General features: G+C 41.2%; 2 protein-coding genes across 4 annotated transcripts; both read left to right on the top strand.

Annotated features, from left to right (window-relative positions):
• Positions 1-42888: 42888 nt before the first annotated feature.
• tlx2 (T cell leukemia homeobox 2) lies at positions 42889-52512 on the top strand. Of its 3 annotated transcripts, XM_028417030.1 has the most exons (5): positions 42889-43997; positions 48962-49174; positions 49582-49819; positions 51676-51856; positions 52245-52512. In XM_028417030.1, exons 1-5 carry the CDS (start codon positions 43481-43483, stop codon positions 52254-52256), a joined length of 1161 nt encoding a protein of 386 aa, XP_028272831.1. In that variant the 5' UTR covers positions 42889-43480; the 3' UTR covers positions 52257-52512. The 3 variants fall into 3 exon arrangements, with proteins under 3 accessions (XP_028272831.1, XP_028272830.1, XP_028272833.1); XM_028417029.1 differs by lacking the exon at positions 52245-52512 and having other exon boundaries at positions 51676-51989; XM_028417032.1 differs by lacking the exons at positions 48962-49174; positions 52245-52512 and having other exon boundaries at positions 51676-51987.
• Positions 52513-56532: 4020 nt separating this feature from the next.
• npm1b (nucleophosmin 1b) lies at positions 56533-69616 on the top strand. The gene is made up of 11 exons (XM_028416638.1): positions 56533-56603; positions 56929-57011; positions 57577-57696; positions 57798-57891; positions 58087-58178; positions 58338-58396; positions 58516-58579; positions 61903-62001; positions 66053-66148; positions 66246-66320; positions 67355-69616. Exons 1-11 carry the CDS (start codon positions 56555-56557, stop codon positions 67397-67399), a joined length of 876 nt encoding a protein of 291 aa, XP_028272439.1. The 5' UTR covers positions 56533-56554; the 3' UTR covers positions 67400-69616.
• Positions 69617-72089: the final 2473 nt, after the last annotated feature.

Below are 72089 nucleotides of genomic sequence, written 5' to 3'. Positions count from 1 at the left end.
AGCAGTGAAGCCTTACTGCACAGACACACAGCAGACTATCCCTGCTGTGTTTGATGCTTCACACCAGCTGTCATTTTATAAAGTCATTAAATAGTCTTGACTTTTTAACATGCGCACACGTTCCTGTCGGTTTGTATTACAGCCCGCATGTATTTCACAACACTGTTCATCTGACGTGTTTTGACATATTTCCTGGCATGCCCGCCCTGTTAAGCATTGCCAGCATACTCCAGGCCAAACTGTACATCATGTTTGTTGGCATGATTTGCATAAAGCGTGTTTACAGGCGCTCTAGTATTCTGAATATCATTAGATTTTTTTTTTTGGAGTTTACTGCATTTTGAAAGTTTTTTTTTTCTTTCCTTTCCTTTGTGTGTTTCCTGTAAATAATACTGATGTGCAACTAAACGCACCCATAAAGAGTGAATGGATACAAATTATCATATGCAAAGATTAATTTATATTATATATTAAAACTTTTATCCCAAATTGACCCATTCTGTATTAGAAACCTGTCATACTGCCATATTAATCACATAAGAACATGTGAATTCTTCTGTTATGGCTAAAAATGTGCTTTGTAGGGTCACTATGACCTTTGACCTCTGATTACACCAAACGTAGTGACTACATTAGACGAGATTTGTGCCAAATATGGAAAAAAATAACGAGATATTGTTTTTCTGGGAATGGTGTCTATGAACAAACACCCACTACAGAGATTTACGGCCAAAAAGTGTATAAAAATGACTGTTCTTGGCTGAATATTCTGGTTAAAACTGCTGAAAATAATCTAGCTTCTGCCCATTTGTGCATTTATAGAGTGAGAAAATGAGTTACTTTATCTTAATGTAGAGAAAAAGAGGTCATTTGTTTTGTGTACAAGAGGATTAGTTTAAATAAGTGACTGACATGTCCAAGAGCTTGATAGAGATATATGTGGAAAGGTTAAATATATCAAAACATTTCTCCAAGTCCAAACTACTTGATGTTATTTGTCAGTGACCTTTGACACAGTTGGCCTGTTAACAGCAGCAGCTTAGGAGAAGCCAGTCTAGCCAAAGTTTGTCATGAATCCCTGCAAATAAATCACCTGACAGGAGACAGACCAACTCCAAATCAGCGATCGGGTTCTCTCCACTTGAAACACAAAGTTCTTGGGTTTCACCAACAGGTGCCTTTGACTGAAATTTTCCTTTTTCTTTTGGGCGACACCTGCTCTTGGAAACTTTTATTTTCCAGCTCAAGTGATCCTGTTTCCAGCAGTTACCCAGTGCAACACTAAAAGCCACCCAACCCAAGAACAACCGGGAAACATTAACTGGCCGCTCCGCTACCCACTAATGGATCGGACCCATTTCATCAGCAATCTGACATTTAATGAATATATATTTTATCTTCCCGTGCCAGTTATCGGAATGTCCTCCCCGTTCCGAGAAATGGCCGCCATGGGACTCTTTTGAACTGGGCTTTTTTCCCTTCGACTGGCACCTGTACGCCAATCACACTCACTGCAGCCGGGCCCACAATCTTCCCTTGTTTTTTTCCTCTTCCCCTCTCCGTCTTCAATATGGTTCGTGGATTAATAATTCATGGCCAGTTATTAGGGCCAGTTCAATAGGAGATCTGCTGATGGAGGGTCGGTGCTTGGTGAGCGTGCCCGGAGGGATGCTGCGTGTTGTTGTGTCAGCCCCCATCTGCCAGAATGCAATAAGGCAAACAATGGAGGCCTTGATTTCCACCAGCAGGCCCATAATCTTTAAATGGCTATTAGCTGAAGAGTGCAACCAGTCAATAACCGACAAAATCCTTTTAAAAGCTTCTCTCTCTATCCACTCTTCTCCTCTCTTCTTTTCTCTGCTTCTTCTTCTTCTTCTCCTTTCTGGTCAAATTGGGACACAGTTGCTCCTAAAAAAGCTCTTATCGTGATTTTTAAATGCCAGCAGTGTGAACAGGAAGCCTAAAATAAGGTGAAAGTCTTCGTTTTAAATCTTCATCAATGCTAACGTTGACGATTTCTGACCTCATTTGTTTGGCTTGTTTCAAAATTTAAATCCTGACGTTGTCAGCGTTTGACTGTCAATCCAAAAAAATCCAAAGATCAAGAGGAACGTCTTCATCCATCACTGCTACACCTGAACCCAGAGACAGCGCCCTGAAATAAGACAGCTGTCTCCCCGTGTGACATCGTATGGATGATATACTTCTGTTTTTGCCATCAATCACGAGCGATGCAGCTTGAAAGAGATTGAATTACTGTTTACAAGGATGAGATTAAATTGTTTTTAATATACAATGTTATGAAAGCAATAACCTTTTTGATGGCCGCAATCATATCCTAATAAAACTGATATTCATTAGTGTCAGAGAATATTCCCTGCTTCCAATCTCCTCCAACTAATATGCTACCTGAATCACCGCGGCTGCAACACAAACAAATCCTGTTGTTCTTCACGGCTGACAAGGTAAACACCACATGTGCTGGATGGAAGGCAGATCAATTATAGTCTGATGGAAAGAGGGACTGCATGTACCCGGAACAACGGGAAGGTGAAACCTGTCACTGTGCACAATATATCTGCACAAATGGTTAATGATTGATTGAGTTCTTGTAAATATGTGTAGGAGGTTTTTACTCCTGCAGTTCCTCAAGTGGCCACTTGATGGCTGGCTATAAAAGTGAGTCAATCCCCACAGACCTAGCCACTTTTAAGACCAGGGCATGTATAAATACAACTACAAGTTTTATTTGTATTAAGGCCTAAAGTTGTATGATGTGGCTGCTTTGAGTGACAGGTGGGTGCAGTTACAGGTCAATGGGTGTCACTCCACCTGTTATGTCACCTGTTTTTGGATTATAGGTGGAGTCCGGCACTGCCAAGATAGTAAAGCTTCCAAACTGAGATTTAAAATCAGTAAAAATGTGGGTAGGTAGAACAAGGTACGTTCAGGGCAGATGCAGTACCATGGGTCTCCTGTAGGAGTCAACATAGAAACACATGGGTGGCAGAAAAATCCAGGCAAGAGAGAGGCAAACGATCAAAAAGCAAGGAAAAGCCAAGAGTGGTGCATTAGGAATTCGAAAACTGCTTTAAAGTAGAGCACACATGGGTGACACTGACAATCTGACAAGAAGCAATGGAACAGACAGCAGAATACATACACGCAGGTTGAGCAGGTCAAGGTAACCGGGTGACAGAACAAAACAGGAAATAGATGTCAAACAGATGTTCATGTCAAAATAAAACAGGAAGTACCTGCAAAATACCTGCAAAGCCCTAAACTTCACAGAACCTACACCTGAAATAACTTCCTGTTAAAGGCTTGAGAGGTGGCTGCATGCACCCTGCTCCATCAGCCACATAGTCAAAATATTAGTACAGTTAAGCTGTTAAGATTTATCCTGACAAACTTTAGTTACTTTTACACATGATCACAAATGATCCATAACAATTCCCCCAGATAAGACACGGGCATTATGCTACTGCTGGGTGGCCAAAGCAGAATATATGGCAGTGTTTCCTGTAGTTTTCTGTATTGAGCCACAGCCCATCTCACCCCCTGCAGTATTTTAATGTTCACTATATGTTGCTGGCTTAATAATAATTTTTGAACCAATTCAGTGAAATTGGAATTAATTCCCATGGCACATCTGATGATCTCTAACACACTAGTGTGCACTGATATAGGGCCACGGGCAGCGCACATCCCCTGACACCACAAGCTGTTTTGTTTTTGACTCTGGTTAAAGTTAAGTGTCGCTATTCTCAGCTGCCATGGTGATGAGTGATGAGTATTGTTGTTTTAAGATGAAGATTAGATACAACTAATGTAGTATAACAAGCTTTGAAAAACACCAGCAGGACCAAATCAGTGATTTTACTCTCATTTTTGTGAGATTTTGCTACATGCATACATGAGCATATTTACGTTTTTGTATAATTAAGGATATGAATACTTTCCTATACAGACTCAGCCCAACAGTCTTCCTATAATAACTTTTCAGGACAGACAGATTCAAAACTCCTCCAGAAACTGTGGACTCATTGATCATGTGTTTTCCTAATGCTGCATGAAAATGAACTGCTGCAGAAAACAATAAATACACAACAAATGCTAGCTGAGAGTCTCATAAATCACATAATAAAATTATGCATTATGAATGCTTCACAATCTTACAAAATGTTCTGAATTATGCATCACTATGGTTCCCATTATCACAGAGGAAAATGCCATCTTCAGTTTCCCACACACACCCTCTGCTTCCACAGTCAGATAAACACACACAGTGATGGAGTCAGACGCATCACTTCAAACTGATCGCCATGTAGGTTAGCACATTGTCACACATCAGCAGCACTGTTTTGACAAGCCAGCGTGACCTCTGTGTTCCACAATCATATGATCACAAATGGTCAGGTCAAAGGTCAGTGCTAATGGATGGAGGAGCAAAGGAAGCAGGTTTACGTCAGGGTGTGAGCATCTGTATGTATGTGTGTGTGTGTGTGTGTGTGTGTGTGTGTGTGTGGCATCTTTACAGACATACACTCATAAAGACTGTGGGAGTTCCCCATTATGTGTCAGATTGATTGATTAGAAATAACAGCGGACGATTAACAGGAGATTGCGAACAAAGTTTCAAGACTAAGAGGGTATCTGGTCACTGTGGCAGCACAATGAGTGTGCACTGAGTTGATGTACACACAAGAGCCACCACTGCAGTCCTGACGGAACACATCTGCTTTTATGCTGCAGCATAGACCACAAGACGAGCCACTGTAGGTGAATAGAGTCCAAAACTGGAGAGCCATTTTGACTCTGTGTCTGAGGCTGATCTCCGCCATGTTGGCACTGTCTGAGCATGCCTAAACCCCCTAAACTAACCCAAATAAGGCAGAGTTATGCAAAATATTAAGTATTAGTAAAAGTGAACTTATTAGAGATCAAACACGTCATGTATCAGGCTGTGAACATGTTTATTCTGCTGCAGGTTAAGATGTTTTTAACATGGGAGTCTATGAGGATTGACTCAGTCTTGGAGCCAGCCCCTAGAGGCTGTGGGAAGAACTGCAGTTTTTGATACCTTAACATGGGCTTCGTTTCCCTGGAGGTTACTGCTTAGGAAAAACAAAGATGCAGCAGTGTATTCCAGTGCAAAGGAAGATATATAGGAGATCATCACACATGACACACATGCATTGGCTCACTTGCTCATCTAGTGGTAAAAAGTGGCATTACACAAGTGTGTATGATCCATGGCTAGCTGTTTGCATGCTAATTTAATACGATAGCTCTGCAACAAAACACGTAGATGTCTGCAGCTGTTGCTTCTTCTTGTTGATAAGTTTATTTTTCTAGGTCTTTGGAATTTAATTAAACTCACATTAATGCAAGTTATTCCTTTAAAACAGCATTTCCACCAAACTTGTGTTTGTGTCTAAATCCCACGTGTGGAGGTATTACTTTCTTGTATCGTCTGTAAAACCCATTTACCCATATTTCCCTTCGTCTCATGTAAAGTGACACTAATGTTTTCAACATTTCACCAAGTTTTGCCAACTTTTTAAGTCAATTTTTGGCACAATCTTGAATAAAAAAGAGATTTAAAGCAGGTATGTTTTCTTAAATAAAAAAAACTGCTGACAGTTAATGTGTTTTCGTGCCCTGTGCATAGGGAGACTATCAAAATAAAAGTCCCTATTCTTTAGTTTTGGTCCAAGGCCAACGTGCCCACACAGGAAACACACCATACTGAAGGCTCGGTTTGCATAGGAAACACCTCAATATGTGCCCCAACTTCCTCCCCAACTTATTATCTCCTGTCTGTCTGCCTACCTTGTTCCCTCACTCTCTCTCTTTCCCATTTGTCTTTCCTTCCCCTCCCTCTCTCTGCATCTTTCTCCATCATTCCCCCTCCTCCTCCTCCATTCCCACTCCTCTGCATCCCTCAGTATCCACCCGACAGAGAGTCATCCATCTTCATTGGGGAGACACATGTGCTGTTTTGACAGTAAGGGCTCTGACTGAGCAAGAGGAAGGAAAGCAGCAGCCCCATGACAGCAAAGACACATTATCGGTGGGAAAACACATCCGACCATCAATTACTGAAGCCCGTCCAACTCCACCAACACTTTGGGTATTAGCTATTGTCACTGCTGTCTGGCTCAATGATCCACCATCACTGGAGAGGTGTTAAATCCAGTTAATACTCTATTAGTGGATGATATGTATTTACTGGTCTGTAATTAGCTGTAATGGATTTTTTTTTTTACATTGACATTTTTCTTCTTCTATTCGTCCTTAATACTAATGCTAACAGGCTAACTTAATAATTGAATAATTATTCATAATTAATTTAATCCAGATGTTTATGATTCGGTGCGATTGAAAGTATTTGTCAGACTGAACATTCATCACTCTTTTGATGAGCACACCGATGGGGGAGGTGTTAGCGACCAGAGCTGGATTCGTTTTGTTATTGCTGTCAGAGGTGATCTTAGTCAACGCCTTGCCATTTGACTTGACCCAAAGATGACAGTTCAATTAAATGCGGCAGTGTCTTCAGGTGAAGAGGACGTGACAGACGCGTCCTCGGCAGTAATGACATCCCTGCCAGTCAAAGTGTCACTCGTCTTTCCTCGGCCACTCTTTGTTGTCAGCATTAAATTCGAATACAAACTTCTGAATGAGTCGATCAATAACATCAATATTTGTGTTTACAATAACAACAATAACAGCTGAATTTCAGTGTTAAATCACAGAAGTGACTGCTGATGCTTTGGTTTCCATTCATTCCTATTTGCCATGAAACTTCTTTAAGAGACCATCACAGCTCACTTGAGTTGTTCAATTTATCACAGTTAACATCAAGTCTGCTTAGATTTACATTATCAGTATGAGGTAATGCTGCGCAGATGTTTCAAATCAAATTCATATACCCTTAAACTGCATTAACCCGCAATAATAATGCAGGACTGACAAAATGAGAGCAGACTTGATGTTGACTGTGATAGATTGTAAAGGCCAACTCAGGCAAGTCTGATGATAGACATGAGATATACAGTATATGCACTGAAAGCAACGGAAGCCAGGAAAGAGCTACATGCACGGCATCAATCTACATTTTTTGAGTGTGTTTCAAACCAAAATATGCCGACATGCTCTCATTGAGAGGCTGGAGATTTTTGTTTTCAAAATCAAATATTGGAAGAGAGATTAAAATACTGATGTCCCAACGACAGACCAACAAACCAAGAGGTCCACATTTTGAGTCCAGGCATAAAAAGGAATCTGATGAGTCCATTTCAAAATAAAAGCACTAATAGTTGGTGTCAGGTGACAACTTGACCTTTAGGCCTTATGTGTGTGGTGGCCCCCAGGATCCCGTCTGTTCTTCATTGGTTTTGCAGATGATGTAGTAGCTTCATCAAGCTGTGACCTCCAGCTCTCGCTGTGTACGGGCCAAGTGGCTGAAAGGAGTTTCCTCTGCAGGGTGGCTGGTCTGTGGTCTGTCCCTTAGAGATTGTGTGTGGAATTTAGTCAAGCTAGGAAGGAGCTTGCCATAGAGTCAAGACTCCTTCAGGAGCAGAGAAGTTGAGGTGGTTTGGGCATCTGTTTAGGTGTTCCTGGTGAGAAGTTCCCATCATGTCCAACATGCAGGAGGCCATGTTGGAGACCCAGGACATGCTGGTAGGATTATTCTCCTAGAGGGGCTGGAGGAAGGAGGTTTTGGCATTCTTGGCATAAAGACTGTGGGAGTTCCCCATTATGTGTCAGATTGATTGATTAGAAATAACAGCGGACGATTAACAGGAGACTGCGAACAAAGTTTCAAGACTAAGAGGGTATCTGGTCACTGTGGCAGCACAATGAGAGCGTGCACTGAGTTGATGTACACACAAGAGCCACCACTGCAGTCCTGACGGAACACATCTGCTTTCATGCTGCAGCATAGACCACAAGACGAGCCACTGTAGGTGAATAGAGTCCAAAACTGGAGAGCCATTTTGACTCTGTCGGAGGCTGATCGCCGCCATGTTGGCACTGTCTGAGCATGCCTAAACACCCTAAACTAACCCAAATTAGGCAGAGTTATGCAAAATATTAAGTATTAGTAGAACTGCGACATGTCAGGTGTATAAAAAACATAAAAAGTGAACTTGTTAGAGATCAAACACGTCATGTATCAGGCTGTGAACATGTTTATTCTGCTGCAGGTTAAGATGTTTTAACATGGGAGTCTATGAGGATTGACTCAGTCTTGGAGCCAGCCCCTAGAGGCTGTGGGAAGAACTGCAGTTTTTGATACCTTAACATGGGTTTCGTTTCCCTGGAGGTTACTGCTTAGGAAAAACAAAGATGCAGCAGTGTATTCCAGTGCAAAGGAAGATATATAGGAGATCATCACACATGACACACATGCATTGGCTCACTTGCTCATCTAGTGGTAAAAAGTGGCATTACACAAGTGTGTATGTTCCATGGCTAGCTGTTTGCATGCTAATTTAATACGATAGCTCTGTAACATCGTCTGGTCAACAAATTCTGCTTAGGCTGCTGACTTCGCTCAGGGCTGCAAAGTGAGCTAGTTCATGTTGTAGCCAAATTGGCAAGATGATAAATGTCAACAGGCGCTAACACCAAATTTTTATACCAGGCTACTGCTGTCCTTTCACTCCAGTTTAACTTGCTGCCAGTTTGGTGCTTCTTTAGGTTACGAAATAAGATCGTGGTCTGGGTTAAAACAGACCTTTTCACATATGTTTACAAGCCAGGTTGTTCCATCATCAAATTATCCAGCACTGACTCAAGCATGCTTTGGAGTCTTCATTTAATTTCTGAGGTAAGATGAACAAGAGGCGGCCTCAACAGACTGAATAGAGTGGTCAAAAATCACATTTAAGGAGATACGGTTGAGAGCACGAGGAAGATGAGGTTGGAAAAAAGACGAAGGCTGCGGCAAAGGCTATATGGAGCAATTCCATGTACTGATAATCTGATGATGAAGAGCACACTGAAGGATTTGGAGCTAAAGATGAAAAATTCTCCGAGCATCTACAGCCTCCAACATCCCTTCACTCAACATTTGAACTGGATTGAAGAGGCATGTGGTGACGCACCTCCATGTTCTGATAATGAATTTACTCGATCTTCACTTCCTCTAAAGCCTTCACATCATTACTGCTACTAAATGTGTTCCGCAGAACGCTTCCTCGCCATCGTGCGGATCTCAGTAATAAGTCTTTGATTTACTACCAAAATGATCCTTTGTGATTTTATTTGTGCCTAATGTTGTTTTTAAAGTTGTCACATAAATCAAGTCAAATCAAGAGGAGGAAGAGGTGATTCACCCTTCCTCCCCCGTGCATTAGCTCATCCTCTTCTCCCCGCCTGGCGCTCACTTCCCGTCTGTAGGCGCTCATGCCGGGACCGCGCTTGCTCGGCGCTTCCTCTTGACGACCCTCTGAGGTACATTTGATGTCAGCGTGAACAGCTTGTTTTCCTTTTCTCCCTCCGATTCCCTCTCTTGCTCGCCTCTCCCTCGCATGCTTCTTATTTCTCCTTTAGTTGAAGTGCTGTCGCGTTATTGGACTCAGGTTTGAGTGGCCGTGGTAGCCACCAGATTGATGGCCGCCAGGGAGCGTGTCCGTGACATGCCGGCCCTGAGAAGAAGCACAGAAAGAGCTCTGCCCCCATCCATCATCCAAAAGCCCTAATCACCCAGTGATGGAGAACGTACAGGATGGAAGAGGAGAGACCTCGGGATGACAGACATGTGTGAGATGCACAGCAAAAAGGCAGTTCAGCTGGCTGCTTCGAGGAGCCGAAGACCTGTCTCTGCAACTCTGATGCTCCTTTCACAGGAATAAGAGCCACTGTGATGTGATTTGGTCTCTTTCCCTCCTGGTAGGGAGAGTCATTACACAAGCTATCAATAACTATTCACAGGTGAACCCAACTGTGCTGGGTCACAGTCGCAACCAAGAAAAAAATACCTCATCCATCCACTTTGATAATACACTTAACATGTTATAGGTCGCTTCCTGTTTCTACACAGAAGTAAAATGAATATATGACGTCTGATCAGGCAGCAAATCAGCCAAGAAAATAAAGCCATATTTAAAAACTCTTCCTTGGTAGCTGTCAAGTTGTGAGCCTGCTGTCAAATCCAGAAGTTATCTTTAAACTTTGTGTCCCTGCATGAGCTGTTAGCTACAAATACAATGCTGGCAAGCCTTCAAGGGGAAGGGGAGGCGACTCATTGCAACCAAAAATGGTGACAGCAGAAGGGTTTTCCTTGTAAAATGTGTTTACATTATAAATAGACATCATTATGAATTTGTGTGTTTTATAACAAGCTATTATAATCACCCTGTGTTTAATACATAACCTTAACCAGTAGTTCTCTTCAAGTTTTCTACTAAAAACTAAAAACTTGTTTTGGCTTTATTTGACAGACAGTAGTAAAGATGGGCAGTTAGCAGTGTAAAGTGAGACATGCACCATTAGGCCTGCAGGCTGGAATCAAACCAACACCCACTGCAACCATAGCTTCATTTCATTGGGTGCCTGCTAAACCAGGTGAAGACAGGTAGCTCACAGTAAGCAGGTGAGCAGGTGAACATTCCAGTGTGCCCTCGTTAAGAAAACATCAACAAGCAGTTGAGTTGACAAAGAAATGGCAATTGAAACTTGTCAATATAGCCGAGCGCCCCCTTGTGGCAGTGTTAATAAGTGCATATAAAATCCTCAGGACAAGGTACCGTTCCATGGCAGCAGAAAAAGAAAACAAGCTAACCAAACACTGACTGCAAAATAAACTTTGACATCAGACACAACCTGTAGGCTCCACATCAGGCACTTCATCATATCACAGTATCATGTGTTAAGGAGGCTCATCCTCAGGATTATTCTGCTAAAATAACAGCGTCTCTGAAACTGTCAGGACGTAAAGCTGTGATAATCTCATCTGCTTATCAGCAGCTAAAGCAGGAAGCTGATCTCCGCAGCTGATTGGCACCAAGGGTTGTTTCCCACAAAGACACGAAGAAGCAACTGAGCTTCTGCAAACCTCTCAACACCTTATCACTCGTCAGAATAGAAATAGAACACGTGTCACAGCAAATAGGCTCCAAACACGGAATCTCACAAGAAAGATTCAGCTTTTAATTACCTCTTTACTTTTTTTTTGTTTTAATATGAGATGTCTTATCTTCTACTGTTTACACACACACTCATCATCAGATACCATCTCCTGCAAAGCAATCAATCAAAAGTATGTCACATTTATTTTGCTGGTTGTCCCAGAAGTGATTAATAGTTACTGCTGCACGGCATGCTGCTGGTGCTCCTGCAATTACACAATCCTTCAGCTTCTGAGCTGTCAGCGATCCATGGGAAGAGGATGCTGCAGGTAGAGGAGGTTAACGCACTCGCAGAGAGGATGTGTCACTGTTCACCCGTTTTTTTTAACAGTGTCCACTGCAGTCACCCCCCCCCCCGACACACACACAGACACTGTGTTGTTGTTAAATGTACACTCATAGAATTGCAGATTAGCGGCAGTGATAGATGATGTATAATAACAGCAGGAATATAATTGTTATTGATTGATGTTCTGTTGGAAGCAGCACAAATGTCAGCTGTCGAATCATGTATGGAAAATCCTCCTCAAGCATCCATCAAAACAGCTGACAGATGCTGTGAATGCATCAATATTGACTGATTATATTCAAACTTTATTTAACTTTGTGCAACATTCTGCATTGTTTTTGCATATATGAAACAGAAAAGCCTCAGAGCAGGAAAAAAAAAACAGAAATGACCTCATTCAGTCCGGCCATTATCATGGAAGTAATGCATGAGCTGTTGTTCCAGGTACGACTGCGTCCCATTTGTCAGTGTCAGATGAAAGGTTTTTGCAAGACAAAGACCCATTAAGAGCTCAGACTAAGTGTGTCTTCTTTCAGGAATATTATATGATAGCCATTTGTTTTCTCTGTCTCGTGTAGTAAAGAACTGATTGACTCTCATCTGAAAGATTTGAGCCCTCTGAGCCTCTGTTGATAGGATGACGTTTTCATCAACATCTTAACATGTTCAACTCATAATTTTAGAAGAGACAGATAACTGGTAGATAGGTCAAGGAAATACAATGCACATCTCCAACATGGCCGCTCATCTCAGGGGCATAAAATAAAAGTCAGACTGTAGAGCCATGATGTTCCGCTTTTGGTGTCGTTGCATGTGTGGGTGGGAGGGTGGGCGGCTTATCAGAGGAGTGAATGCTTCTGCTAATAGATGTTCAGCCAAGACAGCCAACACAAGGATTTTAGGTGCACATCTATACAAGATGTTACGGTGTTGAAGCCCAGACAAATATGATCAAACACCACTTTATGTATGAAATATCTCATATTTTATGTATTTTTTAATTAATGCAGGATGGCAGGTTGTACTGTACTAGTCAGTATATATCATTTTAATAATTGGCTTTTACAATTTTAATGGAGAAAAAGTGCAGCTCAAATTCCATTGTCCCATAATTTAACATTTCATCATATGGAAAGTTCACTTTTTGGATCTCAGTATGTCTAAAATTCTGACTATACGGCCATTGACTGAAGGTAAAAAGATCAGATATTTTAAACATAAATTCATGATATTGATGATGTATTGGTGCCAAAACAAGTTTGAATTAGATGAGAATGATCATGAATGCACCTGCAGTGTTTGACGTGCCGCGTTTTATTGGTGATGTAATTGTGATTTAATTTGGAATTAACATGTCCCTGAGATACTTCACAGATGTGTTTGCTTATAAGACAAATGACTCCTGTCACTGATTTTTCATCCTGACAGAACTCTTTCAGCAGACAGAAAAAAAAATAACAAGAATTTTAACTACATGTATTACCTGAGAGAAGTGGTTATGAAATTCTTCCATGTTTGCATTGGCCTCCACAATGAAGAGCAACAACATGGAAACCCCCCTTTTTTAGGATTTCGTCTTCCCTCTCCCTCTCTCTGCTGGCATCGCCCATTAAAGTGCTCATGCTGTTCACTTTATCATTCTTATGACCCCCATCTTCAGCATCGGTGCTGAGGCTTTCCTCCCCCCTCTGTCTCTAATTCATCATCCTTTATAGAGACTAATAGGCTGGAGGTGACACCAGGGAGAGCCGCCGATGACTCCTGGCTGCTCAGATCCACTCAGAGTGAAGGGTTTTCATTTGCCTCCAAGACACGGTGGTATTCATTTGTTGCAGTGGCACCCAATTTTCTCCTGGCTTGGAGCACAAACTCTGTGAATCTTTACAAGGCCTCTTAAATGGAGATGTACAGCCAGAGTTTAGACGCGCTGCTTTCGTCCTTCTTACTGTGAATATTACCTGTTTCATATTAAATGTTGTGCATTTTATTGAGCAGCACGGCTGTGTGGTGAGCCTGTGAGTGCTCTGTCGGTCTAAAGAAATCTTTCAGAGGAGAAGTTACCGAGTCTTAATAGTTTAAAAATTGCTCAAGGGCATAAATAAGTCTGTGGAAGAGTTCCACAATGTCACTCATCTCCTGAGGAGCTGCGTCGTCCCTGAAAGTTTAAGATCCTGAACAAACATACCTTCACCGCAGTCGTCAAATTCATGTAAAATAGGTGAGACAAATATATGTTTTGCATTCTTAATGGTTGAATTAGGCATAAAGAAACAACAAGGGCTCAAATACCAACCTCATGTTATATTTTCCTGCTAAGGACTGGCTAGTTAATTAAGATAGAGTAGTACTAAGTAGTTTAAGTAATTGTTATTATGTGTGGGTGTTGTAAACATTACACTGCACATGTAACAGAGTTACTGCACCTTATGGCCTTTCTACACTGTGCGATTTTTAGCGATCTTATAACAACATTGCATGACACACTATGCGACGTGAATCTAATAAACTTTGGTACGACGTGAAGTTTGATGCGTGCAGATTGTACGATGACCATTTACTGAATCGCAGGCGATCGCAGGTTATGACGTACGTCAACATGCGAGCAGGAGGAGGAAGACGTGGATGCGGAGTGACAGGTCGTTGCAGCTGTCACACTGTGAGTCGGTCATCTTAAATTTCTGACACCGCTAGAATTTTATCTCAGCTTAACTTTGGTCGCAAGGCGCTAACAACGACCGTCGTGGAACCTGCCTCACAGTGCGACGTAAGACCATCGATTTAGAGCCACAACCAAAGATATTGGCACGATTCTCCTACGATGGTCGTCTTTCGTCTGCGGCAGCCCAAAATCACACAGTGTAAACTGGGCATTAGACCTTGGCAAGACACCAAAGTGCTTTGAGTGGAGGTGGGATTTTTTGTCTGATATTCTCACTGCCCTTTTGAATGACATGGGTGTCATTTTCATTTTCTTCACCTCTATCTATCTATAAGTCTCTAGGAGTTAAATGAGATGCAGTCTGGTTGTGCATGCAGAGCACAAAATCCATGTTATATGAATGTCTGAGCCGCTGAGAAGACATAAAATATTGCAGCGTATTTAATAAAACTTAAAACTAAGTAAAGGTAGTATTATATTTCCAAAAGAGTTGTTTGCTTAATCCACAGGTAGACGATTAGCCGGCTGAGCTGAGTTATAGCTCTCATCATCTAAATAAATGAGAAATTATTAGGTGAATTAACAAGGCAATGATAACATCATTTTACTCGTCCCTGTTTTCAACAACGTGGGACGAAGATGCTAAATTACTCCACTCAGAAACCGCTCATCTGTTAATAGTATTTCCAATAAAGGGTAATAACGTTTGATTAAGCAGGACGTGCTTCCTGTAGGGAGGAAAATATTAGGTTGAGAAATGTGTTTATTCTTTAAACTGAATAACGAGGAATATTTATGCAGGCAAGCCAGAGGAACAATACATTTCTACAGTTTTTTCTGTGCACTGAGTCACTGCATACATGCATTAATGCAATGACAATATATACATCATTATTGTTTGATGATTTTAAGTTATTTTTTATTTAGAAATGCAGAATCGTCCTTCCTGTTCCATCACAGTTGCCTTTCAACCAATCAACCGACTGTATCCAATTCATTACACTTCCTAAGAGGAGGTTTTGTTGCAGGTTGTAATGAATATCTTCTAGTGCCCTATTTTTTTTTTCCACCACAGAACCATCTCTGAAACCTCAGAGCTCGCACGGACCTACTCAGTAACTCAGACATGAAAACATGTAGACAAACCGTGGCCCCTGTGAAAGGGGTCAGATCTCACGTCTCATGCAGATGATCTCTATAAAGCAGAACTTCCCATCTGCTCTGTCATGCTGCCCCCCCAAAATCCCAAGAGAGTGCTTAAACAGACTGTCCAGAAATTAGGAGTGCAATCCAAACTCTTTTAAAGGAGAGATGTTTTTAATTCCCACAAAAGAGCTGCTTAGACTGATGTCAAGTGATTTATAAGCAATCAACCCGGCCTTATTCTGTTCTACACAAAGGATTAGCATGGTGTTGTGGATTTCAGCTGGATTTCCAGGCATGTTGCAGAGCAACAACCAGGCTAGCATCGTCGATTGTGCTATAGAAACTTGAAAGGTGTTGTTATCTGTGATCAGGGCAAGCAACAAGTCATCACATGTACACCCAGGTACAGATTACGATTGGCATGGTTGGGTTTGTACTATGTGGAAGTGGCTGTATCAACTCTGTGCCATCAAATAATTAACAGACAAATCTGTTTATTAATGTCCGTGAAGTTCCGGTGTTGACCTCACTTCTCTGTCCAGCTCTCTATGGTATTTCCTGTAATCTACACCTCACCCCCAAACTCTGTCGCCCCCATTTCCAAAGTTCGGATGATTGATCGGTAACTTTGACGCCTGGACTTTTGGTTCCAGGCCAAAAATGATAACTGTTCATATGGGACAATGAAGCTAAGTGCTAAATCAATGGGGCCAGCGTCTCTGATGTGGATATAGCATTACAGAGAAGGCCAGTGGCATGAGGTGGAGAAGATGTTTCCCCAGGGAAGACTTTTGGAGACACACCACCACCACCACTGCTGGGCAGAACTCCAGTCAAGGGATTCATCAGTCGTGTGATCAATTATTGCACCTAATGATAGACAGCGATTTATCTCACGTGTTGGGTGATCTGTGTGTCATCGGTGTGGGACTAAATTATGGATTTAAGGACTTCTGGTCCAAAATAAGAAGAATGTAGCTGCAGCCTGACTAAAAATAGTCAAAATATTTATATACTATACTAATATCTATGCTTCCTGTCCACATATGTTCTGTCGAACTGAAGTATTAGAACAGGAGAAGGTCCTTGAGCTTTGGTTAAATTAATCTAGGCCTGCTTTGTGACCGGACCGGAGCTTGATTGTGATAGGGGCCGGTTTGGGCTGCTTGGCGATCATTAGGGCCACACGTTGTTGTTCTCGGGCAAATTAGCTTGCCCGTCCCAAATGGACATTACGCATGCACAGAGCCAGGCAAAGCACGCTGTTGGGGAGGAGTCTGTGTTATGTTGCTACCACATTAAGTTGTTTCCATCATTAGCTTCGCTGTTGCTTATTTCCCTTGTGAGTCGTGTGTTTTTGTTTTGAGGGATGTGTCTATCAAGGTTGGATGAGAGGCTCAACTGTACTGTTGAACGGCTGTGTCAATGATTATGTGTCCCACTATATGTCTTTTTTTTGTCTTCTTTTGTCTCTTTAAATTAAAAACAAATCCCTTGAAAGGCATCGATGAAAATGAGCAGTAAGGTATCAGACAACATAAGCATTTGCCAAATGAGCAATTTCTCAAATAACACCACAGTATCTGTAATCAGTCCCTCTGCCAGGGTCTGTGGCTCTCACTGTGATAATGATAGCTGATAAGATGGGTTCAAATTAGCCATTGCATCTATTCTTATTCTTTTGTCTGGGATGTGACTGTGTGTGTAATTGGATGTGATGGCAGGAGCTCCTGAGCTTAATTTTAGCAAGTATATTTTTGCATGTTTATGAGCTAGGATGTAGATTTGTATATTGTTCAATGAATAGATGACTGAGGTCAGACATTTCTGATCCTTACCCCCAGGAGTCCACACTCCTGTCCTGCCTATGCAACATACGGGGGGTGGGGGGGGGGGGGGGGGGCGCTCTAAAAACAAGGCAGACTGAGCAGTTGTGGCTGGAAACCTGATAGAGCGCCCCTCACCCAAAACTTAAAATACCAGCAGAGATCAATAGCTGCAGCATGTTATCTATTGTCCAGCAGAGAGTATTGCACGTCCCGCTATTTCAGTTAGATAGATACCCATGCAACACTACATCTCTAACACTAAATAAATGTACCCAGATGTAAATCGGGTTTTTAACTTGGCTTTCTGAGTTTCTGAGGACGAACAGCCATAAATGTTCACCCATGACTCAGAGTGACTGCAGCAGTAAAAGTGCATGACTTTCTGCTGTCATATAATGTAACTATGTCTATACTATCTACTATATATCTGCTGTACAGGTGCACATTTTAACTTGGAGGTTAAATGGAGATTGACTCGTTTTGGAGTCAGCCTCAAGTGGCCATTTGTGGAACTGCAGTTTATGATACTTACACATCACCACTTGGTTTGAACATCAAACTGTTAAAGATGTAGTTACAATTGTACAGTCTATTTATGTAGTCGAAAACCAACATAGGAAGCAGGAAGTAGGTCTGCCACCTGACTCTAAGTTTACATGGTAATATTACCATCATCTTTATTGCGTATACCTAACGTTGACTTTTGTAGCTGTATCGGTTCAATGATTGGATGATGTCGGCCAATACAATGTTTGTTAGCATCAGTGTATCCACGTGTGGAAATTGGTGGAGGTATTCCTGGCTAAATGTGGTGTTTTTGTGAGGATGTGTTGCAAAATGTCCTGTGATCACAGTTGTTTTTATGTCATGTGAACTTATAAGGAGGCTCAGTCTTCACCAAGGCAAAGATCTGGTGTGAGGTGCGTCACATTTTTCATCAACATAAGTAATAAAAAGGATTGTTTATTAATGTTTATTTAAAGCTGCTGCCCCACAGGGGCCCCCACAGCAAAATAAGCCAATATTTGTACATTTAATGAGTATCCAGTCATCCTCGCCTTTTCTAAAACAATATTGAAAACACAATGAATTATTTTTCCTGCTTTAAATAAAGAAAAATAAAACATTTCCTTGTGTAATTAAAAGCTGGTCTGCAGCCTCCGGGCGTCTTAGATATGGGCTCAAACTGTGAGAAAAGATGAAAAACAGATCCTGCATAATCAACAACGCCTTCTGCAAGTCAGTGAAAGTGCACCTTACTCAGACGCCTGTGTGGAATGCGTTCAGGGGAACGTGCTGTCTGGCCCTCATGTCCGTCATTTTAAATAGAAGCAAAGACAGAACACTTGTGGAGTTCTCTGGCAGATTTATGGGCTGTTAATGTCTTCCCCCTTCGCCCTCTGTATTCCTTCTGCTTTTGTTTTGACTGCGCTTGAACGCAGGTTGCAGTTCTCCAGGCTGAGACGTGATAAATCACTGAATCCTCAACTCGTGTCAAGTTGACTCATGCCCAGGCCTCTGTGTTCTGGATGGTCAGGCGGGGTGGATCTGGCAGCAGAGGTCAGCCGACCCCTCAGGGCTGAAGGGGTCAAGTTTAGAGAGACTTTTTAGCAGATGGTGTTTAGAGTTCAGTCTGTCACTCAGGAAGAACAGAGAAAGAGGAGAAAAGACACTTTAGCATTAATTGACCTGTGTGTCCCTCAATATTGACCTGGTCCTCCACCCCCCCGAACCCCTCCCCAAAAAAAAGAAGGTCCACCTCCTCTTCCTCATCCACAAAATGAGACACTTAAGGTCAAAACGTCAGCAAAACAGTTCTTAAATACCACTTATTCACCGCTCACTTAAATATTGATGATAATCTGAGTGGCTTGGCAATGTTCTCGTTCAATTGGAAATCAATTCTTCGAGCTTCTTTTACAAATGACTGAGAAGATGGATGCTCATGAATTTTGTAAGTTGAAGGTAAAGTACTGTTGAGATTAACTGAAAGGTTTCGCTCGTTTTCCACCTTTCATCTGATGAGATTTTGCTTTATTGTTTTTCATTGTATTACATGAATTGATCATATCTGTCTCCATCACCACCTCACTTGTAAGCAAAAGTGAGGTTCATGTCAAATAATCTTTACAATTGTTTGAGCAGGTCAGAATAAAGTCCACAACAGGGGGTACGAGGTGTCTAAATCCAGTCTTTCACTCTGCTGCGTTTGCTTTTGTTTTTTTAGTTGCAGCTTTGGTTTGGTTTAGACACCAAAACTACTTGGAAAGGTTTAGGAAATGATCATTCAGCTGGTCCTCAGCTGGCCCAGGAAAACTTAACATGAGGTCCTTGAAAACGTATTTTTATTGTTTGTGGGGGCGGAAACTTGTTACAATCACCATCGAAAATGGCGACCATGGTGGGTAACGCTTAACCTCGTCAACTGTTATGAATTAATATACTTTAGGACAAACCTTGATCTTTATTTAATCCCTTACACCTTTTTTGACATCCTTAAACCTTAACCAACGACAAGTGAAACAAAACAGGACAGTGTCTCTCCAATCTTCCGCTCCTTTACATCTTTATTCAGACATATTCACAAATGTGAGGTCCGTTTGTCTTGCAGGAGACTGGAAGTTTAGAGCTTCTACATCCTTCCATTGTCATTTTCTTGACCTCTTCCTGTCACCATATTCCCTCTGCCCCTTGTTTTTCTTGTCGTCTCGGCTCCTCTGAAGTCTGCTGCTGCCTGGACTTCTTTAGCCTTTAATAAATCAGATTTACTGATTTTATTTCAGACATTACAGCAACAAATTCCGAACATTTATTCTCTTTATACACTGTTGTCTCTACCCTGTCCAGACAGCTCAGCTCAGTTCAGAGACCTGAATAAGCAGCAGGGAGACTGAATGCACCACATTTATTGTACTTCCTTCACACTAAACGAAGCTCACGTCTGCTCTGCTCGTCTAATCGCTGCTTAATTTTTTTGAGTTCCAATCAGTCACCTGTTTTGTTGGTGGGGGAGCGATCTTCATATACCGATGTTAATCAAATAAACAGCACGTGTTTTACATGGATTTACCATCCCACACTCATCGCAGCCTGCTTGTATTCTAATGGTGTAATTATTCTAATGTTGATTAAGCCACTTGGGTAATTAGCATTTTTGATTGCGACCGCATCCGCAGGTGAATTAAAGGGAAAGAAAAATAAAAGAACTCAGACAACAGCCAAACTACATTTAGAGATGTTAGCGAGGCTGCAGATGTGTTGAGAAAGACATTTGTGGAAATTAGCAAACTTAATTTCCACTTAAAACAAAATCAAACATCACACACGTTAAGGTTAAAACGTACCCCCGGAGAGCAGGGAGCGGCAGTGCAGCACCACGCAGTCTTTAAGCGGCTGAGATCAGGTTCTCTGTGATCCGAGCCATGACTTAAAGCACCCCTCTTAGTGTACTTTTTTCTTGCTTTGGGAAAACATGTCTGTTGAAACAGTCAACAGAGTGCACCGACGCACGGTGGCCTTACCCCGCGTTTACTCAGGTTACCCCATATGGACGCCTCGCCACATGGTCCCCTCGGCCCTTCAGAGGCAACCACAGCTCCCTGCCCTTGAGAGGGACAGAGGATATGTTGAGAGGATGCTGTGTGTGTGTTTGTGTGTGTGCATATGTATGTGGGTTTAGATTTGTGTGTTACCTCTCAGGCTACGTTCACACTGCAGGCTGCCGTGCTAAATTACTTAAATGACTTTATCTGTTTAAGGAGATATAAATATGACAAATGGCTTTGCATCATCATTACCATCACATTATATTCACATACTTTACTGAAGTGAAGGTATCAATACTGTGTAGGTGCACATAAAGGCCTGTAGCCTTGCAGTCAATAATGCAATAATGTGCAGAAAAATGCAACTATTATAAGTAGAAATAGTTTAAATCCTTAAAAATATCATTAAAAGTCATTGTACCCTTGTACAATCACTGTTTCCCTAAAGGAGCCCCTGACACTGTGAGCTGTTTTGTTTTCACCTGCTGTTAAGTTTTGTTTTTAATTGTAGGTTTGTGGTTGTATTTGGCATAAAAAACTGCAACTAGTTGAGGTTAAACATTAAACACAGGATTAGATCATACTTAAACACATTCAACATTAAACCCTTTTTTCCAGTAAGACCACTACAGACGCCCCCATGAACACATAGAGATGCAGCCTGAGAAATACACACACACACGTACTGAAACATCAACACCATGTTCCTGGTGTAAGGACAGGCTCGTCCATAACAGTGGCTCGTCTCCACCAACACTTAGGAGACAACATTTAGCAAAAAGTAATCTGATTGGTTGAAGTTTTGAACACATCATCTGCTGCATCGGGTCATGTGAACTACTGTCACACGCATGTTTTGATTTGACCTTGTCCATTTCAAGCTTTTAACTCTCTAAGCTGCAATAAAACAGCCTAAACATGAATATAAAAACACCACAGGGCTGCAGTTACGTGGTTATTCTGGGACAGAAGCGGCAGAGCTGAAGGGTGCTGGATGCTGGGAGCTGGTGCTGATGGCGGTGGGGGTATGATGAGCTGTAGTGCTCATCCATCAAGACCACTTACACGCCATAGGATCTGCTCTATAGCTGAGGGGGGAAATTAAGTTATAGACCCACATCTGCTGATACCCGCTGATTCATTAGAGGATCTGCCTGCTTAGGCAGCAACTGTACAACATGGAAAACACTGCAAGAAATGGGGGCTATGCTGCAAATATAGCATATCCTTTGTAGAAAAATGACCAAATTAAAAGAAGAAAGATGAAGTCACACATGCACCTTTTTGATTTGATGTCAGGGCAGAGAATCAGACTTCATTTTAGACACAAGGCCAATATGAGCATGAGCCCACCACCACAGCCTGATGCACATTAAACTGATTGGATGCTATTGGTTTGGTGCTCACGCTGCTGACACTGACAAAAAAGCAAGTTTGCTGTTGTTTCAATTAGAGACGCAGTGAGCAAACAGGAGCGCAGCGCCGAGGGAGGAGACGCCTGCTTTTACTTATCTTGTTATGAGGATTCAGACATTGAAGATAATCATGTATCACACAGATTTGAGTCCACCTTACTCCACGTAGCTGGCAGGCAAACAAATGCTAAATGAAAAGACAATCATGTGATGTGTTTTGATTAATCAACATGTTTGAGTCCTTGATAAGACATGTTGTCATTGTCATGATGTCATATTGTGTCATGTTTCTTATAAGGCAACCAGCACTGAACCCAAGCCAAATTTCCCAATGGTGACGATAAAGTCTAATGTTTGTTCAGAAGATCCTGGTTATCACCAAATGCTGTATGAATAACACACTTGTTTCTTAAGTTCTTAAGTGTGTTATTACAACGCATTGTTAGCACTTCAGGTGTCATTTCACACTACTTTAGTTTCCACTGATGTGCACTGACATGCCAGCAGCAGCAGGTTCACAGTTTTCTATTTAAATTGTTTACAGCAAGTGAAAAAGAAACTTTTTACTGTGAGTAAAAACAAAACCAAACTACCAGTTTTTAAAGCAACAGTGCCAGGAGGACATTAAAGCCAGACCTCTGAGTGACAGGCCACAGCTTTATAGGACCAACCCACCATCCCCAGACTTTCTCATTCTATGATCAAGTGATGGTTGTGTTGGGTGATGTCAGCCAACATGTCACCAAATGTTTTGTTGTGGCCAGAAGCAGCAATAATATCACACGAGTATCACAGTTACTGCACACAACAGGCATTGATGCCACGTATTATTGATACATCATGGCATGATGACTGTGTTAAGAGCAGTGGTGGCTTCCTGCAGAGCACCTGTTAGGAGGTGGTATCAGCTGCTTCTATAACTGTGATGTGATTGGTTTGAGTTGGTTCCCAGCATTCCTGTCAGATGTCAGAGTGAAGGTCTCTGTGATGCTGCAGACACTTTGTTGTTGTTGCTGTGTGATGTGTTTCCTCTGGCCTTTGTGCTGAGGAGGTAAAAACGACCATTTTTACAGCAACAGTTGAGATAAAGAAAATATAATTTGAAGAATATGAATGAAGAAAATCCCATTTGCTTTCTGATATTTAGCTTTTATTTATCCAGGGGTGTCTTGCTGACTATGCACTCTTACATTTAGCAACACATCCATACCATCGGGGACCTGCTGTTCACTATTCAGTAACCAGACTGACACATTTAACCCTTACAGACCCTTCTTATATTGGAATGATAACACCTGAAGCACCCTCCAGATCTTCCTCCACACCCCTCCCCTCCGTCCCCTCCAGACGATGGAGCATTTTTCAATTACGCATTTCATTTCTGACAGTTGAAGCGAAACCATCGAGGCTTGAAATGTATGAATGATGGCACTTAGTGAGAGACTACCGTCCACACCCCATTAACCGCCATTGTTCGTGCAGTAAGTTGCACGATTGCAGCATGTCATAAGTCAAATGTGCGATCCAACATGCCTTCCTCCGGCCCCTATCTGCTCTCAGGTCTTTAGATGTGCAGCGGTTGGAGGTGTGACGGCTGGAGCATGCAGGCTGCTTGGCTTGATCGTCTCATAGGGGTACTTCCTCCCTAAGTATTGCTCCCCCCACTCCCTTATCTAGATCCTCCAGATTAGGCGACCTGGACTGTAAACAAGTACTAAGAGGGGACAGAGAGGGAGGGCAAGCACAGCAGCTAGAGGCTAGACTAATGTAAAGCACCATTTAAATTGTCTGTATACATTTAGGCTTTCATATAGAACAACAAGCATCATTTCCTGGCAGCACATTGATGATTTCTGGGATTATCTATTCTACAGAAATTATCACACACACACCAACAGTATCCGGTTAAAGCTACTGTGTGGAAATCTTTTCTGATTTTGTCTGTGACTTTCAGTTTGAAAAGCCTTTTCTTCTTTATCTGGAGTGCCAGAGGTATTTTGGACACTTCCTTCCTTTTTTTTTTAACCATACTCCTAAACTAATCTGTCTCCATGGCTACAGTTGCTCACCTCTCCAGCTTTGCCAGGATGGGAACTCCAGTTTTAAAATCCCAGAGAGACAGACAGAGAGAGATATATCTGACTGTGTTAGACTCGAGGCTGATAAATGGTGAAGGATTGTGGTGCATACTAACAGTCTGTTGCCCATTGATGATCCAGATTGAAGTTTTCATCTAACAAATGAGCCCTGATGAGAGAAATTCTTCTTATTATGAGGCTGCATATCAAGATGGAGAACATATCTTACAGCTTGTAGGTCACACAGGCTCACATTTGTTGTAGACTTAGTTTAAGTCTGAAAGTCAAAATATATGAAGTTAAACATCAGTTATTACAGTGTATAAAACAGCTGTTACAGTCAGTGACGCTGAATACCTGGGGCAACAGTCATCTGCCTTATCACAGAAGATCACAGGTTTCATCTGTATTACCACCATCGCTGTTAATGGCCATTAACCTGATCTCTCCTCAGCATCTGTCAAGGTGAGGGTAATGCAACTCAAGCAGAAGATCAGAGAGATAGGCTGATGAATGAATGAATGAATGAACGAATCTGGACCGGCATTAGTGGAAATAAATCCATGGCGGCGGTGGTGGTGTTTGTGTTTCTCTGAAACACTCTCAGCTTTGTCCTGGGATTACTATGGGCCAACATCAATGGTTTGAGCCTCATATATCACCTGTTCAGCGGATGGTGGCTGAGGGCGTTCTCACACGCTGTGAAGGAGACATCCTGTGAAGATCAGTGGAGAGATCCGTATCAAGGGCTCGACAGAAGTAACGAAAAACCTGCAACGGGTCAAACTTATTTCCCCATTGATCAAAGCAAGTGTTAATCTCGTCCTGTTCGTGATGTGTCGAATGTGATCTTATGAGATTCTTGGATTTATGTTTGACCCCTGTTGGGTCACATGCTGTGTGATAGCAGACGTACTGTAGTTTTGTGCCTTAATTGTTTTTCTTTGATATGTTGGTGTTTTCACTGAGGAACCATGGCAAAGACAATTTACTGTCACCTGCAGAGAGACAGACATTAAAATTTTGCTTATTCTATTTCTAATTATTCCTACATGGAACATTTGGAATAAGACTGCCATGTAATGCAGTTTCTTCATTACTAAAGTTTTGCACCAAGGTAAATTTCGCTGTTGTAGTACTTTAACTAGGCAATATTTTTTCTGTAAAATTACACCCAGCTGGGTGTCCTGCCTGCTCGGCCTCCATCATGTGATCACACAGCAGCCATGCATACATGTCTACATGCCTGGATCACAAAGAGGAAATGTGCCCCATTCTGCTTTAATTGAAATACTGTAGACCCTATTGCCCAAATGTAATTATAGCACCAGGGATGGGCACTGGAGGAAACAGCAAGAAACAAATTGAAATTTAAGAGTGGAATAGAAAGTGTCTCCTGCAGTGAGTAAGTGCTCATGATGCCCACAAGACACCGGAAAGACCTGCTGTAGACAAAACAATGAGGCAAGGTAATTGTAAGAGAGGGAACTTTGGTGAACAAGTTGCTGCATTTCCATGATGGATTAATAAGTCATAATTAAGAATACAATGGTATGTGCTTCATATATGATCATGTGAAGTTATTTTTTTATATATTTGTGTCGAAAGAACAGCTCAATGTGACACACAATAACACAAAGGTATGCACAGTGATGTTAATGGAGTGTCCGTGACTTCATATGTAGGTTTCAGAGCCACTGAAAGTCTCTGTGGGAGGCTCTGACCATGTTGGGAGGGGCACACAGGTGGAGGTGGAGTGCCAGTGGTGCTGATGCAGGCGGATAGTTGTTGAAGCAAGATGTAGACAGCCATAATTATGCATAATTTTAAGTTTTTAATAAAATTAAACTAGTGAACCAAGGATGTAAGCAGGATATTTTTTCTGCTGTGAACATTGGTTGTTGGTCATTTTAACATGGGAATCTATGGGGATCGGCTCAAATGTGGAGCCAGCCCATAGAGGCTGTAGGGTGAATTGCAATGTATGTAAACAAAGGGCAACTGTCTATTAATCTGGAAGATATCATTTAAATTCCCCTTTCTTTTTCCATGAATGAAATCCAATAGTAAGCTTTTACAGGTCGGGTAGGAGATTTCATTCTGATGCACTTTTTGTTAAATTAGTGTAACTTCTCTTTACAATCCAATAGCAACCAATTAGTTCTGCAGTTTCGCATTAAAACGAAGAATATGAATCATCTGTGGAAGCTAAAAAACACAAAAAACATCAGCCAATTCTCCGGGTGGACCCTGTGCAGAGTATTGGCTGGTTGTCACTCTCTTCCTGCTCTGCATGCACCACAGAGATACGTACATGATGGCCGAAGTCACAGACTCGTCTTCAGGTGATGCGCGTCCATGTGATTGGGAGGCGTGGCTTCGGGGTGAGCTCCGAGAGAAAGGGACGTGTTTTTGCTTTCCAAATCTGGCTGACTCTCACTGAGACCTTTAACAGTTCAGCTTAGTATTAGCATGATGCTTAATTGTTAGCCTGTTGTTACTTCCGTTCATACAGGCTGTTCAAGCTGGGTCTTTTGTGACATTCTTTGTTGTATTTTAAAGACGTTTTAAAGGCCGAGCTGCAATAGCAGAATTCACACAGTGACCCCCCTCTGATTGTGTAAAAGTGTAGAGCTTCCTCTGCAGCATTACAGTGTCATCTGTGCATAGTAGACAACCACAAAGCCAAAACACTCATCTAACACACACATTCTCACACTTTAATGTGCATGCTCCTCTGAAAACAGACAAACAGCAGGATTAGTAGTAAAGAAAATTAGACTTGCAGATGTATTAGTAATTTTGCATGATTAAACAAGCTTGCTGATGGGGAAAGGCTATCTGGAGCAGTGAGAGGAACATAGTGACACTTAAATACAGTGTGCAGGCTGCATGAACACCCTGCTGCTGTTGTGACTCCCCTCACGTTCAGAGGCTGTCAGCAGGTCGGCCGCAGGGAGCTCAGAGTGCAGATGACAGGTGGAAGAGCAGAGCGGCTGCACTGGAATGAAAATGGCACGGCCTGGACAGCATGGCGACAAAACGCTTCAAGAGGCTCGATAGTTCAGAGGATCCAGACAGGAGATGCTATCCAGATGCCTCTTCTCTGCCTTAGCTGAAGTGTTCATTCCATGAGTCAGTGTGTCGATCACTGGCTGCGAGTGGAGAGGGGTGGAGGGGTGTGGAGGGTGCTGTGTTTTTTTTCTGAGCTCTTTCTGCTTTTGCAACACAATGGCAGATGGGAATGCATGGATATTAGCACAGGGATCCTCTGCGTGCTTGGACACGCCGTGCAAAGTTCAGAGAGTGTCACGCTCAAGTCGTCTCTGACTCGGCTGCTGTGTAACGTCTGTGTATGGTTTCCTCTTCTGAAGCTCTTGAAAGCAGTGAAACTTGTGCCTGCGTGTTCTCGTATTTGTTTTTCCAAAGATCCTCGGGGTTTGTTCCAATAAAGCATCGTTACTTTGACTGATATTAACTTTACAAACCGCAAAAAATAATCTCTGGAAACGAAAACTTTCTCAACCTTGAGACGGAGCCAGTTGTTGTGAGGTCAAACCCCCACAACACCTGCTTCATCATTAACATAAGAAGCAGCAACAGGCTCAATCTAAGCTCTGACATAAATTAACTTGTGTCCTTCTTAATAAAAGCACAGTATCTGGTTTCCAGAGGACCTCGATCTATTGGGACTAATGCATTTTCCTCCTGCCAGAAAGGCTGTGCTGTCGACGACAGAGACGTATCACACAAGCTGCTGAAAATGGCAGCCGCTTCACTCATTCTTAATCCAGATATTTCAATCTTGACACTTTTATGGGTGGACAGTCAAAGGAGTGTTGCACTGCTGTGGAACCAAACAATCCTCTTAGTTACAGTAGCCAGGAATTTGGCCGAAGTGGAAAGACGCAGATGTGGAAGATCATATTTCAGATGAGTGCTGATACAACCAAATAGCCCAAACAAGCCTCTGCAGCAGCTCTGCACTGAGGAATGTGCCACACTTTCTGTGGTTGATTGAGTTTTTGATGACACGTTAACACAATTTCATCATCTTCTCAGGCCTCGTCCTCAAATAAAAAAAAAGAAGAAAAAAGGGAGGGAGACAGACAGCTGAAATCTTGAAATAGCAGACGTGTCTGCCGTGCCCGTGTGTTTTCATCCACCTATGGCGCCCTGACCGCTAAAATCTACTCACCACAAGTGGATTGACCTTGCTTTGTAACCAGAGACGTAGTTGTACTTTGGAATTCACAAACTTTCATCTCTGCAGTCAAAACCTTTCATCGCAAATGGCTCTGCGTCTTGATCTGCCGTCAGTTATCTGCCAGGAAAGGTAAACAACAGACAAAAGGGCCACACTTAAAGAAATACAGAGCGACAGAGACGCCGAGAAACATTTTAATTATGGGCAGCTTGTGAACGCTTAATGTGTCCAAGTGATTCACAGCTTAGGAGCCTGGACAGCAGAGTTAGAAAGTGCTGCAGTAATAATATGTTTTAACTTTAAGCAGAGCAGCATGTGTAGATCATATTATTAGCAATAAATATGGAGATCAATAACTTTGTTTCTGCCTGTAGATTAATGTGCTATCCGCTGCCACTGCTTCAGGCAAAACTTTAAAAACTAATTTTCTTGGTTTTTAATTTCATTTTATTCAGATTCATTAAACCGGACTACATGGGCTATAATTCAGAACCAATCATATCATCAAAATATGATTCCACTGATAATATTAAATCAGAAAACTATCTCCAAGCCCTGATGCGTGGAGAGTCTTAATTATTAATAAATATAATTTTACTTCTAATTTAACTGCTGGTAGTTGAACCTGTATCATATTGTCAGTGGAGAATTATTGTCATGTTATCATTTCCAAGGCTCTCAGGACCTTTTTTTCCAATTTTTTTTCCCCATTTAATTTGTTTTTATTTTGGAATCTTCAAAACTGTTTAAGTGGAGTCTCACCTCAGTGTTGACATGAATAATAACACGTGGTTGGCTGTCTACAACCACTAAACAGAGGGTTTAGAGGCCATATTTGGTGTTGTCGACCGTGATATTTTCAAAGTAAATATATTATTGTTTATTATAGAAATATTGATATATATAATCTAGAATCTTTGAGCCATTTCTGTTTGGTCTGCTGCCATTACAGGGGGTGTTAATGTACACAAATGCTGGCTGAAAACTGCTAGGAAACATCCACATGAAGCGAGCTGCTGCCACAGTGGGTCAGGTTACGGGAGCTAGACATGCCTGCAGTGTGGAACATTTTGGATTCTGTAATAAACTACAACCTGTTCAGACTGCTCACTCTGCTTTTCACTTTTTTTCCTGCAATGGTTCAAATTTGCAGTTAGTTAGCTGACCCTGGAAGGATGCATTTAGCTGTGTGTGCTAAAGCTAAGCTAACAGGGCTGCAACAAAGACGAGAGAGAGAGATTCAGGTCAACGTGCAATGATCAGGAATCAGAAACGCACGATGAATGAAAGTTGAAGGAAGGAATCTGGTAATAATCAGTGCAGCAGAGGCCATGACATCATGTCCCCTGTGGGTTAAACACAGAGAAGCACAGGATGCTGTGATTATCATGCTTGCAGATACTGCGGAGCATCTTTCATCAGATGCTGCCTGCCTGTTAAACACTCTTCTTCATGGTCCAATTAAAGTAACACACTCTCATTTAATAACCAGTGGAGGTCTCCTTTAACTGGACATTGACCTGCTCACTATCACGTGTAACACTTGTGCACACCACCACCCCCGCACCTTCATTTGTTTGGAACTGACGGCAGCGTCCACTGCCTTAAGAGTCCGTCTCTCTCCTCTTCCTGTAAAGGAGCAATCATTTCTTCATTAGCCTTTTATTTGTTTCTAACTGTTCCACTTCAGGGGTAACACACACAGTTTATTTGGGTACTCTTAATTACAAAAGGGAGATCGTGTGCCCTCCTCACCAAAATGAATGTCTCTCTCAGCCTCCCAAAGGGCAGCGGCGGCTCGGAGTTGGACTGTATCTGATTGCATTTTCCAGGATTGATGACGTTATTGAAATACTGACCAGACCGACTTAGACCTTATCTTACTTGTATAGGGCTGTGAAGTCTTTAACCTCTGTCTCTCACCCTTGAGGTGAGGAGGCCTCTATTTCCTATTTGTTAGTTTTTCTGATGTGTTTTCTCCTTTCGAAGGAGAAGCCTGTGGGCCTTGAGCTCAGTCACAATAAATTACATTGCAGCGCTGTTTCTCTCTCTCCAGATCGCCGTTCAGGAGGTATAGCTACCTTCAGGAGCTTTTCATTTTTCCTGCCGTTATTAAACATAGTGAGTTGATTCAGAAATGCCAGGGTTGACAACAGAGGAGGAAATGTGGTTTGCTGTTTGCACTTCATACTGTCGCCTTCTACATCAGATCAGTGGCAGCAAAGGGTGCACGCAGGTGAGCACCAGCCGATGCATGTCCTGCAAATAAGAAAGCCAATATGTAACTTTTACTAGCAACATACTGTTGAATATTATAAAATTAACCCCAAAAATTTAAAAAATTACAACAAATATTTTAATAATGATACTCCACTTCATCGTAGAGCCAGCAGTGTGGCTGCAGCTGATCACAATGTTATTATTTTTTTTTTTTAGCCAATAATAAGTAATTCATGTGAACAGACTTAAAAACGTGAACATTATTATGATTAAAAACTAACTTAATAGTCATAAAACATGTCAGCGGTACTTTTAGATTTAGTTGAGTCTGTAGCCCATCCATATGACCTATACTGCAGCCAGCCACCAGGGGGCGATCCAAAAGTGTTTTGGCCAAGCGGCAACCTCCGGGGCTCAAAGTGGAAGCCCATGCGGAAGTGTCAAAACTTGTAATTCACGCTGCAACAGCTGGGGGTTGGCTCCAAAAGCGAGTAATTTCCCATAGACTCCCATGTTAAAATGGCCGACTTCACAGCAGAAAAGAACATGTTTACAGCCTGGTACAAAAAATCGCTGTGGTCTCAGATGATAGGTTCTCTTCTAGTGTCAATTGTAGGGGGGGTGAATTTTTTTACAACTCACTCGTTTCAATTGTATTCGGACTTAAAATTACGCCTAATTATGGGCGTTGCCGCTTGAGTGACAGACAGTTGACGTATCACAGCGTGAGTTTCCTGCTTCCACGATCGCCGGCCCCCCTAAACCCCGCTCGTGCTCCCCCTCTTTGTCCATATTCGGAGTTTTAGTTGACGTGACGCTGCCAACATGGCGGCGGTCATCAACGTCCCGGAACCTCCCACTGAGACTCAAAACGGCTCTTCAGAAACAAACGGGTGACGTCACGGAAGCTCTGTCCATAGTTTTTACTGTCAATGGTTTTGGCCTTATTTATGGGAAGTTAAACAGTGAAACAGTTAATTGTTATTCCCCTATTTTCAATCGTTATTCTAAGCTAAGCTAAGCTAAGCTAACTGCTTAACCCAGCTCTGCTTGCGTATGTGTTAATACACAAACATGCTGCCTACCAGGGCAGATAGAGTGGAGTTTGTATTTGATATGTACATCTGTGTGGGGGGTTTCCTTTTGGTTTCAAACCATAGATGTGCTTGTTAGGTTAACTGGAAACTTTGAGTTGGTCATAGATGTGAGTGTGAGCATGTATGGTTGTTTGTCTGATGGACGGTCCAGGCTGTACACTGCAGTGGACTGAGCAGGTCATGGAAATGGATGGCTGCTGCCATGTTGGCAGATAATTCATTCATCCATTTCATAAACAGAGAATTTTTATATAAACGAAACCGACTCTAATTTAAATCTGAGGTCTATGCTGGACTGACTGACTCGCTTTGAACAGCTAGCCTCTAATGGCCATTCTAAGAACTGCATCATTTTTAATGAGAGCCTTGGGACTGAACTGTGAAATGTGCTGTAAAGCCACAAGATCAACATCAACTACAATGTTTTAAATTTCCATTTAATGAACATGAGTGTATAAGAATGACAGTCATGATAACATACTTCAATATAAATACAAACATGAACAGCTGTTTGGCTAAAAGTCTGTGCTGGCAGCATGTTTTTACAGCAAAATGTGTTCAGTTAATGTAAAATAATAGTTCACAGATTCACAAACACACACCAATGCTTGCACAACACATACAGTATAAACATCATGCTAGGATTTCCGGGGAAGGATGCATCCAAAATCCTGGAGGGTGAGGCTAAAAGGCCTTAAATCTCATCCACAATTGATTGTGGGCATTGAACTCAGCGTACATTAATTCAGTTTACGGCCATTAAAAGAAGAAGAATGCCTGGGCTTGCAAATGGCAAACTACGACTGTCAATGGCATGATGTATGGTCGCTTATTATATTCCCCTCATTATGATTAATAACATAGGAAGGTATCCTCCATTCTTGCCGAGATGGAAAATGTAATTAGCTGCTAGTGTTGCAGCCAGGCCTCCTCCTCCTCCTCCTCCTCCTCTTCTTGGCTGCTCGCTTCCCCAAGATAAAACATTCAGTTTACAGCAGGAGACTCTGCTGCATGAAAACCTGCAGCCAGCTATGCATCATGTAGTGCTTCTTGCTAAATGCTGGCCCAACATCTGGTCATAAATATTGTATTTACTCATAATTTCAGGCTGATGTGAATCTGCATGACAGAAAAGTTTTCTTTCATGTGGTGGTGGTAACTACAGTAAACTGCAGCTTTTAAAAGGAGAGCATGAAATCACATCATTTGAATTGGTCTAGGGTGGATGAGGGCTGGAAGTAGAGTTGTGGCTGCAAAGAGTTAATGAGCGGGCGTGCTTATAATTTCTGCTGCTGCACCTGCAATCAGCACCTGTGAGACTGATCATGCTAAACATCAATTAATGCGGCAAAATCCTCACAGAGACCTGACTCGTCACCCGGACTCACAGCAGCAGCAGCCGCCTCCTGATTTCACTAATGAACCGTGAGGCACTGATTGAAGTTTAGAGGGTTAAAACTTGCATTTAGCCAGAAGTGATGTGACCGCAGCTGCTTCATAGTTCGATGCAAATCTGTGAGGATAGTGAGGGTGGAAGGAAATCCGTGTTTCACATGGGCCGTGCTTCACTTCAACTGAGATATCTATGACGGTGAACAACTTCTTTTGCTTGCAAAAAAAAATTCCTAGGTTTGGTAAAATATAACAAAAACACTCAGTAAAAGACAGTAAAAACACTCTATAGACAAATATAAAAGATTTACGGGACAGTAAAGATCATTAAAGATGATTAAATGCTGTAGCAAATAACAATGATTAAATCTAAAAAGGACTTGGAATGTCTTACAGGCTTTAAGGCCAGTGGTTAATGCACAATTAGAGCAAATAAAGCTATAAATTGCATATAAGTTAATGGATTTCACTTCAGGACAGAGAAGTCCATTAACTCAGGTTATAATCGGACACATGTTAAACAAAACAAACACAGCAGGAGGTCAAAGGTCACCTTTGGCCTTACAAAGCATCTAACACCAGACATGAACGCTTCCTTCTGTCTCTGAATCCAAATGGCAGCACTAGCTTCTGTTCCCCCCGACAACAGCGGTTCTGTTGTTGATATCGTCTGAGGACAGACTTGTTGTTCATGATGTGCTGGGTGCACAACTGCAAACAAGGTTGACTTTGCCCTTTGTAGCCACATTTTATGTTATTAATGGTCATAGGTAGAAATGATGTGATGTTAAAAATAAAGCTAAAACTTGGTAGCAGTTAGATTATTTAATGTTTATGGAGGCCAGGCTAGGCGCCCTCTTGTGGTTGGTTATAAGATTAAATGAATGCAAAATACGCCTTGACTTATCGCCATGATCCATGAAAATGGCAGAGAAACTTCTTGTAAATAGCAAAAGTTTAGCTTATAAGATGTGTCTGGAGTAAAAGGCTCCAAACGATAATCGTTCCCTAAATCAAGTGGTTTTGATGCCTAATCAATCAATCATAGTCCAAACAGCGACTGTAGCTGAAGGGTTCATCGTTACTTACGGTTAGGGTTAATTTTCACTCGTATGTTGGCTTACACGCCAAGAAGAGTAGGGGGTTTGGTAAAGATGGTGGTTTGTGTTAAAGCGCGTGCGTTCGTAATATTAAACACATTTTACTATGAAAATTGATCCCGTCTGTAGCTGCCATGTTTTGTTACCATGACGATGGGTTGCTGTGGCCTGAAAAATTCACAAAGTTCCATGTTTATGGACAGAAATATCGACTTCGCGTTATGTTTTTTCTGGTGAGGAAGAGTCAGACACAGGACACGACCCTCAGTCCTTCTTGTTGAAAGCCTGGACTTGATTCTGCTGTTTATGTGTTAAGACGTGTTGTCATAGACGAGTATGACGCTCTGGTCTGTGTGATATCAGCTGACACTGGGAACAGAATCATAACACATCCAAAAATAACATGTGAATCAGCAACAAACAACTCAGCACTGGAAACTGAAGAAGAGGTCCTGCAGCGTGAACATAACTGCAGTTAACACCTCTGGCCTCACTGGCCCAGGTTCAGCTCCCATCAGCCCCCTCTGCCCCGCCTCTGCCCCCTCCACCTATACAGACAGTCTAAATGTGTATGATGTGCGTGGACCGGCCAGCTCTCCTATTAAAGGCACAAGAAGGGGGAAAAAAAACACCAACAGCAACCTGAGAAGGCAGGCTCCCATCCATCACTCTTGGTGGATGCCATATGAAAACACAAACAAGCAATCAATTGTTTTGTGCACAGCTTGGGGCCGCCTAATAGAGCACATTTATCTGACGCCGTGGTGGTAGCCCCAGCAATACTTTAATTTGTGAGACATTATGTTGAGTTAATGCCTACCAGGTTGCCGTTCAACCGGGGGGACTTGGCACATTTGGCGGCACTGTAAAAGCCGGCATCACGCTGTATTGTACTGGGACACCGTGATGTAAATGATCTCACCCGCTGTATCTTTAATGGGCTGTGAAATGAATTTATGTGGGAATATCTGCAGAGGAATATTGCATTGTATCATGGCGTAATTAGAGAGCAGGAACTGTGCGGAAGCCGCTGCACGATGGACGGCCTGGCTAGTGCTACGACCACCCCTGTGATTGGATGCTAGTGGTACAGAGAGAGAGAGAGAGGAGGAAGAGGAGGAGGAGGAGGAGGAGGAGAGAGAGAGGGAGGGAAGCCAGGCTCTCTAATAATGATGTGCCCTCAGGCCTAATGTGCCATCTCTCTCTCTCTCTCTCTCTCTCTCTCTGCTGGTCTAGTAAACACACACACACACAGCAGAGTCCATGGTTCATTCTTCCTCTCTGTTTAATGCCAATATAGAGTTCATTTATAAAAGCCTGCTTTCCCCTCATGTTGCAAACTCATTTAACCCTTTAGACTCATTATTTGATTTCAAAGAGGGGTTTTTAATTATTTATTTATTTTAAAGAGATTGAGAAGCCAGTTTCAGATTTCTTTCTTCATCGCTGTAATCCAGAGCAGATGAATAATCCTAACATAAGGTCTAAAATTCTGCTTCTGCATTATAGTTGTATGTATTTTTTGTATTTACACAAACTCACTCCTGCTCCTCACAATAATATTAGTTCTCTTTGAAGATACCATCTTTGGTGTTAATGAAAATGGAGATGAACCAGCTGATTATGATCATTAAAGAAATCAATCATCCTAAATGCCTGTTAAGTATATATATTCATCATATATATATCAGGTTTTCTCTGTTTCTGTGATTATTGTGACTAAATGTCTGCATACAGAACAGAAACAGAAACTGTAAATCACCATCATCATGTAACCAAACTGGACTGATTTAAAAACAATTCATTTGTTTTTTTTTTCCCCTAATTTTATTTTTATTTGCCACCAATAATAGTGATCATAGTAAGCAGAGAAATTATTAAAATTGAAATATGTATTGGAAAGAATTAGAGAAATAATGGGGAGCTATGAAGAACATGATGCATAAAGAAAGCTTTGCTGTTTATGAATATTTTAAATATTTGTATTGGCCATAATGAGCAGAGTGGGTCTTTCCTCCATTGTATCCCAGCATATCATTCATATTGACTTTTATTTGGAGGCAGATGTCACCCTCCCTCCCCTCCCTCACCTCCTTTCTCTCTCTCTCTCTCTCTCTCTCTCTCTCTCTCTCTCTCCAGTGTCGCCCGGGGCCATTCTCCTGCTCGCTGCCCGGGGTTGGGGAGGCTGAGCTCGGCCCTGACAGGCGGCTGGTGGCTCTTCAATGCGGCGGAGGAAATTAAATTACCGCTCCTGTTGGCCGCTTTGTAAACAAGACAAAAGCCAATGATACGGCCAATTACACTTAAATACGACGCATGTGTAGGAAACATATACAGCAGGTTCTCAGAGAGCAGGGCAGGATCAGGGAGGATAAACACACTTCAGATCCTGTTTGTCCTGAAGATTTGACACAGTGTGATCCCAAATATTAGTATTTTAATATTTGAATGAATTTATTAATATATAAATCCTGCATTTACACACTGTTTCTAAAGATAAAAAATCTGTACCAAAATCTAAATTATATGTCTAAAATGTTACACCATTTAAAATATAATTGACCCAAAAAAAGGTTTAAAAACTAAACTAAACTAAACTAAACAGGTAGAGGCCGAATAATTTCCCGTGAAGTTCCTGTCAAGTGTGCAGCTCAGGACGAAATTGCAGATTTAGTGTGGGTCCTGTAGGAAAGAAAAGAAAAGAAAATGCATCTTAAAATTCATGAACATATGAGGAATTTATTCAGTTATATTTTATTATTTTTATTATTATAATAATATAATATTATACGTATTATTATAATATTAAAATTATTTTTATTATTATTATTTATTGGTGTGATTATTGATCCTACATGCTGTCATTTTGTGGTGATTAACTTAGCATCTTTATAAAATTATAATCCAATTGAAGCTTTGATAATAATAGGCCTAATAATAATCATAATAATAATAATAAGAGTAATAATAATAATAATAATAATGGGAAAATTGGATGTTTCTATTTTAAAAACCTTCCTCCCCTTTCCTCCTCTGCCTTCACTTCACAGTCTCACAATAAAGCTCCGATGAAAATGGCGATCAGAGTAAATAAAATAGATGGTCTTTATCAAAGTAAATTAGATTCACCTAAATAGTTCACCGGAGGGGCAGAGCAGTTCCTGTAATTCACTTTAAGGTTCACCAACTTACTCAATAAAGCCCTGGCTAGGAATCTAACTGATGTCTAATCGATAGGTTTATCTGAGGCAAACAGCTGAGAAGAGCGAAATGAATCGGTTTGCATTGAAAAGGAAAAGATAAAGTGGAGGAATCTGACGGCAGGTGATGAAACGGTGCTTATTTTACCTGTGTGTGCCGGGTTTTGTCTCCAAAAAGAGACGCAACTCGTGGAAAAATGTCACAAATAATAATAATAATAATAATAATATAATAGTTACCAGTCTTCATTGGGCCTTTGACGTGCAGCAGTCATCCCTCCATCCTCCCTGCAGCCTGCATTTCAGCGGATTCTCCTCTTTTTTCTGTTTTTACCCCCCCCCCCCCCCTCTTCCTCCTCTCCTCCTCTTCCTCCTCCTCCTCCCCCTCCTCTTCTCCACTCCGTCCAGTTTCGAGTCGTCTGATACGGGCAGGAGGCGCCAGGTTTTCCCCTGAGGGAGGCGAAGAGTCAAGGACTGAACCCTCCAAATGCAGAATAATGTAAGTCCACACTCTCCATGCTGCGGGTTCCTGGTGCACCGGGGTTCCTGCGGGGGTCCCTGGTCTGCAGACACTCTGCAGAGCACTGATGCTGCTGGACTCCCTGAACCCTGCTAGCTCTGTTTACAAACGCAAGCTAACGCTCTGAAATTTCAATGGAAGTTTTTAGCTAGCGAGGTGCTAACTTAGCTAATGTGCTAGTTCAGTGCACACAGTTAGCATTGTTAGCAAATTAGCTATAGCTTGCTTTGCCCTAGCTATTAAGTGGAGACAGTTCTACAACCTGCACACAGAGCTATATATTCTATATAGACTATATACTAATATCATTTACAGCATCCCTGCATAAATGTGACAATAATTTTTTCACCAACTTTTTGCTATGAGAGCTAGCTAACAAGCTAACATTCTTGTTATTCAGCCGTTTTATGCTGTGGAAAAACACAGACTTTGACTTTTAAGAGGATTAACTGCAAAACAACAACAATGACACAATGCTCCATGGAATACGTTTATTTATCTACTGATCATTATTGATATTTTCCTAGTTTTCATTTGAAAACAAAAGGTCAGGGAAAAAGTTTGTGTTCATTTTCCTTCTCTTTAAATAACATAATGTCAAAAAATTGGTTATATTATGAACGTCAAGCCAAGCAACAAAATTTGCAGATAATCAAAGATCAGAGGCAATCCTACATTAAATAGGTCAAGTTAAATAGCTGCACTGATTTGTTTAGTACGCCTAAAAGTAATTATTATTTATTGTATTTTAAGACCTTTTGCTAATTTCTCTTTAATAGTTGGCAGTTATGGACCATACAGGTCAGGTGTAAACAGCAGTGATCAAGTCTCAACAACTCCTTTCTTGTATGATCATTTTCTTAAATGTTCTGCATCTTAGAGGAAGTGTATGGGCCTTTAAAAAGGTGCATGCCATAAGTTTATCATTACTCACTTATTTTGACTTACTCAGATATTTTTTCTCTTATTTTACTGCTCAAGAGCCCCAAAATATATATATTAAAATATATATATATTAAAATAAATAAATATATATATATTTTAATATATATATATATATATATATATATATATATTAATATATATATATATATATATATATATATATATATATATATATATATATATATATATATATAGGGATATATTTCCCAGAGTGCTGACATTGAAAAAAATAAATAAATAAATAAATTGAATTGATCCAGGATTCCACTCTCCACATAAACATTTGTCCTGGCTCAATTGTGCATGGAGTGACTCTTTGAACCAGCATTCATCAATGATGCTTTTATGCCTGTACCATTTAAATATGAAGAGGCATTGTGCCTTAGTGTGGTGCAGAGCATTTGTGGCCTTGAGTGGGCTCCAGGAAGAGGTTCAGGAGTAACTCCATAGGCCCCTTTGCAACCCTGTTTTTTCTGGGTGTGTCTGCACTGAAATTCTACCTAATAGCAGCAGCCAAACAGGGCCGGAGAGAGAGGAGGATGACAGCCTTCGTCACACTAATCTCCGACATCCTTGATTGCACTGGCTGTTTTTTTTTTCTCCCCTTCTCAGGACTGGGATCGTTTCAGCTGTCAATTTAAATGCGCCCGTTATCGGACAGCTTAGCGGGTAGACTTCCATTATCGGACAGCCAGGTCTTTTTGTCAGATTTTCATGAATTCATGTAATCCTTGAACACAAAACTGATTGAGTTTACGCATGCGCAGCTTTAATTTAATTTAGTCTGTTAGGCTTTTTATATTTAGTTAAATATTTCAACCAATTCTAGAGAAAGAACGAAAAATGTCTGATGATCAATATCTGCATCGTTCTGCTGTCAGGCCACTGCACGGTTAATAATATTTACTTTAGTATTTTTAAGACAAAAATGTCTATTTTATAGTTCATACAAAGGCTTTTTATTCCAGGTCATTGACATGATTGGGTGTCTTTATTGCATTATTGGGAAACTTTCTGTTGAAATCCTGGCGAGTATTTTTCGCATTGTGGCCTCTTATTTCTCTGAAATATTGCGTTTCTATGGTGACACAAATAATTCCTTCTACATAAACCTTAATATGGCAATTTAAAGGAATATAATCCAGAGCCTGGATTGGCTGAGGCGCGTTCCAAACCTGCGTAAAACACATTTTATGTGTGGATCTGTGCGTCCTGACTCTCACCTATATAGATAACAGGAGCTGTTGTGATGTAATTCTGTGTATATTTAGGGCCTATAGTGGGAGGAAGTGTGGACTTTGTGCCTTTGTTGTTCTTAAGTACAAATAGATGAATGAGTAACTTCTAATATCTGCAGTCATGGTAATCTGGTGTGCAGCCTGCCCCGCCTCAGCAGCCCTCTCTCCAGAATTAAAAAGCTCGAATCGGCCGGCAGGTCACTAATATATCCAGAAGGCAACTGTGACAAATTCCTTTTGTCTCCGCTTTGCTGGTACTTTATTACCCAGACGAGCAGCATGGCCTGGAGATAACGATTCATCACGCACAGCCGGCAACCATAGACAACGCCTTTGGGCAAAGTCAGCGAGGGGCTTTCATATTGAGAGAGAGAGAGAGAGAGCGTGTGTGTGAGTGTGTGTGTGTGTGTGTGTGTGTGTGTAGTAGTAGTAGTAGTAGGTGGGGGGGGGATATGGCTTAATTGGCTATGGGGCTTTATTGCATTAGTAAAATTGCTGATTACAATCCTGCACAGCATCGTGTTACAGCTGCATTTAAAACCTATAGACAGACTCTTACTGGCTTATTTTATAACTACCTGTATAACACATAATAAGTCAGGGATCTTTATGTAAAATGTAATATGTTAATAGATTAACGTTTAATTATTGTTAAGGGGAAACTGGGTCAGTGCAGCAGATATGAGAAGAAACTGATGACGATACTAAGAATTTAAGGAGCTAACATAAGATGGTGATTAATTAAAGAATTAGGATGTGTTACATTTACACTGAATACTAATAATATTTTCGGCTTCATCTCATGAGAAAAAGCAGTTAAGTATTCTGGTAAATGAACTGAAACCATCAACTTAATGCTGCCGTGTAAAAATAAAACACACACAAACATGATCACATGACAAGAAGAAGTTACAGAGTCCGCGTAAAGAGTCCCACACTGCACATCAGGAAACAGATAAGTTAAAAAAAAAGGCTTTTCATTCCCCGATGCTTCATTATAACAGCAGACACGGGAGCTAATCACGGTGAAAGGCCTAAATTGTTGAGAATAATGAAAGAAGACACGTGGTGTCTTGTTCAGTGAGCTCAGGTTGTCAGACTCAATAAAGAGATCTCTGATATTGCTCTGGATGATTAGAGGCTTTTACCACAGTGTTCAGCATGCTGGCAAAAAAAACACACCCCCCAAAAATAAACTATAGATCCTTAAGGAAAAATCAGATTTTTATCCAACGGCTTGTTGCATCTTAAAATCTAGATATTGCTCATTTTAGGCGTAATAACCCACAATAGAAATGAATGGAAATGAAATTAGCCCCTAAATAGCCACACGTATGAAATTGTGTCAGTAATTTTGGAAAAAAATCTTCACAGTTTGTGGATTAGGATTAGATTAGCCTCTGTTTTATGATAAATCTGGGAACCCCTGTGCTGCTCTTTGATTTTGTTTGTCTGAAGGTGACGCACACTGACATCTCTGCCTCTGAAATCAACACAGAGAGATGTGTTACCCCCGAAGAGGCTTTCCAACATTATTTTGCGCCTTCCTGCCCATAGATCTTCCTGGTTTTGCATAAACGGCCAATTACCTTGTCAGTAAGCTGATCTGAGGCTCCGCGCATCCTCTCGTCTCTATTCATTTGATTGTAACGCGCAAATATAAACAGGCTCGCACCGTTATTGATATGGCCTTGAATTCACACAATTGATTTTTATGCTTCCCTCTAGCCACCTTGTGCAGTTGAGAGATATCTTTATTCGCACGGAAAGTGAAATAAGTGCGTAATAAAACGGTGATATATTAAATTCGTTTTTCCCCGTGTCGCGCTTTTATTATGAGCCATTTTTCATTTTTATTGAATTGAGACCCCAGCGATCCACGTCGTCGCTTCGGGCGGAGAAAGGTTAAATAATTTGTGCAAATCAGCATCACTGCTTTTTTTTCTCACATTGGGCTTCATCACATGACTCCAGTTACTGAGTGTTTGTTTAATTGGGCCTGTCCATCCATCCCTCGGTCTGTATGCACATGTCTTCATGTATAACAGTGCAACAGATTACTGCCTCAGCCCGGCTCACGCACGCACCGTGCGTAAATGGCTCATTATTTATTGTATGACAAACTGCTCTGATATAACCTGCACTTAAAGACATAGTGGATTCTATCCAGCAATGATCTTCCCATTTTTTTTGTTTTTTATGTAATTGATCCTAATATTAGTGCCTATTGGTTTATTAGTGAAAAATCTGGATGTCCACACATGGAGCCGTGTGGGTCCATGCGTGGATTGTGAGCACACGCACAAGAGACGCCTTATGGTTTCCCTGTAGTGAACTGCTTGCAACACTTCTCAGGTGGCAGAGAATTACCAAACAAACTCTTGATTATAAACAAAAACATTGTCTAATCACACAAAAAGTGTCAAAATTAACCGAATATTGACAAAAATAAACACACAGAGAAGAAACATGTGAATTAATAGGCTTAAATATTTTCGCTTTCCTGATATATGCCTTTTTCTTTAAATAATGAGTCTTTTGAGGCTTTATGTTTTCTCATTTAGGCCACAGGGGATCCTGGAGGCTGCTGTACTTTCATCAGACACGGGCCCCTGCGCCATTAAAAGGCGCAAAACCTCCGGTTTAACACCAGAAAAGCTGCAGAAAACATAAAAAGCTGCGGCTTCTTTAAGACATGCGAGCAAAACAACTGTCCTACCTTGGAGGAGGGAGGAGGAGGGAGGCAGGCAGAGAGAGAGGGAGTGAGTGAGTGAGTGAGGGGAGGGAAGAGGGTTGGCTGGAGGACCAAATGGCAGCTTTTACGCAGAGGGCTGTCTCACCTGCTGAAACCAACTTCACCGTTCAGCACAACAGAGCCATCTTTCGCTCTCACCTCCAATTAATATCCACGCCTGCGAGGTCAGCGCTTCGTTTTCGCTTCTCTTCGGGTTTGTTTTGTTTTTTTTTCTCTCTTGCTCCACCGAGATTGGTTATCCTACCATGCACCCTGCGTATGGATCGTCTCTGCCAGAGTAGGCGAACAAAGCGCATCAAGTCTCTCCAGAGAGCTGCCTCGGATTTTTTTTATCTGTAAGTAAGCTACTCGGGATAACCATTTGGCATCGTCGGTTGTTTGTCTTGTTATTAGAGGCTGTATTGTGCCTAAATCACTTGGAGAGAACGCGCTATTAAAGATGGATACGCCTTTTCTTAGCCCGACGGATAGGCATTTAATTTAGGGAACCCCCGATCCCGCTGTTTGGACAAAAATAATGGGAAGATTTTGGATAGCGCTGATCACCTTGTTGGTTTCCTGGGAGTAGAGCAGGCCCGAACAGTCCAGCACTGCAGCCTACAGACAAACATTTCATTCCATACGCCGTGAGTGACTTTATGTCAGAAATACATCCGTGCACTGATAAAACACGCTGATAAGCACATCACTGCAAAAAAAACATGGAGCACACGGGGATCGAGGAGGTGAACCAGACGCACCAGCAGCAACACGAACCCATCAGCTTCGGGATCGACCAGATCCTCAACAGCTCGGACCAGTCCAGCGGTTGCATGCTACCCAACCGGACCGGCGACCCGGATTACGCGCTGGCCTCCAATGTCTACAGCAACGGGTACAACAGCGTCTACAACCCGGCCTGCTCCATGGCGGCAGCGGCGGGTCTGGCCGGCTCCTATAACGTCAACATGAACATGAACGTCAGTATGAACATGAACATGAACGTTAACGTGAACTCTGGAGGAGCAGGTGGGGTGATTCGGGTGCCAGCGCACAGACCGGTACCACCTCCGCCACCACCGCCAGCTGCAGCTGCGCCCCATCCGCCTTCTTCGACGCATCCGCCGGGAATTGGACCCGGCATACCCTCGGTGCCCGGGATGGGGATGGGGAATGCTGCAAACTTCACCTTTCCGTGGATGGAGAGCAGTAGGAGGTTTGCCAAGGACAGATTAACAGGTAAAACAACCCGACACCTGTTTGACGTTTCACAGTAAAAACAGACAGAGTGTGTGTGTGTGTGTGTGTGTGTGTGTGGTTCCTGCATTCATACATTGAGGTTAGAATGGGGCCACACACTGGATTCAAGTGAAGTGTGCGGGGCCGAGCTGGGCCTGAATTAAGTGGAGCTGCTGATTTCATCTTTAGGTTGTTTTCATCTAGAACGAATCCTGCGCGTATATGCGCGCACAGTCAGTTTTATTATGCTGGAAGGGCAGCGGGCTGATGAACGAGAGGAGAAATTGACACGGACACGCTGATGAATCAGTATTGGACCATCACTCTCCATTTACAGCGGATGACGGATAACGACGTTCCCGTTTTTTCATGAGGATGAATGATTTTCTTTCTTCAACACTGAGCCAATTGAGAAAGCAGGAAGATGAGTCGTAGTAGTAACAACATGTGACAGCTTAAATTCTGTCCACCCTGAAAAATTACATTATTATTATTATTATCGACATTTTTAAAACACCGAGAAGTATATTTGGAATTAAACCCTTTAAAATTACTTATTTTTCGTTTAACACAACAAACGATTGTTGCTTTTAATGCGGAATAATGCAGAGTAAAAATATGCTGTTTATTCTGTATAGATTATTACAGATTAGATTTTATCAATTATTTTTTAATTGCAGATTGAATTTTTTAAATTAAAAATTAGGGACACTTAACCTAAATATTTATTGTTTACAATACAAAAATATTCACTGTGAGGATTTGTGTGTTATAATAATATAATTTAATTCTTATTTAATTTTTACGCACCTTCTCATTTTCATTTTGTATAAACTCCACACACTCACACACACACCTCTATATGGCCTATTAACTTTTGTCAATCCAAAAATGAGACCTCAGTGCAGCTTCAGTGTATTTCTTAGTATAATATATGCTTTTATATTATACTATAAATAAATAGAGACAGGATTTCATTTGAACACCATGAAATAGAAATTACACATAATGTTATTGAGTAAAAATCAAGAAATTAGATTTAATACTTAACAAAAATCCATGATAATCTCATTTCCTGCTTCCACCGTGCTGTATCTGCCTTCCTCTTTGTTGGGGTGGTTCCACTGGTGTTTTTTTTTTTCTCATGACCTCATCCTTATGAAGATGAAAATGAAGAACAGCCCCCCCCCCCCCACACACACACATTAAATATTCACCATTCAGTTCTTTCTACCTGATTAATTATTAAATACTGAGGGACGATATGTCATCTGCAAAAAGATACAGTGTAAATAGGCTTATCAATTTTACTCATAGGCACCGAGGGCCTCTCGTTTAATTTCTCTCAGCTTTGTGTCGCTGTAATTATTTCGCAGCTTATATCTTTCCTCTGTATTGATCAGCCAAACATCAGCAGTAACACTACACACACACACACAGCAGATTTAGCCTGCTCTGACTCCCATAAAGAGCCTTAAATCAAATGGACTATCATCTATCCTGATGGGCTGAGCACCATTTTAAATCTTTCTCCCTGTGTTGGTGTTGTTGTTTTTTTTTTCTTCTCTCCGCCTTCCAAGTTGAAACCGGAGCAGAAAAACGGCTTCAAACAGCCAAACATGCTGCCAGAGGCTTCCAGATGTAAACGAAACCTGTTCAACTGCACCAAAGACTTTGGCTTTCCCCCCAACTCCCGTCCTATGTGGCCTAAATTCACGTTATAAATCACCGTGTGCTGAATCAGACTGACGCTGGATGTAAAGTATCACTGATCTAAAATAAAGTAGTAGTAGTAGAGTATGGATGGCTACGGGCTTAAAATAATTTAGATTTTTTTTTTTTTAAATTTCGAATTATTTCTTCTTCTATTATTATTATTATTATTATTATTATTTAGTGTAATATATTTATTTGTTATTATTTAATGGTATTTTTATTGCATTTTTTAAATCTTATATATTTAAACAAATACAAGCTGGTCAATAGTTACATGCAAATATATTGGATATAAAAACGTCATAGCACAGAAGAACCTAAACAAATGAAGACAATAAATACGCGCGGTGACAAAACTGACATGGAAACATAACACCAGCGAAACTGCCGTAATAATAGTAATAATGACATTTGCTAATGTGGATCGTTTGGGCTTTTTGACAATTAACAGCATCATAATACAGCATGAGCAGCTCTAAAGGCCACACAGCACCTATAAAAAACATAATTAAAGCCTGCAGTAAATCTCTGTCTGGCTGTTAATGGCAGCGGGGCAGGAAGAAAAAAAAACAGATTTTATTTCACTGCTGAAGCTGCTGCCCTCCTGTTTCCACGCAGTGACAGAAGACAGCGTCCCTGCCTTTTGTCCCGTATAGTGTAATAAATAGCAATATATGTTCATGTTATATTTCAATATCCCCTTTAGAATCCTTCACGGATATATTTATTAGATTGCTACAAAGGTAATATCCGCAGTGGGGAAGGGAGGCGCTGTCACCGAGAAGTGTTATTAAGTATAAGTGGTTTTATTATGGGAAACATATTCTCCGCGGTAGCATTTTATTTTATTTTGATATGCTTATGCTAAATTGTGTTACCCGTGCAGCAGACTTAGTATTCACACACATGACTTTTTTCATTCGTCAGATTATTTTATAGTTTTGTTTTTTCTTCTTTTTCTCTTTAATAAGACAGATGTTCACAGCCTGCTTAGCTGTTTCCATGCTGTTCAGGAAAACTATTAGGAAAATAGTTGCGCATTATTATGGCACATATTTAAAAAAATGACTATGGCTTTTAAGGGTTTTTTTTCCCTCCTACAAATCATTACCATAAGTATGTTTGTGCTTAGTTTTATTGTGAATTCTGGCACTTTTTTTTAAAGAAATTAACATTACTTTGTCTTTTCTCTCTTTTTTAAAAAAGAATAGTTTATAATTATACGTTTTTTAATCCAACAGTGCAGCTATTTGGTCCCAAATTTATCAATATGATGAAAGAAACAGCAATATTAAGGAAGATTTTTAAGGGGTTTTTGAAATTCATCCATGTAATCATGGCTGATGCAGCAGAGTATTTTAATGGTGTAAAATCTGGCAGACATGCATCAGTCTGGACAGCCTCACTGTGGTTCTATATATATATATATATATATATATATATATGCAGCAGTTTTCAGGCTTATAGCATTCACAGCATTGGATAAATGTGAAGACATGTCGTCTGAATCTTACACCTCCGGTCCAAACCTGAACCGATCTGGAAGGCAGTTGTTCAGATCCCAGATCCGGGTTGCCTCTGAACGTGCCTGTATGCGCCTGGTCCATTACTTAGCCCCACAGATGGCCTGAAATAGCCATCTAATGCAGTATTATTTAGCCAGACCTGCCGCTGGGAGCAACAGCAGGCCTGCTCGCTCTTGTCTTTTGTGACCTGTGAGGCTCCACATATAGGTTTAGGTGATGATCCACCAAACAAATAAATAAATAAATCCCTCAGTAATTAGGGGGAACAAAGGTGCTGCAGTCCACTGTGAGGCACCTTTAGGAATATTCCAGGAGGGATTTTGTCATTATAAACTCATGATTAAATACAACAGATGCCTGTCTGTGTCCCAGGAGGAATATCAGAGGGGTTACAATTACAGTTTTTATTATTATTGAGCATCAGAGCAATACACATAATGTGAAGCCTTGATCATAATGTTGTAAGAATATTACCAGAGAAGATTAAAAATAATAATAATAATAATGAGTGATAAAAAGACAAGAAAGTCATGGTCACTATAAATCCAGCACAACATCCAATATCAGGCACTCAATCTGTTCTGCAGGTTTACTCTCAGGTGACGCTTTTACTTTATGTGACCAGCATTTATTTATTTATCTTTTTACTTTACAAATCATCTGCTCCGCCTCAATTTAGCACTCGTGTTCAGCACCATCAGGGGACACAAAGGCAGAGCTCCCTGGAAATGACTGCCGAGCGCATAATAGCTTCATGTTCCATTTTCCATCCAAATTGTCATCGTCTGTATACGGCAAATGAATTTTCAGGTCGCAGAAAGTCTGAGAGCAGCAGCGGCAGCCCTGAGGGGACACCTATGCAGATGTTTTCATATTCATTTTGGCTCCTGGTGAGCTTCTCTGACAAAACAAAAACAAATAAACACCCTGTAAGACAGCAGCAAAAACAGCTTGCTGGGGAGGAATGACACACAGATACACACAGAAAGAAGAGGCAGAAGAACTGTTGTTTTTTTTTTTTTTTTGTTCCTCCTCCATTCAGCTTCAAAATGAGAGTGTGGCCGTGGAGTGGATCTATGGCCAACGATCTCATTACATTTATTGATCTTCTGTTTACCCAATGCTGACAAAATAGACAGGATTCATAGATATTTTATGATGCAGAAGATACGTTGTTATTAATACCCGGCATGTGAAAGGCACACACAGAGAAACAGCAGTGAAAGTGTACAATTTATATATCTGAACAGAACAGCAATATATATATATATATATATATATACAATAAGGACTCTGATTTATTGTCGGCTGCTTTGTGTTTGTGTGGAAGACATTTTGTTCAAAACATTGATTTTGTCCTATACCCAAATCCCAAAGTACTCCCCAAACTCTCTAAATTGTGTTTAAGGTTACAACTGTATTATGTTAGTCTGTGAATATACTTGCTCCATTCATCTTTATAACCCTGCCAGTTGTCACTTATGTTTTCTGAATGGCATTTTGTAGCAAAACATCTCCAAATGCTAACTTAAGAGATGAGCAGTAAATGACATTAAAGTAGACTCTGTTCATCATTTAGGCCTCCCTCATGTGATTATAGCTGCTGTGTTGCGTCGGTGCCAGCCCGCCCGGCGGCGGCGGCGGCAGCAGAAGCAGCAGCAGCTTCTACTGCTGCTGCTGTGCTCCAGATGTGGGACCTTACTGTGTCTCCCTTTCCTTTAGGGGAGCAGGCAGAGGAGAGCCGAGCTGGAGAGGCCACAGGGGGGCCAGGGGCCGCCGGGTCCCTCTGTCCTCTCCCCAAGGGAGACATCGGCAGGGTCCCTGTCTGGAGCACTGTGGAGACATTAGCCAAATGCTATTACCCTGAGCTTGCTCACCTGCGAGACGGCAATGGCCTTCTAGCAGACTATCCTTTTCCAAAGGGGGCTTGTCCAGGTGAGTCAAACCCCCACACAGACCCTCATCCATTTGATTTATAAGAGCATTGTGTGCTTTTAAAAACTGTAAAGCAGAACTTTGAAAATGTAAATTTGCAGAAATCTCTCATGAATTTTACAGTCTGTCCTCTTCTGTAGAAAACAGAGTGCTGTTTGTTTTCAGAAATCTGGACAGGATGTGCACTTGGCAGCTTCTCGACCTTCTGTTGAGACTTTCTAGACACACTAGCTTTTTCAGAATGAGACAAATTGAACAACACATTTTTCAATACATAAAAATTAATGTTAATACCATGAGTAGAGACAACCAAAGCCTCAATGTAAATCAGAATCACATATCATTCCAGTGTAGAAAGAAATGTTAAGCTTAAGTAAACTCAGTCCTCTTTTTCTTCCCCTCTGCAGCTGCCCTCTCGCCCTTCTCTGTGACCCGCCGTATTGGCCACCCATACCAGAACCGGACGCCGCCCAAGAGGAAAAAACCTCGCACCTCCTTCAGCCGGGTGCAGATCTGTGAGCTGGAGAAGCGTTTTCACCGGCAGAAGTACCTGGCCTCGGCTGAGCGCGCCACCTTGGCAAAGGCCCTGAAGATGACGGATGCACAAGTTAAGACCTGGTTTCAGAACAGACGGACAAAGTGGCGGTAAGATTACAGCCACCTGCACTTCTGCGTGCTTTAATAATAAATCACAACTCTGTCTGTGACAGTTTTTCCTCCTACATCGGTAGGATCGGTAGGTTTTTTCAGAAGCTGTCTCCCTTTTTTTAGGTGTTACAAATTATATTGAGCCATAAATTGACAGCACTGAAGCTGTTCTGCAGTCTCATCCAAAATGCAGACTCTTTAAACACAAGCAAAATGGGCCGGAGCATTCAAGGAGTTGTACAACACAACACCTATTTTTGCTTAGCTTAGCTGCCAGTCAAGGCCAGTTCACTTGACCAAGCACAATTACTCCTGAGCCTCCTGAAAGGCCTTTTAAGAAAGCTGCTGTCCAAAGCAATACAGAAACACTCACAGGAGGAATCGACTGCCAAGTCCACACACACACACACACACACACACACACACACACACACACACACTTCATTCTAACTGTTGTTTATAGCCATTTGGAGGTAAATGAGTAGGAAATGAAATTATGATGGCCTGCCTTTAGCTGCACATGTTTCAAAGACTATTATAAGCAGCTGAATTACCTTAAGTCATTACCTTAAGGGTCATAATGTTTAAATGCTTTTTAGAAGCACAGAAAACAGATAAAGATGAGTCAGTTTATTGACCTATAATATAACACATAGGATAAAAGTTTGATATGATGTTTTAAAAAGTAAAACAGCCACGTCCTGCAGCTGTAGAGTCGCTAATAAAAAGGAATTTGCTTCAAGTAAAAAAAAAAGAAACTGAACATCACGCCACAAGCAGCTTGGGAATTGGGCCTAACTCGTTTTTCTGATTTCCTACTTTTGCTGAGATTTATGCCGTCTCCCTGTAGTGTGCACCTGATAGGACGAGCGTGAGGGATGTCTTTGCGTGACGACTACGCTAGTAACAAGACGATGATCAAATCAACAGCCGGGGAATCGGATTATGATAATGCTGTTAACAATAATGTGTGGCTAATGGATGGAGGTTGGTGTGCATGATGGAGTGTTTTAGAGGTGTGTCTCTGCTTGTGATTCCCTTCCTGCCATCTGTACTCTGCTGTTGACTTTAAGGACAGTTAAAAATAATTTAAAACAGATTATTTTACTTTTAAAATCTGAATTTCAGCCTATTTTAAGATGCACAACAAAAATAATGATTTAACCTCCTCGGTGTGCTGATGACTACAAACCAGTGGTGCAGGTATTTTCCTCTGGATGCTTTCCAACAAAAACACACACTGACGCTCTCCCATTGAAACGACTCATTTTACTTAGTGCTTCAGGAAAACACACATCTGTGCCACAGCACTAATTGTGTATATATACAGGATACTGTCAACATATGTTGCCCTGAAAAGGGGAAAAAACAGATGCAAGTGTTCACCTTGAGGCAGGAAATGTCCTCCTCCTCCTCCTCCTCCTCCTCCTCCTTCGTTAGTCACGTTCCCTCACCAGCACCTGTCACTCATGTTGATCAGCTGTCTTGTAGCCTGGAGCTAAAGTAAACTGGCACAGGTGCTCAATAAACATGCAGGAGGAACAGCAGCAGCAGCCGCTTTTGCAAACGAACAGGCTTCATTTGCACATTTTAGGAGACGTCTTTGACGGTGATGCATTAAAGTATGACCTAAATTGTCTAAACACCACCTAAAGAAAATCCTGTTTGTAGCTTCTTAACATAAGCATGACATTATTTATTGTCCCAGTTGCATTTGATTTGATATTCAGCCCTGGAATATGTTGGAAAAAGGAATTTATTAAGAGGAGCGGGGCTGTTGATGTACTGCACACAAACATTATCTTGTTGTTAAATCCTCCTCTGCTCTCTCTTTGTCTCCTTCTTTCACCCAGGAGACAGACTGCGGAGGAGAGAGAGGCCGAGAGGCAGCAAGCCAACCGGCTGATGCTGCAGCTTCAGCAGGAAGCTTTCCAGAAGACGTTGAGCCAGCCTCTGCAGCCCGACCCACTCTGCCTGCACAACTCCTCCCTCTACGCCCTGCAGAACCTGCAGCCCTGGGCAGAAGACAATAAGGTGACCTCCGTCACCTCCGTGGCATCTGTAGTGTGAGCGTGTGCACGAATGTGTGTGTCTAGAAGAGAGAGGGGGGGGGGGGGGAGAGGGAAGAGGGGAAGGCAGAGCTGTCGTCAGTGTGAATGGACAAAAAAGGGAGGAGGATACAGGAGAAAGATTCTTTGGCTATGAAGAGAAAATAAATTTGAATGGACGCTGTGCTTCCTCACTCATTGATCGATGATGAGGGGAGACAGATCTGTTACTGCCGAGGCCTATACCAAACACTGTGTGTGCGGACTTCACTTTGCTGTTTGTGAAAAATTAAGCAACTGTTATCTTGAATATATCTTGAAGTATTGTGTTGAGTCATTTCCTGCCTTACACCAAGTTTCCGCTTTCCCTTCAGCTGTCCGTCTAAACGAGAAGAGGGCACTTTATCCATAAGTGCCAGGAAACAAACGGACACCTCTGTACATGCCCAACTGTCAAGACTGCCCCAGACCCCCCAACCCCCCAACCCCCCAAAATCTCTTTTTCGCCTCTGGATCCCTCACAAGGCGACTGAGACTGTCTTGCCGATAATGGCACCCAAAAAGACCTCCTGTTTTTCGCTTTTGACTTTGTACAATGTAGTTAAATGCATGTTTCAACCCCTTTTTTTTTCCTGTGTGCACTCGGATGTACCACTGAAGTCAGCTGCTGTCGAGGTGGAGCTCCTCCATCCCCGGCCTCAGTGTTCAAGTGGTAGTGGATTGTTGAATCACAGATTCCTCAGTATGTTGAAATTTAAAGGTGTTTTATATTAAATGATATTGTGACTTTTTGGAAAAGATGACAAACCCTCTCTCTGTTTTCCTTCTTTTCACTGCCTCGTTTGTCACCATTATAAAAAAAAAACATGCAATAATACTTTATGATTTTAGGGAGCTAGTTAAGCCTCGTGGGGATTCAGCTATGATTAGACATTAAAGTTTCAAACCACCCAAAGGTAAGATACCATCGGATTGTATCAGAAGGACAGTGCAATAGTCTTTTTTTTAATCCATAAAATCTGATGACTACAGCTCCCATGTGTCAACATGAGACAGGGCGTTGCCGAAAAAACAGCAAAGTGTGCTCAGTGAAACCCTCACTGGGTAAATAAAAGGCTTTGAAAAGCGATGCCAGCTCAAATTAGAATGAGAGGACATGAAATGTTTGAACTGCAGCAGTCTGATTCTGCTGTACACCATTAAAATTCAGATGTAGAACAATAAGCAGAAGAGATAATCCCACTGTTTGCTTTTGGGCTGGATTAACAACAAGTTTGATTTGGTTAAAGCTGCGCCTGACGTCACGCTCTGCTTCGTGTCATCCAGCTGACACCTACAGCAGGAATGGTATAATCTCTGCCCATGATTAATCCCTTAAATTCCTCTCGCCTGATGAACTCGTTTCTAAGGTGTTTTTTAGTCCAGGAAATATAGTTAAAGGTTAATCAGAGAAGACATTTGGATCTTCACTCCCACCTCATTTTTTTTGAGTATTCACTTCCATTGTTGTGACTCGTGGCCACCTAGACACCAGACAGTCGTAAACATTTGTTATCGCCACATCCACCCTATCATGCTTGTGCTTATCACCCGAGTCACAACAAAAACGACCTATCTAGAAGCTCAGTAAACGCATCATTCAGGTCCCTTGCTCGTAAATGAGCCTTCAACACAGTGAACGTCACAGGAAACCGCCTCTTGCCTCTTGACAGGGAATCACCAGATTTCATTGGACTGTGAGCACAACATCTCATGTTGTTAATGTTGGCTGAGCCGCCTGCCACCGTTGAATACCTGTGTTCCACAGACTTGCAGAGTAAACATCTAAGCCCCTCAGAGCAGTTTGATGATGTGGTTGGAAACAGCTGTCTGCAACTGCAGCCACCCTCGACAACCCCCTCTCCCTTCTTGAGGACACAGTGCCAGCGTTCAGTCAGGTTTTCAGGGCGTCTCGCCTGGTTGGGATCCTGTCAATATAGCAGGCAGTTCTCCAGGTGATGCCGCCTCAACCCCTCCCCCTGTTTCCTCCACTCACTGCTGCTTTCATCTCTCTGTCTCAGATGCCTTGAAGACGTGACTTGGCCCATTTTAGAAAAATTCCTTCCTTTACTGTTTTCAAAACTGTGCATTGTGTTTTACTACAGGTGCTTACACATTTTCTCTCTCTCTCTCTCTCTCTCTCTCTCACACACACACCTCTTTTCTCTGTCGCCACCAAAGAACCCCGTCCTTATCCGATAAAATGTCACCACACAAGATGAACAAGCACAAATGGCTCAGGGTATATCAGACTTCCTATCAAACACTTTGTTTTGAACAGGGGCGCATCCACTGTGCTGTGCTGGGGGGGGGGGGGGGGGGGGGGGGGGGGGGGGGGGGGGGTCACGCTCTGTCTGCTGCCATCAGTTGTTTCCATTCTTGAGAAACGCAGTAAACATTTAAGTCACTATCAGGCAGCTGTTGATGCTTCAGTGACTTTAAACACAAGAAACAGACATGTACAGGCTGTTATGATATTAAAGGGTCAGTTCATAATATTTGAATAGAGATTTTGCAACATTACCTTTTTGCATAAACTATGAATTTCTCCTCTTTTATGTGCATTTAGAGTATAAATAGTGACTGTGTGATGTAATAGTTTACTGTCTGTTCTTTTATAAGCAAGGAGAAACTTTCTTGTTTGCAGCACAATTTTGTTTTTAAATCATTTTTTTCTCCCCCCCCCCCCCCCAAGATATCTGTCGGCGGCTCTAACAACAATTTGACAGCTGCAAGATATCAGAGGAAAGCAAACACTGCCAAACTCTGTTAGGTCACTGCTAATGTGTTGACATGTGAGGCTGTGTTGACAAAAGGCTTCTATGGTCCTTGACGCTAAAACGCTACGGTCCGTTAGCTTTAGTTACCTGCTGCAAAATAACAAATACAAAGTGAGAAGGAATGGTTCTAATGAAGAGGCTGAAGCTAAATCTCGTTGCTTTCAGCTTCATTGTGAAGTTTGGTCATTTATGAAAGATTCCTGCGATTATAAACATGCTGTTTACACAGAGTGACACTTTTTTTGCTCTGGTGTCAGGCCCACATTTCAAATCTGCTTTGGTTCAGGACTCAGATACGTGATGCTCCTGTGGATTTATTTAATTTAAATCAGACCATCATCCAGACTCTGCTAAAGAACAAACTAATGCTCACTGGTTTGACTGGACAGATCAACGCTCTATGACTGCTGCTAACCTGTAAACGTTTTTTATCACATAGCAGGACATTAAACCTCCAAGTAAACAAAACTCAAAACCTGATATATGTATTAATGCAACAAATATTAAGTGACTATTGGCTGCTGAACATCCAGTCACTTCCAAATGGGTCAAGTAAAGAAAGAAGTTTGACAGCATGATGGATTCTTCAGTGCGACCTCAACCTTCTGACATGATGCTTGCACTGGTCGCCTCTCACACACTTACAGATTTGGAACAAAAACATGCTCACATATAGACGGCCATATGAGGACTGGGTAAAATGTTCTGTATGAGAATGGGTAAATGTTCGATGTTGAATCCAGGAGCCTAAAAATGTGAACGTGCACCTCTGTGAAGGGTCTGTGCTGAAGTACAGTATATTGAGTAAGTCCCTTTGCATCATATCAGCCATGAGAACAGACCCGCAGACCTGTCCTGGCAGTTCATGACACATTCATGTTTTCCTCAAGCTTTCAGCCATGCATGAAGACACAGCATTGCTCAATACAGGTCTGCTACCTGTACTGAGGTTAGAAAAACATTTCACAATTACAGTGACACTTTGTTTTGGGTGTTTGTGCAAGTTTTTTTTAAATTCTTGCAAACATAATTTTTTTCTAACAAGTGTGAAACATTGATGTCACGACTGACACAAGTCAGCTCATCAACATTGGAGGAGCAGCCATGCTAGCTGCATGTGATGCCTCGATATGTAAGATTAAAAGTACATAGTAGCCTTAAAATAGAATATAATTCAAATCACACTTTTATTAAATCTTTTAATTAATCTCTTCTATTCAGGAAAGGTTCACATTGGTTATTTTTTTCCCATAATCTGTGAGGCTGTTATACCTCTCCATTTTATTATGAATATTTTTAACAACCACAGAAGACTCTTCAATACTACAACTGCCCCCAGGGCTGGACTTTTAATATTGCTGGCCAAAGGCCTCTTTTATTTAGTTTAAACAGCACATTAGCCAGTGGACATGAGGGAGAGTATCCCAAACTTCATATAAAATCTGTGATGCTGATTTAAGGAAGCCAGTAAAAACTAAGGATACAAAAACTAGACAAACTTGAGGCCCTCTGACGAGAACTTTGATGTTGATTGTTGTTTGTATGTTGATTTATGGATGCAACATACTATATATATTTTTCTTTTACATTGGTCCCAAATTTATTTTATATGATTTTATTTAAATGTATTTATTTATTTTTATGTTTTATTTTATTGTTCAAGTTACGGTAAACTGGCTCTGATCTACTTTACGACAGCTCTCTCTAGTGTTCATCCAGCAGAACGTTCTGTTTTATTTGTCCCGCCTACCCTCCAACGCTATTGGTCTGAGTCATTTGAGTGTTGGATGACGTTTTTCCTTCTCAATGGCTGGATGATGTGTCCATCGCGCCAAGTTGCGGAAGTGTAACCGCCCACTACAAAGATGGAGGACGATATCTCAGATTTGAGCAGACCACAAATATTCTTGTTTGGTGAGCTCGCTTATTCCGACAAACCTGAAATTATTTGGTCGCACAATCAGCGTTACTGTCATGTTATCATGCACAAATAGCCATTGTTCGTTTTTAGATGGAGGAAGTTAGCTTAATAGCAGGTTAGCTTGTTCTTCCCTCACTCGCGCCAATACGGCTCTTTGTTGTTAGCTAGCTCAGCCAAGCAGGGAGCTGCAGAGCAGCAGCAGGAAAGCACACAATACGAAACCGTGTCTGAAACTGTTTGGTACCTTTGTGTATGTTTACTAAAGAGCGTGTGCAAGTATAAGGTCTTATGGTATTTACACGTTTGGTTTTCCCTCAGGTTGTACGTTGAAATCGGACAAACGGGAGTTCAAAATTGACGTAGATGACGATGATACGGAGCAGCAGCTGTCACTCAAAGCAGTAAGAGACAACTATACACGTTAAGCACATGTCAAGGAGAAAGACTGCAATTATGTAGAGTTGAAGTTTGTTTTGGTGTTCGAAATATTGTAAATACTGTTATTGTTTTCCATTCTGTTGTTAATCTGAGCTTCAGTTTAAACAGGATATTTATTTATTAATTACATGTAACTCATTGCTGCCTCTAATTGTGATCATAACTAGTTCTTGTTTATGGTTAAAATCAAAAAGCTTTCATTACAATAATGGACCAAATGTCCTGAATTAATTTGTGCATTTTAATCAATAAAGCAACACCATGAAAATCTTTGATATCTTTGAAGTGAGATCGGCTTTAACTACCACTATTGGATAGTATACCACTAATATCCACTTCATAAGTAATCACATTATTTTGAATCAGCCACAGAGATCTGAAATACCTGATTCAGCGAATGACAAGAGATGAATAATTTGAAGCCTAAACTTTTTGTTGTATCTCAGCTCATTTTTGCCTCTAGGAAAACGTAAAAAGTTTCAGACACAGTACTGGGTGTAGTGTCATAGCGCTGTGCTGCTGTTCCAGGTGTGTCTTGGCGCTGAGGCTGATGATAAGTTCCACACGGTGGAAGTCGAAGGCCTCACTTATGATGGGAAGACGACCAAAGTGCCGCTAGTTGCCCTGAAACCCTCCGTCCTGCCCTCTGTGAGTCAACATCCACACGAACGACACTTTAAGAAGTATCAGAGAGGTTCCTCACATAAAGTATAAATAATAATTTTCATTGCTGTGTTTTTATTGTTCAGATGAGTTTAGGTGGATTTGAGATCACTCCTCCCGTTACCTTCCGTCTCCTGTCTGGCTCTGGACCAGTCCACATCAGTGGGCAGCATTTTGTTAGTGAGTATTAACACTCAGGTTCAGATAATAAGAAAACACTTTCCTGCTTAAAAGGAATGTTAGTGAAAAGTAGCAATTTTCATTAGAGGGGACAAGTCAGTATTTAAGATTTAATTTTTGTATCGCAGCTGTCCGAGGTAAAACAGAATTAAACTGTAATAATTTCTGAAGCAGTCTCCTAACCTGTATTTGTAGGTGTAAAAGACTCCGATGATGAAGAAGAGGAGAACAACACATCACCAGTGAAGCGGCCTGCAAACCTTCTGTCAGGGAAAAAGCCTCCGATGGTAGTTACTCAAGTTTGGTCTCTGCATTTATTTGGTTAAAGAGCTGTTTGTTCTTCTCTTTGGGAATTATCATAGAAGGAAAAGAACCCAAATAAAAAAGGATTCCACTGCCGATATGTAAAACATTTCCTGTGTAAAAGGCAGTTGTCCTACTTACAGAAAAAACTGAAGATGGAATCTGATGATGATGACGAAGAGGACAGTGACGATGACGATGAGTATGATGTGCTAAATATCCATTATCAGTTTGCATGCTTAAAACACAATGTGTCTGTCAATAGGAAACAGGTCATTTTGTTTTTATTGTATCTCATTGTTTTTACCTGCTGTTTTGTAGTGACGATGAAAGTGATGAAGATGATGTGAAGCTTCCGAAGAATTTCGAAAAAGTGCTCAAAAAAGTAAGTGTAGACTGTTTTCTGTTTGCATTTGGCATTTTGTGGTTTTTAATTTATGCACCATGGGCTGTTTTTCCATATAACACTCAGTTACTATGGTTACAGCTCTGATCACCTCCAGTCTGCAAAAACAGCCTTACGTTTCATTTTAAAATCACAGTTTCTGTTCTATACATGGTAGTTGCAGTTATATGATGTCACATGACATTAAAGTAGAGGTTTATTGAAGATACTGAATGCCAACTCAAAGCTTGAAGTGCTGGAGTATTTATTTTTTAATGATGTAGGCTCACCTGGGCAGGTGGAAAAGTATCATCTGACCCTGGGTGGAACCACAATATCCCAGCACTGCAAAGATAAATTTCTGTACATTAGTCTCAACATTAAGAGTATTGTTACATTTGAAAGATACTGCATGTCTTCGCATGTCTTTTCTGTGATTTTTCTCTTCTCTGTTGCTGCTTCTGAACACCAAAGTATTTTAAGAACAGTGACAACGGATAAACACTAGAATCTAATTTGCATCAGATGAGATATGTTTTAATTAGTTTTGAAATAAACTAAACGTTGCTCTACTTCAGTAACTTTTATTTTTTATAGTCGACGCTTCAGTCCTCTGTTGTCCACTAGGTGTCAGTGTAGGCCTCGCCTCAGTTGTTTTTTTATATGTGAAAGGAATTCCTTTAGTGTTTCTACATCTGCCCACTCCGCTTGCTGTTTCTACCACATCATTTAAACCTCCACAGACTATATGCTGCAGTAGCATTTCATTTGAGCCGGCCCTACCCACGACTGCACCCGCTGACCGTCCACCTCTTTTTGTATGAGACAAAACATGGAACTTTTTCATCCTGTTCGCTCATGTACCCACCTGTTTTCTGAGAGTAAAACACAGGGTCTGCGAGGTGTAATGATCGGATTTCTCCTCTGTAATCTGCTTGAATTCTCACAGTCTCACCAACAAGACAGCACTGTGTTATGCTGCACATACACGCACACACACACTGAACAAGTACTTGCACAGGCTGCAGACCTATACACTTGCATTAATGCATACGGTTCATGAGCATTATGAATACATATCTACAGCTTATAATTAGAAAAGTACACACTACATGCACGCACACACACACACTTCAGTTATAGGAAACATCTTCAACCATTTTTCTAAAACACTGCATATCTTTGTCCCTCTGTCATCCCACTGTTAATATGATTGCTCCTTTTTATCGTTTCTCATGCCATTTCAGCTTTGCACCTGGCTTTTGCCTTTGAACACTTGTTTTGCGTGTTACCACAATCGCTTACAAGTGTGGGGGTGCATGTGTGTATCTGCCTCATTTTTACGTCGGTGTCTGTTTGTGATTTCTTTTTTTCTTTCTTTCTTTTTTTTTTTTTAAAAGCACGCTATCCAAGTGCAAACTGTGCCAGGCAAAAGATCAAAGCAGGGCAGATGCACATACCTGCGACATGAGCACCGATCCTTCCCTCAGGGTCAGATGACAGCTGAGCATTTCTGTCACCTGTTGATTTATTCTGTTGTCTTCTTTTCCAATTCCTCGTACATGCTGCCCCACCTTCCCTCCGTGACCTTAATCCTTTTTTTTTTTCACCGTTTCTTCTCTTTAACTCCAGAGCTACCCGATCTCATTCTTTAATAATGAAAGAACAAAGCTTTACAAAGCACGGCTGGGAGCAATTATTTTTTTGTCTGCTAATTCAGCTGTGGATTTGTTCCTCATGTTGTTGAATCCCAGTACTGTACATTGAGTCAGTTGTGTAGTTTACTTGCTCTATAATCATGCTCGGAACTCGGACACTTAAGTTATTGAAGTTCTTGTAGGAGCTGGTGTTAAACAGCATGTCTTATTGTTACTAAATCATCTATCCTACTTAGAGTGGTACTGTAAGTCATTACACTACAAGTGTTGATCGATGGACGTGCTTGATTGACTTATTATGCAGCTCAAACTTGATGAGTCCTTTTCAGGACTGTCAGGAAGACAAATAGTTTGTCTTTTTAAAAGGACAGTAAGGGTTCATTAATACCACAGGATCTGTACCAAGAAATGAAGTGTCAGTTCTTGCCTCCAAAAAAAGTTTTGCTTTTGAAATAAAACTTGAAAATTATCTGCTGCCTGGGGCTGCACAGCCTGCACGTATCTCGTGAACATCGATCATCAGTCATACAGCCTGTTGTTGTCTTCATCACATGCTTTCTTTCTCTGACTGGATGTGTTGTTTATCCACCTGCATAAAGAGGGAGTTTATTCTGTGTCAGTTGGAAATCCAACTCAAACCCACAGAGGCCAGACTTATTCTTTGTACAGTTAGAAGCAGAATTAGCCTGGCTGGCTAATTATCATCTTCACCACAATGACTCAAAGGAGTCAACCGCCTTTTAACCAGGTTTACTCATGTTCCAATAAGATGATTTAGAGAAGAGACTGTGTTTGATAAACGTTTGCATGTTATGCTAAAATCCTGAAACCATATTTAAAGTTCTTCAAAGTTGCATTACAGCTGGATTAAGATGTTGAGTTTCTGTGCTTCATTTTACTCCTTGGTTGATCAGGTTTAAAAAAAAAAAAAAAAAAAAAACCCTGAATCCTCTCTAGTGAGAGCCTTTCAGCGTCTTGTATTACCAGGCATTGCTGCAGGGAATTGCATGTGTAATTGCCTTGTAGCAGTTGTGTCAACACAGGCAATTACACTTGTAGTCCATTCCAAGGTGAATACCAGTGATTGCAAGACAAGGGCTGGTGCACAGGAAATGCAGGCACTTGCCTCGGCTATTACAAGGTAATTACACAGGTGACTGAGACAATTGAAACCTGACGGGAAGGCCTGCTGTGTGGAGAACAGGGAAGGGTTAGTGAAGTACTACCTAGTACCTCAATAGTAAAAAATTACCATGTTGCGCTTTGTTATTGATTGACTGCTAGATGGAGGAGGTTCGAGTACAGCCTCCCTTTGAATTTTTGAATTGAAGTTTTTCTGAAGAGCCATCGCTTGTGATGCTTTTTGTGTGTTTTTATTTTTTTTTTGTCAAATGTTCAACATTGATATTGTAAGGAGGTAAGGAGGTAGTGAACAATAACAATAATGTTTACAATAATGTTTACTTTAGCAAAGAAGCTAACCATGCTTGCCTGATCAATCCTCATTGTGGTCTACTGGTCTGTGTTGTTACTGTAAAACACGCTTGTACATATAAAGATTTGTTTGCCATACACTCGTTTTAAATCATTTAGTTTAATACAGTGACTACTTCTATCTTAAACACAGTCAGCGATGTCTTACTCAGGATGTTTTTGTTTCTTTAGAGTCCAGAATCTTCAGCTAAGAAGCCCAATAAGACGCCAGTGAAACAAAATGGCCCTGCTGGAAAATCCTCAGGATCAGATGTCAAACCACAGACTAAGGTACGTTACTGCTCATCTCACCTGTGGTTGTTTGTTGTTTTAAGCGAATAAATAAAAGTTCTTATAGTTTTAAAATAATATTATATTATTGTTTTGTTGTAGCTGGTGAGAATAAATTCGTCAGGAAATTATGATTATGTGTTATAGCAGACTACAGTCCACGCCAGCAACACTGTTTCTATTGGAAGGCAGCATGTTCCACATAAATGTATGCAATGGAACAGTGGACAATGAAAATGGAAGTTATAAAGACCTCACTGAGAAAGTTGGGAATTTTATTTACACTCTGGGAGTTCCACTAGGAAATACAGGAATCCAGGAAAAAGAAATTGTGTGATATAGTGGCCTTAAATGTGATAGAATGTAAAGACAAACATGATCTCTTCAAATCATCAAGATGTCTAAGACAATTGTTTACATCTTTTGCCATTCACAATAAAATAAAAAAACTACAAAAAAAACAGAAAAAAACTTGGAGTGCCTTCCCATTCCAAAGCCAAGGAATGTGATAAATGCACGTTGCAATTAGCCGAACCTGATAGTTAATTTCTTGAATGGAATGTCTTGGGCAGCCGCCTATGAAAACCCAAAGCTTGAACTCTGCCTATCTTTAAGCAAACACACCTGACCTCTAAACGGGTTTCCTGGGGCAAGGTTTAAACCTGCGACCCTTTGGCTTGACCCCGCTGTCTTGAGTTGCAGCCACCTTTTGATGCCCCCCTCACCTCCTCTGCAGCTCACACACACACACACATATATCAGGGAAAATAAATTGGCACGCTTCTCAGCAAATTTACACATTTCACAAAGCATGTAACTGTGAAAGAAAACTTGGACAGAACCTCAGTTTAGATAAGGTGTTATGCGTTGGCATGCAAATGCTGGCCGCTTCTGAGATAAAACATGAATTCCATTTCAGGCACAGCACTCAGGACACATGAGAAAACTGTCATTTCTTGTCTAACATCTTGACAAAGGAGCTTTGTGATGTTTGTCATGTTAAATACTAAGCCGCAGGATTGCTAAACTCCCGAGGCAAGAGAGCGATTCAGCCGAACATCAGCGTGGGTGAATGCAGTGAATTCTGCAGTGGCTTTTAAATTGCTCTTGGGGATTAGCCAGTGGGCAACTTAACCGCCAAAACCATCGCGCCAGTTTAACTTTCTGGCCCTTGGTGCTTTGACTGTTCCCACCCCCCTCTCAACTTCTTCTTCACAACTGTTCCCTCTCTACAACCTCTTCACACCCCTCACTTCCTGGACACACCTTCTCCCAATTGCTCTCATTACCAGTGTTTGATGTCTGGTGCAGCTTGCGCTTCCAGATGCCCCTGAGGAGCGAGGAAGTGGGGCGTGGATGTCTGTTTTTTTGCTTTCCTAAATGCAGGTGACTGGTCATTAGATTGGCTTGTCAGATCTGTTGCCAGTGCCGCAGTTCTCACCTCTCGCGGCCCAGCATGTAGCAGCACCTTCTTGTGTAACAGGCTCGACATGAGTTTCGGCTAACTTGTCGTTGTGCTGATCTGAAGTAACTATGTCTTGCAGCTGGTGTCTTTTGATTGATGGGTTTTTTAGACGTTGATGCTTTCAAGCACACGTCACAGTCGTAAAGTTGTTAACCACTTTACTCAGCCTTATCCCAAAAGGCTGTGAGTCACGGTTAAAGCGGCTGATTGACATGTGTTAGAGCAGGTGTCTATCTTGTTAGTGCTTATTTATTTCTCCTGTGAGTGTCAGGATGTCTTTAAAAATACTGACACATATTCATACATATGTGAGGTTCTTAGAGAGTCACAGTGACCCGATGTTTTACTCAGGCACGGGCCTCCTCATTCCTGCAAAATGACAATTACTATGGCTGGACTGGAGTTGATGAGCAAAGGTGTCACAACCATGTGTTTGCTCTGGATTGAAGACGAGAGATTGCATCAAATGATAGCATGCTTGTGATTAAGCTCCATGTCTCATGGCATCTGTAATCAGCGTCTGGCCCAGATGAAAAAGCTTTCTGGCTTTGTGTGTTTATCAGCTGTTCTAGGTCCACAGCTGGCCTTTTGGAAGCTGAGAGCTGCCCGTAAATAATAAATACGTAGTGCACTTGCCTGGCCAAGAGCCAGCAGCATATGTGTTTTTATATATTTTTGTTTTTTTAGTAGTGTGGTATGTTTGCAAGGTTTTGGTCGCTGTTTACCTTTTGATCTCTGCTATAAAATGCAGATCTCTTGGGGACAGGGACACAACATCATGTTTGATTTATTTCCTTAAGAATATACCACCTGTTTTTAACTATTTGAGGCCTTATTCTTCTCACAACTTGAATTTTATTGCTTGTTTTTAGGGAATTATGTTGTGAGAACCAGGTCAGGCTTAAGCTAATGTATAAGATTTTTTTATTTGACGGCAAAATATTCAGTTCTGAATTTGACTAAAGTGTGGCTGTTTATAGAGTAATCGTTGTTCCTGCAGTGTTGCAGATCAATAATACATATAAGTTCCTTTACTGACATTTTTAATCATGCGTTTTGCCTTCAGCACATTCTGTTTAGTGTCTAAAACCTGCTTCACTGTGTATGGCTTCTGTCCAACCTACATTAATTTGTGAGACAAATTACCTTGCAGTAGTCAGTAATAGGATGTTAACATGACACCCGAGTTGTCATGCTGATTTTCATGCCTTTTCTGGTGTTCCTTTGTTGGTAGATTCTCCCATCTCTGTCGAAAAGGTCATCTGCCTCCTCAAGCAACCCCCCAAATGTTAATTATTCATTGTTAAATGTTACACATTTAAGCAGTGTCCTCTTTGTTGCACTCTTCTTATTGTTAACTTAGAGTACCGGTAGCATCGAATGTACCACACCGAACAAACCATAGATGGAAAAGGAGATGTTGCATTGTTTGCAGGTTTAGCTGTAAATGTGTGGGTTTGTCTACAAATGTAGAGCAATGAGATGAGAACTGCTCTGCATAAAAACTAAATTATACCTGTACATACATACAGAGCATGATATTTCCAACAGGAATAAAGTCCCTGACCCTTGTTCCATTCTCCATCAGCTAAATATCAGAATCACAGTGTAAATCAGTGTTTCAAAGCAGCTAATCTGAAGTGCTGTTTGGTTGTTTTTCATCTTGCGGGGTAAAGAGTTGTCTCTATGCAAGGCTTCTGTTGTCTTTCAAATGTGTCTCTGGCTATCAATGAAACCCTGCAATTTCACTGGATTCCACACTGGCTTTGCATGTACGGACAAGCTTCTATGGCTTGTGTAACATGCAGTCACTGGGTATGGCGTGTGTGTTGTTGTTGTGTCACATTCAGACACTTCCTAATTGAGGGCTTCTGGGCCTCTGGCTGTCCAGGAGTGGATACACCTATGGCCCCACTCAATGCTCCTTCTGCTCTTCTTGTCTTTACAGTCTACAAGGAGTCTTTGTGTTTTGAAAAAGCTTAGATAATGTTGGCATACGGAGGGCTTCTTCTTTTAAGTGTTGACCATTCATACATGACAGAAAGCATGTTGTGGAAATCATTAATTTTATGTTAGTATAACTTTTATTGAGAAACAAACACAAGAGCAATAGTTGGACCTTCTCCTCTTTAATTCAGTCATGGAAAACACATTTGAGAACCTGTATTGCTCCGTGCAGAGTCAGGTCTTGCCCTCTCCTGCTTGCGAACAATAAAAACATAATTTGTACCTGATGTATTTGTAAAAAAAAAAAAAAAAAAAAAAAAAAAGAGATGGTGTAATTAGGCTAGAATTTGTTGTCCTTTCTAATGCTTTTATCTTCTTCCAGCTGGTTGCCCATGCCAAGCCTGTAAACACAGACCCTGACTAAATGGGTCACGATAAGGCTGTAGCTCAGTCCGGCCTGTTGGTCAGCAAATGAATTCATCACCAACATGTTAGAATTAGCCATGTTGTGTTAAGCTAAACCCAAACACAGAAGTAAAAGGAGGACATGTTGTGGCGTAAACATCTTTATCTACAACTCTTTATTTCTTGACATATCAACCAGTGGTTCTTATCAAGCTGATATATATATTTTTTAAGACACCTGCCACAGGAAAAGATAAACCCCAGGCTGGCCCGTCTAAATCTCCCACTCTGCCTGACATTAAGAACAAGCTGTCAACGGCAGCCAAAGAGGTAAGGCTCTCATCCTTTTTTTTTCTTTTGCAAATTATCCCTCTTAATTGAGTGTCTGACAGTAAAGATGATGATTTAATGGTCTTCTTTTCTTCAGGGTAAACCACTACCAAAGACAGAACAGAAGTTTGAGAATTTCTTAAAGAGCGGATTTAAAATCACAGACAAAAAAGTGAGTAATGTTTGGCTCTTTAAGCCATGAATAGCTTTGCCATCAGTGCATTTAGTGTCATGAACACAGAGGGGTTTAATTAAATATTCCTGAGTGTTGGGGTGCCTGTGGATCAAACCTCCTTTTCACTGGAAGAGCTTTCTGCCATGTTAGATGCCCAGGAATGCATTGTTGTTGTCCCCCACACTGTCCTCTTACCTTTACACTGTCCAGTGTGCCTCAAGTTGTCTTTCGTGCACAATGTGTTCCCTTTGAATTATCTTCATTTTGTGTCGGCGGGCTCTTACGAGATGAAATGGGAGTACACCTGCCAAGCCGAACTCTTTCTCAGTGATTTACTGGAGTGTGTGTCTTTTGTAGCTTTTAATGAAGGGACTGCTGGTATGTGGATGGTACCAGTCTTTTTCACATTCAAGGCCTTTGACCAAATGCAGGACCTACTGTAAATCTTCTCTAATGCTGCTTGTCATTTTCAGAAGGAAAACATCTCCTGCACACTGTTTGACACAGCATGGATTAATCAGCCCAAACCCTTAAAAAATAAAGGATTCTGTTTATTATCAAAGCATCTGTTAGATGGCGATCACTTGAAACACTTATTTGCGATTACATTGCAGTGTTAAAATGTTACAGTTATGAGAGCAGGTGAAAGCCCTTTAGAGCGGCGCAAGGGCTGGGTGGACAAGGGAAAGAGTGGGGGTGGAGTTGGGTCTTGTTGATCCCAGTGTGTAGAAACATCTGTGGAAGTGCTTTGGTTTCATCAGCCAAGGCTGAGATCTGTCAGACCTGGAGCACCTAGTCATATACTCTGGTATGTACTGCTGCCCCCACCCAACCCCTCGTCGTTCCCCGGCAGCCCCATCTAAACTCAGCGTTCCCACAGGCAAGACGTACAAAAAAAAAGCATGTTGTAGTAAAAGTGAGTCATGCGTCTCATGCTGTATAGCACTTCATTTGGATGATTTATAATTTCTTTATTTCTTTCTTATTCTGTTGTTATCCCTCTCTCTTCCCCCCCCTCTCACCTTCCTCAGGTGGTCAAGGATCTCTGGAGCTTTGTGCAAACGCTGAAGAAGTAACACGCATTTGTATGTTTTGCATCCTGCAAGACATTTAAAGGCACAGTCGGCGAGATTTCCTACTCAGCCTCATCCTGTCAGGACTATAATCAGCAGGACTGATTGCTGAAATTTGGTAAAGCCATCAATGCTTAGATTCAGGAGGCACATTTTTATTTTAAAGATGCAAAGCACCTCTGGTTCACCTGTTTTTCAAAATTTCCATAAAGGGAAACTTTTTGTTTCATTTACACCACCTGTGGGCAATAAAATCTGCAGACATATGGCGTAATATTAGCTAAGAACAACATGACAAAAAACACAAATGAAAAAAAAAAACTGCTCATACGCATACACACAAAATTTAAACAACTGCATTTACCACTCATTACCTGCAGGTGGTGTGACTGTCGGATTGTACAAGTTGTTCCTCCCCTTGCCTATAGAGGGCAAGATCAGCGTGGCAGGTCCAGATCTGTCGGTTTGAACCTCCGCGGCTCCATAATGTGATGATGATGACATTGTCTGAGTTTCGGGTGCTTTGCATCTGTGACACAGTGTGTTCTTGTTAAGTCAGTAATGCAATAGGAGAAATTGCAGAATGTGCCTTTAAATATCTCTACTGTAAACTGAGATACATCAGCGTCCCGGTGTGTGTGAATTTGAGCAGTATACTGTGCACGAAGGACAGCCAGCAGCAACGTTGTTTTGTTTTGTGTTTTTGAATGCAGCATCTTAGCTTGTGAGTGTGATTATGGATGATCAATTTGTCTGGCATCCTGCTCCGTTCATACTGAAATTCATATGGTTTTAATTACAGTGTTTTAAATAGTTCCACTCAATACAGGGTGATATGGTGCAACTAATGAGGCAACAACAAGGCTGTATGTACAACATTTCACTTAAAAAGATGTGATCTGGAAATATGCTGCTGTTAAATATCTGATGAAGAGACGTCGTTATCCCGGGATTATTCCCAGGAACACAGACCAATGTATGTCGGGAAATCTATGTTAGTGTGAGCTCAACCTGCAGCATTCCATATTCTGGTTTCATATCAAAGCCATTAACACGTATCATAACTGGACATGATATTCATTACAGCTGCAAATGAAAACATGCTTAACACAAAACGCTGTCCAAAAGATTATTTATAAAACCAACACAGATGCCCTGGCCGAGAAGTTTTCTTTAAAGTACAGTATACTCTTAAAACATCAGCGTGATTGGATTGTTAACTCCAGGAGTGCATTTACGACTTGGCACCGACAGCTTTCAGAGTACTTTAATGCACTAAAAACGGATTATGAGCATGTGATTGACGCAGGTTATTTTATGTAGTACAACATAATCATAAGGTATACATCAGACAATTATATGACATCACCTTTACTGAAACCACATAAAAAAAGCGCCATAATTGTTTGCACTCTTGTATGTCAGTGCTCTGATGACAATAAGCATGCACTCGCTCTGAGCTTATAATGTGTTTATGATCCCATATAACGCCCTTTAAGAGCCAAATGTTGGCAGATGGATTCCATCCTTAGCAAATCAGGTGGCTTTGTTTCTACCCCTTGCGTTGTCTATGAAGAATATTTGGAATAGCTTAGTTAAAATAGTTTAGGTCAAAAAAAAGTTGCCCTGATTACTTACGTACATAATGTAAAATGTAACGTCCCCTTTTTGCGAGGCTACAGTTTAATTTTACCTTTTATTAATTTTGCTTTGCGTTGAATTTTCATACTTGTACCATATCCGTCATGAACTTTTCTTCACCTGTAAATAATCCTGTTTTATTTGCAACTCTGGCAGCTGAGTAATTTGAGGTTTATTCTTAACCCGCCCTTGTCTAATAGCTGGTTTTGCAGCTTTGATCTGTTTTTTTTTTTTTTTAAATGTTGTGTTCTAGCTCTAGAGGTATATACATGTTTAGAGTATAAACTCACTTTTAATATGTTTGAAAACAATGTTCTGATTTTGTTAACCATTCATTTAAGCCCTTTTTGATTCTGCACCGAGCCATTATTAATACATTATTTTATGTAATGACATCAATTTATTTATTTTGGCTTTCAAAAATGCAGATTACAAGTAGTTACATTTTTAAAAAAAATCTTATGTATTATCCTAGTTAACAGGGAAAACCTTTGACTGAAGTCGTTCATTGATCAATCTGATAATCTCGTTTGTGACCTCAAACACCAGCTGTCAACTCAGAAGCCTTCTTTATTTTCAGCTGCAAAAAAAAAAAATGCTGATCAGTGTATTTCATTTAAGTCTGAGTTGATCCAATATGTATTAAATATGTGTTTTTTTTCCATCAGACTTTCTTGATTAGCTCAAACATGGCTGCTGATGGTGGATTCATTCATGGTATGTTTAAATGAGTGCATCGAACCTTTGTTTTTCTTCCTGTAAAATGAACCTGAATAAATTGAAGTCTGGTTGGGTTTAAATCACACTTTGTACTGTTCACTGTGGATGCAATGTTATTGTTCAACCTGTGTTTGCATAAAGGACAAATTACGATCAGAGGGCCCACCAAGCTGGATGTTTGGGACTTCAGTGTGGAAAATCAGAATCAGAAATACTTTATTTATCCCAGGGGGCAACTGCTTAACTGTGAACATGACCTTCAATAATGTTAGTCATCCTGCATTAGCGTGTGTTGAATGAGGATTTGGTTACTAAGATGTTTTGTCACATGAATTAGGTTGATGAAGAATCTACTAAGTACCAGGAGTGAAGCCTGAACTGCAGTGATGGCTAGACGGTAGGCTGCTTTAGTTGTCCATCACTACATAGTGTTAAAATATATTAAGTAATATTTACTTTCCTGTGTTGACTGTTGTTTTTAGTGTCAGCACAGGTTTACTATGGTTGGAAACTTTTACATGTTTCTGTACACTTGCTGATGCCTTCAAAGCCTATTATCACTTTTTGTCTGCAGCCAGTTTTAATTTGTTCTGTTGGTATTAGCACCATTGTCAAAGACAATCAATCTTTGCCCTCAATATTCTCCACATTATGGTATTCACCAACCATCTTTTTGTTGCCTCCACTTGGTGGCACTGAAGTCTAGGCATTGGTTTCAAAGCCATGTAATGATATAGAGTTAATTGATTAAGCCTTTACCTGAAAAGTGTGACTCAAGCATTACTTCACTGCCAGCTGAAAAGTTTTGTGCCCCGTAGCCACGAGGAAGTGAGGCGCGCTGGCGGATGCAGCCGCAGGATGACGCACGATTTTTTATGTTACAAGCAAGATGACTTGAGAGGCACGTGGAAATCCCCCCCCCCCCCCCCCCCCCCCCCCCCCCCATTGAGGTTGACTTGAATTCCAGTCCAGGGATTGACTGAACCAGCCTGGAGGTATTGACACACACACACACACACCAAAATCCTAAAGCACACATGCACATATATATAAAACAGAATGGTAGACTCTTTTTAATGGGGGAAAAAAAGCAGCATTGACACTTTGTAGTACCTAAAATAATTGATTCCAAATGATGTATTCATGTAGAAATGAATAATCTTTTAAAGAGGCTGCACAGTAGGCGAACGGCAGTCTATTTTTCTCTTCTAATTTGGGTGAACTGACCCTTTAATCGTCAGTGCCTGACTAATCGAGACCACAAAGGCACCAGGCAGGTGTGCGGTACATGTGAGACTGCTGCTATCATACCAAACAGGTGCCAGCCAAACACAACATTAGGCCATTAGGGAAATGTTGCCCTTTTCTTTAATCCAGGTGTCACGCGATAGGGGACAGAACAGTCATGACAATCTGTTCTCAGTCGTTGATGGAGTCTTGTCTGCAGGACATGGATACTGTGTGCGTGTGTTTACATTCTTAGGAGAACAGGTGTGTTTTGTTTGTGAGTGTATTTGTGCGCCTTCTGAAGAGAGTAAAAGAGGACGAGCAGTGTGCGTTGAGACGTTTGCCAAAATGTTACTGTGCATAGCAGGACAGGCTTGAGTGAATTATTTGTACTGTTCAGGGGCATTTTAGCATTTATTGCTGCTTTATAGACAAAGAACTTCAAAACAGACATGGCTGTACACAAACAACAAGAGGAGGAGGAACCGTAGATAACATCTAACAGGCTCTGGCCGTTCTTGTACATTCAGTACCAAACAATCAGTTGTAAAAGCACAAAAGATCTACAAACAATCCAGGCCTCCATCTTATGATATCCAAATATAATCACACAAGGATGTTGTTAAGACTTTTCTGGAACTAGTATCTTGTCTTCAGACTCTTCAGGTTGATTTCCTGGGAAGTTATTTCAATCTCAAACACTCGCATTTGTTTCCATTCATGTTTAGTTTGCAGTCTGCCTGTCCAGATCATCTATCCATCCCACCGCATCAGTGCTCACACAATGCTCCACAAAGACTTTGTAATTTATCAAAATATAAAGATCTTCTCTAATTAATCTGTAGGTGTCTTGTCACCACCTCATCACTCGCTCCTGCTAGTACGGCTTGTAGCAACTAGTATCAATTAAGCTACAAATTTCCATTTGGTTCAGTCACCTGCGTTACTGCCAAGTGTTACTCCACATGCTTCTCCTCAGACGTGTTGGAGGCGGCAGGCTCTCTTTTCCATGAATTCGAGGCACAGATTATGCAGCCTCATCCTACACGGTTCTTTAAACTGCCTTCAGGGAACGCTAACTGTCAGTGTGACAATATCACTGTAC

Source organism: Parambassis ranga, chromosome 10 (genome assembly GCF_900634625.1).
Source record: "Parambassis ranga chromosome 10, fParRan2.1, whole genome shotgun sequence".
Classification (NCBI taxonomy): domain Eukaryota; kingdom Metazoa; phylum Chordata; class Actinopteri; family Ambassidae; genus Parambassis; species Parambassis ranga.
This window is presented reverse-complemented; position numbering and strand designations above follow the sequence as displayed.

Excerpts from the sequence above, each read along its gene's own strand:
- npm1b (XM_028416638.1), top strand. The coding sequence starts at position 56,555 with ATGGAGGACGATATCTCAGATTTGAGCAGACCACAAATATTCTTGTTT. Across the intron at positions 57,697-57,797 it reads AACCCTCCGTCCTGCCCTCT|ATGAGTTTAGGTGGATTTGA; the intron begins GTGAGTCAACAT and ends TTTATTGTTCAG. Across the intron at positions 62,002-66,052 it reads ATGTCAAACCACAGACTAAG|ACACCTGCCACAGGAAAAGA; the intron begins GTACGTTACTGC and ends ATATTTTTTAAG.
- tlx2 (XM_028417029.1), top strand. The coding sequence starts at position 43,481 with ATGGAGCACACGGGGATCGAGGAGGTGAACCAGACGCACCAGCAGCAA. Across the intron at positions 49,175-49,581 it reads TCCAAAGGGGGCTTGTCCAG|CTGCCCTCTCGCCCTTCTCT; the intron begins GTGAGTCAAACC and ends TCCCCTCTGCAG. Across the intron at positions 49,820-51,675 it reads AACAGACGGACAAAGTGGCG|GAGACAGACTGCGGAGGAGA; the intron begins GTAAGATTACAG and ends TCTTTCACCCAG.